General features: G+C 38.1%; 1 protein-coding gene and 1 pseudogene across 2 annotated transcripts; one reads left to right on the top strand and one right to left on the bottom strand.

Annotated features, from left to right (window-relative positions):
* Nucleotides 1-6,051: 6,051 nt before the first annotated feature.
* On the bottom strand, nucleotides 6,052-16,643 carry LOC113928481 (annotated as a pseudogene).
* Nucleotides 16,644-16,714: 71 nt separating this feature from the next.
* EMB (embigin) lies at nucleotides 16,715-59,233 on the top strand. 2 transcript variants are annotated; one of them, XM_027606246.2, is made up of 10 exons: nucleotides 16,715-16,978; nucleotides 28,857-28,946; nucleotides 30,125-30,214; nucleotides 42,267-42,450; nucleotides 42,683-42,771; nucleotides 51,000-51,127; nucleotides 53,328-53,607; nucleotides 54,382-54,415; nucleotides 58,163-58,222; nucleotides 58,835-59,233. In XM_027606246.2, the coding sequence occupies exons 1-9, from the start codon at nucleotides 16,861-16,863 to the stop codon at nucleotides 58,191-58,193; spliced, it is 1,044 nt and encodes a 347-aa protein (XP_027462047.1). In that variant the 5' UTR covers nucleotides 16,715-16,860; the 3' UTR covers nucleotides 58,194-58,222; nucleotides 58,835-59,233. The 2 variants fall into 2 exon arrangements, with proteins under 2 accessions (XP_027462047.1, XP_027462046.1); XM_027606245.1 differs by having other exon boundaries at nucleotides 16,861-16,978; nucleotides 58,168-58,222.
* Nucleotides 59,234-72,089: the final 12,856 nt, after the last annotated feature.

Below are 72,089 nucleotides of genomic sequence, written 5' to 3' on the forward strand. Positions count from 1 at the left end.
ACCATTTCCTTGAAAAGATGTTGACATCTTAATTTCAAAGTTCCTCAGTGGTTTTATTTGAAATTAGCACAATTTTGAGGCAGTAAGACCTTCCAAATTCTATTTCTATTGATTAATTTCTCCTCTGTATTAATTAGATCATAGGCTTATAATTTCAATGGTATACATGAAAGAACTATATTAACAAGTGTTGCTTGTAAGAAAGAGGAAATTGTGGAGGCTGGAAAATTATGGGTGGTAATGGCAGAAAGAATCTCTCCTAAGGGGGGAAAAAACAAAACCCTGAAAATTGGAAGCTCGTGTCCATTCAGCTTATTCTCACAACAAGAATCACCTGGAATATTGTTCCAAATTATTCCATAACAAAAGTTTAAAGATAAAAAAAGTCTAAGAAAAATAACTACATAAAATCTGAAGTCATAAAAAATTTCAAAGTCAATGCTGACTCGAATACAATATAGAAGTGTTAAGGGAGAACACTGTGTATCCAGAGTCCTGATTTTTAAGCCACATTAACTACAATTGGTTGCGGTGTTAAAATTGTACTTTCCTGCATTGGCTATATTTTGAGACACCTTTATTTTCAGTGGTTTAAAATTATTTTCCAGTGAAATACTTTAACAAATCAACCACTGTTTCACTAACATGCAGTTTTCAAACTACAGTGCATTTTTTGTTTTGCCTTTTTTTAGTATAGAGTTTGATTTGAGAATGAGAGGGATTGAAATAAGCTCAGGTTTGATCTTGGCTGGGAAAATTAGAGTTAAATGGAATAGTCACTGTTATTTGACAGGATTATATGGCTATTTTAACAACACTAGTCTGTTCACATCCAAAAAAGTTCTGATAACTTATAAGTTGTATGTATAGTTTCATATTTGAAAGAGTAATACACATTACATTTTGCTTTTTCATAAAGAATTTGTACTTCCAGTCAAATATTTCTGACTTTTCCAACATTTTTGGGGATACAGACTTAAACTAAAAATTTTGTCATATATATGAGTTTGAAATAATGTATCTGAATATATATGTTATGTACATACCTATATAGGTGTGTATGTATATCTAGATACCTGCATCTAGTTATATAGATGTGTGTGTGCGTGTGTGTGTGTGAGATTTAAAATGAAGTTATGTATTTTAAGGGCATATCATGTGCTTCCATTCCAAGAGGGCACTGTTTTGTTAACTGAGAATCTCTGAATAGTCTTTCCCTCAAACAAAATAGGCAAAATACTTTTAAAGTGTTTTATATGATTAATTATAATTCAGACCAATAGGAGATGTTAGATAGAGAATAAGAAATAATACCAAAAGCTGTGTTCCAATGGTATGAAATCACTATAATACAGTACAATGTTGATGAAATTCAAATTTTAGAAAAACATTTGGCTCTTGGTGTCAAGTACACAATACCCCTGAGTGCAGAGATGCTAACCCAGTCTAGTACTCATTCTACTGGAAATGTATACAAAGTTAGTGGAATAGCTGAAATCATGGAAGAAAGTGACTTCCACCTAGGTCGTTCTTTAGTAATTAACTGGCAAGGGTTTATCTTCCCTTCCTCTCTTCTCTTCCTTTGTGTATAGATGTTACCCTTTCTTCCTGTTTATAAACTTGAGTGGATTACAGAGAAGTGAAACTGAAGGCCAGGTGTATAGAATTTCAGTTCCTTGAGGAGCAATATCTGATCTCACATCCTCCACTTCAAAGAGAATGGCTTTGTTGAAATAGGAAACACAGGTAGCGTTGGGTCACCAGGGGACATAATCAGTTATTTGAAAGTACTCCAGAGATTGCCAAATATTATCGCTTTTAAAGTAAGCTGGGGCTGGGGTGCCTGGCTGGCTCAGTAGGTGGAGCATGCGACTCTGGATCTTGAAGTTGTTCGAGCCCCATGTTGGGTAGAGAGATGACTTAAAAAATAAAATCTTTAAAAATAAATAGAGTGAGATATGGGCTAATTAAAATTTTTTTTGCTATATATTCAAAGAACAATTTCTGATAATATTCTAAAGTAAAATATTTGCTTAACTTTAAATATGTTATCTTTATAGTTTCTAAAGTTTTATTGTGTTATATAATCTTTATTGAATACAAAATATTTTGTAAAGAAACGACAGTATTTTTTATAGGTAATACACATAATATTTGTAAACTGAAGATGAATTTTTGCCCTGCCAACCTATGAGGAATTTAGTCTTTCAAAATGCATTTACTTTCAGTTTTAGAGAAAAAGTTGAATAAGTACATGAATGTGTGTGTGCACGTGTGCGCGTGCTCATGTTTATACCTGTATCCAAAATGTCTGTTTTTTTAATACTCACTTCCATATATGTGACATGAATCATTCATCAGTATATTTAACTCTATTCATGAGTAACTTTTGAGAGTAACTTAATATGTTTCTTTAAGGTTTCTTGACTCATGTATTCAGGAAAATAATTAAATATTGAGATATAATATATATTTATTATATGTACATTATAATCTCTTAAATGTGATAGATTAGTATCAAATAATCTCCATTAATAAAAGCTGGGTGAAAGAATGCTTCACCTTTGAAATCAATACTTATACTGAAAATGACATAGAAGGAAGAAAGGGTAACCCTTAGATCCTTTTCTTTTCAGTTCTTTTTTACTCATCAATAAGTAGAAGGTAGAGTGTTGGTGGAATGCGCATGTGCCAAGAAGCAAAATAAAAACAACAAAGTTACTTTTGTGCAACATTTTCACTTACTTGGTAAGAACCAAAAACATGTATGTATAAACGATGACATATGAATTGTGTAATTTCAGTGACTCTGCATATGAATTACATATTCTTATATTTGCATCTAATCTGGTATTGAACAATATAAAGATGAACGGTAAAATTCTTTCTAATAATTAACATTTTTTTCTCTACTTAGAGAAATATAAAAGACGGAGGTCGAGAGAAAGACCACAGAAGAAAGGTAAAAAGCTTTATGGTTTAGTACTTGTAACGGAACTTCTTCCTGCTTTTTGAACAGGGACTTCACACTTACATTCTGCACTGCATCCTGCATATTATGGAGCTATCTCTGCCCAGTTTATGGTAGGCCCTGGAGAGAATATCACCATGGCATAGAGATAAGCGACACTGTCTTCCAGGTGCTGCAGTCAGTGTTTTGGCCATCCTACGTGATTCCACTATGGTGACAAACCTTTCCAGATTCTCTTTGCCAGTGTGTTGGGGCACGCTCACTCAGACTCACCATTGCCCTGACCTGCCCTGTTTATTTGCTTCAACGCCAAAGGGACCAGCATTTCTAAAATGTTTTTTCAAAGCATCCTAAGACAGTAGAGTTCTTCTCCTTTGGCTAAGGGGCCTGGCTGGGCTACAAACAGATGGAGAATGTAATTTGTCCCCTCAAAGGTCTGGAAGATGCTGAGACTCTGGACGAACTTGTACACCTGAGTCCTCCAAGGGCCCCCTGATCTGAATGAACTTGCTTTTCAGGCTGTCTCTATGCCATTGACTTTGCTGATGGCTCTACCTATCCTTTTTATTTCTGGTCCATGCAGAAATTCATTGCAGAAGCTATGAACTGAGATCTTTATTATTTGGATACACACAAAGAAAGCTGAGAAAATGCAGTAAACTCTACTTTCTTAACCAGATTTTTAAGACTAATCCTAATCCATTTATATATTGCCCTAAATGCATCCCATGCCACTTTTTTTTAAAGTGGGGTCTTTATCTTTTGTACTGATTTATTGGTGCTCTTTTATTTTTGTTTTTTTATTCAATTGTTTTTATTTTTTTGAATTTTAATAATTTATTTAACCAAACATTTGTCTAAAAGCAGTATTTCAATCCTTAATCAAGTATATAAAATATTTTTTAAAATTTAAATTTAATTAATTAACATATAATGTATTATTGGTTTCAGAGGTAGAGGTCAGTGAGTCATCAGTCTTATATAATACCCAGTGTTCATTACATCCTGTGCCCTCCGTAACGTCTATCTATCACCCAGGTACCCCATCCCCCCACCCCTCTCCCCTCCAGCAACCCTCAGTTTGTTTCCTATGATTAAGAGTCTCTTATGGTTTGTCTCCCTCTCTGATTTTGTCTTGTTTTATTTTTTCCTCTCTTCCCCTATGATCCTCTGTTTAGTTTCTTAAATTCCACATACCAGTGAAATCATAGGATAATTGTCATTCTCTGATTGACTTATTTCACTTAGCATAATACCCCCTAGTTCATCCCACGTTGTTGCAAATGACAAGATCTCATTTTTTTGATGGCTATGTAATATTCCATTGTATATATACCACATCTTCTTTATCCATTTATTTGTCGATGGACATCTTGGCTCTTTCCACAGTTTGGCTATTGTGGACATTGCTGCTATAAACATTGAGGTGCACATACCCCTTTGGATCACTACATTTGTATCTTTGAGGCAAATACCCAGTAGTGCAATTGCTGGGTCGTATGGTAGCTCTATTTTCAACTTTTTGGGGAACCTCCATACTGTTTTCCAGAGGGCCTGCACCAGCTTGCATTCCCACCAACAGTATAGGAGGGTTCCCCTTTCTCCGCATCCTCGCCAACATCTGTCGTTTCCTGACTTGTTAATTTTAGCCATTCTGACTGGTGTGAGGTGGTATCTCGTTGAGGTTTTGATTTGGATTTCCCTGATGCCAAGTGATGTTGAGCACTTTTTCATGTGTCTGTTCGCCATTTGGATGTCTTCTTTGGAAAAATGTCTGTTTCTGTCTTCCGCCCATTTCTTGATTGGATCATTTGTTCTTTGGGTGTTGAGTTTGATAAGTTCTTTATAGATTTTGGACGCTACCTCTTTATCTGGTATATCATTTGCAAATATCTTCTCCCATTCTGTCGGTTGTCTTTTGGTTTTGTCAGCTGTTTCCTTTGCCGTGCAAAAGCTTTTTATCTTGATGAAGTCTCAATAGTTCATTTTTGCCTTTGTTTCCCTTGCCTTTGTAGACGTGTCTAGCAAGAAGTTGCTATGGCCAAGGTCACAGAGGTTCTGCCTGTGTTCTCTAGGATTTTGATGGATTCTTGTCTCACATTTAGGTCTTTCATCCATTTTGAGTCTATTTTTGTGCATCATGTAAGGAAATGGTACTGTTTCATTGTTCTGCACGTGGCTGTCCAATTTTCCCAACATATTGGTGCTCTTTTAATATTAAGGATATTAACTCTTTATAGATGATACACTGTACATATTTTCTCCTAATCTGTATTTTGTTTTTATTTTATGGTGTCTTTCATCATGTATAAATTTTCTTTAAAATTTCATACGGTAGTCAAAAATGTCAGTCTTTTTCTGTATATCTAACGTCCTTTTCTATCCCTAAAATAATTTGTAAATCCTTCTATAGCTTTTACACAGTATTATAGTTTTATCTTTAGAACTCTAATGAATTTGGAATTTATCAGTTAATATGATGTGTGTGATAGGGATCTAAATATATCTATCAAAATGTATAACACATTAGCCTCTAATTTATTGGATTATCTTTCTCTTCTTCACTATTCTGAAATATCATATATATATTCTTATGTACAGGTGTGTCTCCTTTTGTCTCTCTATTCTTCACTAAACTATTTGTCTTTTCCTCTACTAATATCACACTTTTTTCTAAATATGGTTCTCCAGTTTTCCTTGAGCTATTTTTATTGTTTTGTTTTGCCAAAATTAACCAGAGTCTGGCTTATTCTGTTGTTTTAAATTAAGTACCATGATTATTACATGAAAATGTGGGGCCAAAGGTGATAAAACAAGAACTTAAATAAGAGAAATAAATATTGGAAAGGGAGAAACGAAAAAAAAATCACCATTAGTTGCAATTTGTGTGATTTTTCTACATAGAAAATCCTGGAAAGTCAATAAAAAAATTATTAAAAGGAACAAAATAATTTAGTAAGGTGACCAGTTAGAAGATAAAAATATAGTAATACTTTTTTTTTTTTTTTTGGAGAAGCAAACTGGTTTTTATTCTAAACAGTGCAAGGGTGGGGTGCGGTGTGGGAGGGGGCTCTCCTGTATCACAGCGTGACTCTCAGCAGACAGAGCTGAGGCTTGGATGGACTACTCACCCACAGGCCAAGCCTCTTGTCACCTGACCTGTCACAGGTCTGCCTGTGCTGCGGAGGACCGGGGCCCTTGGGGGTAGGCAGGCAACCCCTCTCCTGAGTCACCTCCATGCCCACCTCCCCCCCAACCCCCCCCCCAGCCAGCAGTGACACACAGCACCCTCCATGCGGCCTGTGGTTGCCAATACCACCACAGCCTGCTCTGCAGGGAAGCCCAAGTGCTCCAGCTGCTGCAGCTGCAGACAGGAGACAGTGGACTTAAGCAGTCATAGTGGGCTCTCAGACACTGTGCTGGCCCCTCATGACTGAGGCCTGGATCCTCTCCTGCAGCATCCAAGACCTATCCAGACCCAAGCCAGTCTCCCCTCGGAGGAGCCCTCCCAAATCTGCTACACAGACCCCAGGCCTGGCGGGAGATGGGCTGAGCCTTCGCTGTGGGACTGGAGGCCATGTAAGGAAGTCCAGGGGCAAGAGGTCTAGCTCCAACAGGATGGGGAATAGGCAGGCAGCTCAGCCAGGCCACCTGGGGTAGGAAGGAGTCGGAGTGGCCAGTGCCCTGCCAGGGTCCTGCACAAGAGGCCCTCCTGCAGTGCTTTTAGCTTCAGCTCAGAGAGCTCCAGCCACCGGAAGGCCCCAGCTGTGTAGGCCAGGCCAGCCAGGAGGCTGCAGAATAGCTGCAGGAGGGGTGGCTCGGAGCTGAGCAGTGGTGTCAAGGCAAGGAGCAGCTATGGTAGGTAGCAGCCACAGTGATCGTACCACCTGGGGAGGTCTAGGCTGGTAACCACCCCCTACCAGCATGGCCGGGGGGGACAGGCATGGAGCTGTAGCCCCCAGCTGCACTGGACACCCTGAGTCCAGCAGCCAGGGGGGCAGGGTAGAGGCAAGCAGGAACTGCAATGTGCCCAGGTAGCACTCCTGCTACCAGCCCAGTGTGGGCAGGAGCATCAGGCTCAGGAGCAGGCCAGGTTGGGCCATGTAGCCCAGGGCATGGGTCTGCAGCCAGTGAGCCTGTCAAGGGTCCAGTGGCAGCTCTGGGGCCTGGGTGAGGCTGGGGCCAGTTCCATCAGCCACAGGTTGCTCAGCAGCAGCATCAGGATGGAGGAGGCAAGAGGCAGTGCTGGGGACAGTAGGGGTGGGTCGGGCGGATGCTCTGGCATGCGTAGAGTGGCTGAAGGTGTCAAGGGTGGTCTTGGGGCTATGTGCTTACTGACAAGCCCGGAGGACAGAATGAGAACACAAGGATAGGGGAGATTCTTCCAAGTGATAGAGAGATTTTTTTTTTTAATTTATAGAAATAACAAAATACCAATGTTTATTTTAAAATACCTTTAACAAAGACAAAAACAAAAATTTTTTAATATTTATAGAAAATTTTTTACTTTATAGAAATTTATTTGTAGAATAAATGCATTTTTTAAATTTATAGAAATAAAATACAAACGTTTATTTAAAAATCTTTAACAAAAACAAAAACAAAAAAAGGCTATGAATTATATACTCATGAATATATTTATTTATTTTAAAGATTTATTTATTGATTTGAGAGAAAGAGAGAGAGAGAGTGTGAGTGGGGGGAGGGGCAGAGGGAGAGGGAGACAATTCTCAAACAGACTCCCCACTGAGCATGGTGCCCGACATGGGGCTCCATCCCAGGATCATGACCCAAACTGAAATCAGAAGTTGGTTGTTTAACCGACTGAGCCACCCAGGTGCCCCCTTATGAGTATATTTAACTAAAATCATGTAAAACTCACATGAAGCAAAAATTAAAATTTCTCAAGACTCAGTAAAATGGAGCTAACAAAATAGAGAGGACTCAGTGTTACAAAGATGTCAACCCTCCCCAAATTAATCTATAAATCCACTGCAATTTCTATTTAAATTCTACTTTTGAAAAGTAACTTATCATGAGAGGTTGATTCAAAAGAATCTGTTAAGTATAAAGACTTAGTAAACTAGGAAGAAAATAAACTTCCTTTGTATAATTATGTGTATCTACCAAAAAGTATATGTTCAGGTATATATGACCAGCCCAAAGGTCCCCCAAAACATTTAAGATAATCTTCAAGTGGGGGTGCCTGGCTAGTTCAGTCAGTGGAGTGTGTGACTCTTAATCTTGTGGTTGTAGGTTAGAGCCTCACGTTGGGTGTAAAAATTGCTTAAAAATACAATCTTAAAAATAAATACTCCTCAAGTGAAGTTGGAAGTCAGAAAAGTCTTATCTCTGTGCTCAGAGTGATTAAACTTTTTTTAAAAAAGATTTTATTTATTTATTTATTTATTTGACACAGAGAGAGAGACAGCGAGAGAAGGAACACAAGCAGGGGGAGAGGGAGAGGGAGAAGCAGGCTTCCCGCGGAGCAGGGAGCCCGATGCGGGGCTCGATCCCAGGGCCCTGGGATCATGACCTGAGCCGAGGGCAGACGCTTAACGACTGAGCCACCCAGGCACCCCTTAAAATAAACTTTTAATCCCCACAATCTTGAACAACAATAAACAGCTAAAGATCACCCAACACCCAAGGAAAAGATTTCATATGGAAAAAGAAACCAAAAAAAATTATATTAAACAGCAGAATACTGTAGGATTTCTAATTAAAGAAAATAAATCACACTTTCCTCTCTACTATTCAGTATGTTTTGATGAGTATGAAATATTTTTTTGTAATTTTTTCTCATCCTAGGATCTCCCTTCCTGTTCCCACATTTACCCCCTTTAATTTGATTTACTCTCTTGATTTGGAGGAGGACTTTCTTCAATAGCTTGCTGAGAAAAAGTATGGATGGGAGATAAATTTTTTGAGAGAGTTCATACTTTAACATGTTTTTATTCTGTCCTCATATTTAGTTGACATTTCAACAGAGCCTACAACTCTAGGTTGGAAACATTTCCCAGCAGAATTTTGGAAGTGTTTCTCTTCTATTAAGAGAAACTTAATACTATTAAGTTAATTAAACTATTAAGTTTATTTAACTATTAAGTTAAATACTATTAAGTTAATTAAACTATTAAGAGAAACTTTGACATCAAAGCCATTCTATTTTTTGACAAGTTCCATATCCCCTTCTATGGAACCTACAGGATTTCCTCCTTATCCACAGTGTTCTGAAATTCCACAGTGATGTGCCTATGTGCCTTGATATGAGTCTATTTTCATCCAACTGGGAATTTGGTGGAAACCCTTGAAGGAATTTGCATTTCCTTCAGTTTTAGTTAATTTTTGAATTATTTCATTGTTGATTTCCTCCATTTTCTTTGTTCTATCTTTCTATTATTTGGATATTGGGCCTCCTGGACTAATCATATAATATTACCTTTTTTCTCTTCTTACAGCCATCTCTTCGTCCTTCTGCTTTCCTTTCTGTGAGGTTTTCCTCAACTTTATTTTCCCAAACATTTTCATTTCTTTAATCATGTTTTAAAATCTGATCTTTTTTCCCCTTAAATATTCTTTCTCATAATAGCTTGTTCTTTTTTCGTAGATGCAATATCATCTCTTAATCTAAGGATTTCTATGATCATTTTCTACCGAAATTTCTTACCGTTGTATAATTTTTACTAAGTTATGTTTCTTCTGTTTTGGTTTCTCTTTCCATATTAAATCTTTTTCTTGGGTGTTTGGTGATCTTTTGTTATTAGTAAGACTGTAGGGATTAAAAGTTTATTTTCATCATTCTGAGCAAATATATGGGACTTTTCTGATTTTCAGATTCATTTGAAGATTATCTTAAATCTTGGGGACCCTTGGGTTGGTCACATACACTTGAGAGTAAAGGTAACATCCAATTAGTAAAAAGATACAGGCTCCAGTTACAGATTGAATAAGTCATGGGACCAAAAGTTACAGCATAAGGAATATAGTCAATGTATTATAATAACTTTATGGTGACAGATGGTAGCTACACTTCTTGTGAGCAGAGAGTTGTGAAATCACCATGTTGTACACCTGAAACTAATGTAACATTGTGTGTCAGCTATAGTTAAATTAAAAAAAATTTAAAAAGAAAAGAAAAAAAAAGGGTTCTTAGCATCCAGCATTCAGTGTGTGTGTGGACACTGATCTTCCTATTTTCAGTAAAGTACCCATAGCTGGCTAGCTACACAGAGACAGAGCGAACTTGTACAGTCACACCGAGTCCCAATCAGGGCTGGACACATGGTTTAATTCTCTATGGAGTCATCTTAAAATTAGTAATTTTTGAACAATGGATTTGTATTTTAGTTTTGCTCTGAGCCCCACAAATTAGGTGTCTAGTCCTGAGTACTCACACCTTCAAGTCTGCAGATCCAAGACTAAAGACCCTTTGTTTTCCTCTCTTTGGTTTTCTCTGAGGGTGGGAAAAGAGCCTTTGCCTAACAACATACAATTCAGGTGGGGGTCCAAGGATCTGTTTCTAAATTAAATTTTACACAATTCTCTTTATTCTGGCACTGTGTTTCACCCTTCCTTCCTATGAAGAAGGCAGATAAAGATATCCAAGAAGTTGGATAATCAAGAAGTTAAAAGATAAATAGGTAAGAAATGGACATTAGAATTTTTCTTTTTATTATTCTTCAGGAACTATGTTTAAAAAAAGACTTAGCAGGATAACCAGTAGGAAATACCAGTAAGAGTGCCTAAATCTAGGTTTGCATGGGCACCAAGGTCACAGTATGTTTGGCAGCTGATTTTTCTCTACCACTTCTATATGTGTTGGCCACAAAATCCATCAAAAAGGCTGTTCTTTATGAACAGTGAGATAGGGTCCTTCCCCTAAATGCTAAACTACATTGTGTGTCCAGTAGAGTACTCTGGTGCTAGCATGCACCTTCATGGTATTGTGGGTATATAAGGGGAGGTATTGGACAATTGTGCCTTTCTTTCTGGTGATCACATCCATTATAAGTTTTGCCAATAAAATCTGTTCCTTAATCCATTAGAGTGACTTGGTAGCATTTATTCCGAGCTCCAATGCACAAGGCACAGCTTGCAAATTGGATGCATTTTGCACAAAATTACCTCAAGAAAAAAAATACCACGATTGTGCAATCTATAACAATAGTAGTAATGACAACAAAATCACAACAACAAACATCCACATATTTTGTTTTATAGTTTGCAATACTGCCAAAACATTTATTTTTATCTTTACAACATTGGCAGATATGTACTATTTCCCTCTTTTATAGGAAAGGAAACCGAACTTTGGAGTGGTGATTATTTCTAAATTCACAAAAAGATTAAATGGTAGTGATGTGACTCAAACCCCTGCCTTCAAATATTCTTTTAACCAGTATGAATCAGCAAGCCTGTCTCAACCACACACAGAGGTTTCTCTTTTTCACATACATCTCCATTTTTGCTAATTTTCTATGCTGAGAAGAACTAAACCTTCTGCCTTTCCCTTTTGGTCAAAAGTTCCTTAACAAGCAAAACCTACATTTATTAGCTAAACACTCTCCTGAACAACCATTAATCTTCCAGAATGCATACAAAGCTGCTTTCTATCAGAACCCAAACCCAGAGTTACTACTTACTGATTTCACCCATCTTCAAAAAGACATTTATAGAACACATAACATGTTGTTGATCCTAAAATAAAGTATGCCTTCTTTGCATATTTTATTCTAAAATAAAAGATGACTGAAAATGACAGGAAGATAAGTCATAATTATTACTATAAATTTACATAATAATTTTACATTTGTAGAGATTAACATTTATATTAACATAAATTTCAAACAGAAAAAAGAGAAAGCAGAAAATACTAGAAGAAAACATAGGATGACTTTATTTTTTTCTTGAAACAGTGAAGGCTTTTTTTTAAAAAAGATTTTATTTATTTATTTGACAGAGAGAGACACAGTGAGAGAGGGAACACAGCAGGGGGAGTGGGAGAGGGAGAAGCAGGCTCCCCGCTGAGCAGGGACCCCGATGTGGGGCTTGATCCCAGGACCCTGGGATCATGACCCGAGCTGAAGGCAGACGCTGAACGACTAAGCCACCCAGGTGCCCCAACAATGAAGGCTTTTTAAAAAAAGACTTTTTAAACAGACAAAAGCCATTTTTTAAAAAGACTGGTTAATTTGACTACATAACAAATAATTTTTGGTGATAATGTCACAAGACAAAAGGCATACTGGGAAAAGTTATTACCCAAAACTAAATAGACAGTGACAAATGATGGAAGCAGGTTTGGATTCTCCTGAGGCTTTTGACCTCACATGGCCTTTTCTGTGTGTGTGCGCGCGCGCGCACGTTTCCTTTGGTGTCTCTTCCTCTCTCTTTTTTTTTTTTTTTTTAAATGTAGGCTTCATGCCCAGCATGGAGCCCAACACGGGGCTTGAACTCATGACCCTGATATCAAGACCTGAGTTGAGTTCAAGAGTCGGATACTTAATCAACTGAGATACCCAGGTGCCCCTCTTCTTCTTATAATGGTACCTATTGGATTAGGTCCAAGAGTAGTCATATTAGATCCTGTGCCTACCCATATGACCTCGTTTAACCTTAATTACCTCTTTACAGGCTTATCTCCAAATACAGTTACAATCCAAGCTACTGAGGGTTAGAACTTCAATATATGCATTGGGTGGGTGCGGGGATACAATTCAGTCTATTACACCTTTGATTCGGCAATGGCATCCTTTTTCCCTCCCTATCAACTTATTTCTGGTGCCAAGTGACCATAGAGTATCAGGATCTGGTCTCTGATTCTTCACCTTTATGTCAGGATGTCCAGAGAGTCGATTCAGTCACAGGGCTAGTTGAGTCACAGAGCAAAAAGTCTGTAGACCTTTTAAGCCATTTCTGACTGGGTGGCTAATAGCAATAACTTGGCCTTATACCAAAGGGACTGCAAAACACAAAACTATATTATAACAAATCTCTATGAAATGTATCCTTAGCTCAACTTCCTCTTAGCAGGATCCCCAAAAACATTCACAGCATGCCATCTGACATGTGGGAAAGTGAGATGCAAGAGCAGTTGGAGTAGAAATAAATGGTCATATTAAATAATTCCGGTTAAAATGTTTACTTTAGCAAATTTTACAAAAACATATGTTAAATGAACATACTACTAGTTCCTGTCCCAGAGCCTTAGAATGTGCATCTGTACCAGGCAGGGATCCAACTTCCCCTCCTCATGAGACGGGTCTCTTTCTGTGTTGAATGGGGTGCCTGCATTTGGAGTGAGTACATGGTGTATTAAGTTGGGGAGCATCTGCTTTTGTTTTAAAGAATAAGTATGAAGAAAGGTTGCCTGTCATAGTGGGGAGGACTGGAGTGGCTATTCTTGCCATATTTTGAAGACCCTTCGATATTTGGGGAGATTTTCACATTACGAATCCTGCCTTCTCCCTTCGAGTTCAGAACTCAAACACTCAGCCTGTCTTGAAGCTAGCTAGCAGTAAGGCAGGCGCTCTCGCTTTGGACCCCCCGCGGGGAGGGAGACTGACTCGGAGAGCAGAGGAGCAGCGCCCCCATTTGGCTGGAGAAGGTGGCAGCAGGGATTGCAAGGACAAGTTGCTGACCCACAGGTGGCCCCAGGGGTGGAGGCAGTAGCGGACGCAGGGCACCAAGGCCCTGGCATCTCCTGCTTGGTGGCGGAGGCATCAGTGGTATCTATATGCGGTGAGTTTACTGCAGGAACCCTGGTGTTCCTGAAAGTTTATCCTTGAGTCCATTTTTTCAACAATCCCAAGTAGTACCTAATAACTTTTAAGTGCTTATTTTCCTACTTAAGCTAGCCAGACCGGATTTTGTTGTTTGCAACATTTGGACACGACATTTTCGCATATGTAAAACGCTCACCCCAACTTACAATAAAACAAGTACAAGTTAAACTGTAAATGCATGCTGTTTGTCAACTGTCAGATGGACAAAGATAGATATTTTAATTTGCTGGCATTGATATGGGGAAACAGGCCCTCTCATTTATTACTGTTTGATTCAATGTTTTCTTCAATAATTTTTTAAAATTAAATACTGCCGTCTGTAAGAGATAACCCACATCCACATTCCCATTCTCATTTTCACACCTTTCTAGTACCCTGTCACACACTTTTCACTCAACAACACCTTATTATCTTAAAAGAAAAAAAAGATTTTATAGCATTATTCTACAAACACAAGTTTTAGGGAAAAAAAGAAAAAAATGTATTTCCTAACTGATTCTCTAATAAGTAAAAAACAGAGCACACAAGAAGTACTATTTTTTTTTTTTAAGATACTGCAGGAAATACAAAGACTTATAGAACTATTTTGAGATACTGAAAAGAGTTGTAATGGGGTTGGGAAAGAAGATATAATCACATAACAAGCTGAATACTAATAAAATATTTAAATGTAACTTGAAGCCAACAATGAAGATCAAGTTACAAGGCTATAAATTATTAATTGTCAAACAATCCTAGGGACAGTATGAGTTCACAGGGACATGTTTGGATAATATAGTATGGTGACACAAGCTACTCTAAAATTCAGTGGCTTAAAACAAGTGTTATCTCTCATTTGTGTGGGCCAGGAGTTCAGGCAGGGCTCAGCTGGGCAATTCTCCTCCAAGGAGTATCAGCTGGGATCTGGGATCGCTGCATGGTACTCAGCCTTGCCTGAGGCTCCAAGAAGAGACTCAGAAATCTAGCACCTTGCTGCTCTTTGGCCTCTCCCCATGTCATCTCACTGTTTCTGTCTCTCTATGTGGTTTGGGTTTCTCATGGCATGTTGATCTCAAGGTAGTCATACTTTCCTGGCAGCTGTCTTGTAAGAACAAGGAGGAAGGAAATGGATGCTCTTGTGGTTTGGTTCGGGAAACTTACACAATGTTACTGTTGCAATATCCGATAGGTCAGAGAGGTCACAGAGACCACCCAGCTTGAAGAGAGGAGCCACAGGACCCTCTTTCCCCCTCATGATAAGGACAGTATCAGTGTATTTGTGGCCATATTTAACTCATCATGCAAGGAAAGGTCAGTTTGGACTAGAAAGGTCAGAAAAAGCCATACAAGGAAGGTATCATATAAGCTGGTTTTAAAGAATATAGAACATTTGAAACAATGAAATGAAGTTGGGATAAGGACAAAAATATTAATATTAAATATCTAAAAATAAAACAGTTAACAATGGGGAGAACACGTTCAAAATGCTTAGCAAACCAAGAATTATATTTCTTTCTCAATTTATTTTGCTGCAACAACAAAAGCGACAGTGGGAATTAGCCTCAGCTTGGGCAAGTCACTTTTCCCTAATTTATGAACACATTGATTCAAGTGAGAAGATGATTTTTCTTTAAATAAGGTCACCTTGTTTGAAGTAAAGTGAATCTGAGCTTATAGGACCAACTGGGGAAGGTCACTTAGTGTTCAGCTTGTTTGGAGATGTGCTCACTGTTAAAACTCAGAAGGTATAGACAAATGATTGTAGTTAATCCTGAGACAGGATGAAGGGCAGCAATTTTTTTTCTTTTTAAGATTTTATTTGTTTATTTGAAAAGAGAGTGAGAGAGAGCACAAGCAGGGGGTGGGGGGGCAAGGGGAGGGGACAGGGGAAGAGGGAGAAGCAAACTTCCCTGCTAAGCAGAGAGTCCCACGCAGGGCTGGATCCTAGGACCGCGGGTTCATGACCTGAGCAGAAGGCAGCGGCTTAACCAAAATGAACCACTCAGCCTTTTTTTTTTTTTTTTGACACTGATATGCAATGAATTTATGAATATCAAACCTGGCATTCTAAAAACAAAGGGAGAGGGTACAAGACCTAGGAGAAGTGCTTTAAAAAAATCTTTGAATATGTTATAACACCCTGGAGAATCATCAGATCTTACTGCTCTTTTATGTTAGAACATAGATTTCTCCTCCCCTCTCTGATAGCTTTTGGTTTTATTTGGTCGGGAGCACTGAAAATTCCAAGCTACAGCCTTGCGTGGTAGGAGACAGCATTATTTTTAAACAGTGTTTCTAGTTTGAAGGTCAACAGGCTTGTGTCGTTTACACAGTTATCTACTTTGGGTAGTTTTTGTTTCTTGACCTCTAGGTGGCTCCTTAAAAGCTGTGAGGCTAAGCAAACAATAGGAAAAGAAAAACAGACCCTGTGGGGCCTTGGGACTCCGAAGCCTTAATCTAGAGAGAACCGGTTAAGCCTTCAGAGACTTGAGGGGAAGGTGTGTGCGTTTGGTACGGAGAGCCGAGAAAGAGCCGTCCAGGACGCAGGGCAGCTGGATAGCGCCTTCCACCTGCGCAAGCATAAATCCCCTTAGTAACCCCGGGATGTCCCGGGGGCGGGGGGTGCGGAAAAGTGTTCTCCATCCTCTCATCTGTCCCATCAGAGTGAATAAGTGAACCCTGCCTCAGACGAACTGCAAAGGATAGTCTGCAGACATACATATATATGCACACACATTAGGAGTTTCAAGCTCTCCTGCAGGAGACGAGCTAGACATCACCTGCCGCGTCTTTAGCAAGCTCCCGCCCAGACCTGCTAGAGCCGGGAGGGCGGAAGCAGGAGAGGATGCGGCGCGGAGGTGGCTATTGCACATCCCTGCGCGCCCGCTGCGGTCAGCCTGCTGCATAATTGATGGAGGACTGGGCGCAGTCCTGGGTCGGCTTCAGGCGCCGTGAGAGCGTCTCAGGGGAGGAGGGCAGGGCAGCCGGGCCCCTCCCACTCTGCCCTCTGTCGCGTGTCCCGCCCCCGGGACAGGCAGCAGGCGCCAGGCCACCCGCGAGTGTGCGCAGAAACTTCGGCCACCTACGGCTGTGCGCGAGGAGCGCGGCTGACCCGCCGGCGCCATGCGCGCCCTGCCTGGCCTGCGGGGGCTCCGAGGGCCGCCGCCGCTGCAGCTACCGCTGCTCCTCCTGTGCCTCCTCGCGGCGGTGCGGCGGAGCTGGGCGGACGGCAATACCACAGGTGCGAAGCCTGCAGGGCCGAGTTGGGGGTGGGGGGGGGGCGTGCGCAGGAAGGGACGCGCGAGGCTGGGTCCCCGTAGGCTGAGGGCTTGGCCGACGCGCCGGGGCAGGGTTGGTGGGTAGAGGCGCGGGGAGGCTGGCGACGGCGGGTGGCCGGCGACGGCGGGTGGCCGGCGACGGCGGGTGGCCAGCGGCGGCCGCCTCCTCCCATTGGCCAGGCTTGGGTTGTCTCAGCTGGACGAGGAGACTGGAGCGGACAGGGATGGAATCTGGAACCAAGAGCGCCCCGCGAGTCGGGGGCGTTGGTAGTAGGGCAGTGTCTGGGTGTTCCAAGAAGGAGGGCGGCAGGGTGTGAGGGTGCGGGCGGGAGCAAGGTAGCGACTCGGTTTCCGCAAAGGCGGCAGGATTTCGGAAAGCCACATTCCCCAACGCCAGGTCCCTTCGCTTGAATTGATAGTAGGTTTAAATATCACCTCCCTGCCTTGCAGGTGGGTTGGCTTTGCTTTGAGGATGTTTTTTACAACTAAGTTGAAATAACAGCAAACCACAACCAACTAACGAACCGAAGCCCACAACTCATTGGATATTGTGTGTGTGTGTGTGTGTATCTTCTTTTACACTATGGTCTTTGAAAGCGAATTTTTTGTGGTTATTGTTTTGACTGTTTAAGAAACTTTGAAAGAGGGATCTATGTGCAAAACATTACTAAAACCAACACCAAATTTGCCATTTTATCTTCACCTGTTTATAATTACCTTTTATGTTGAAAGTATCTCATCCAACCTACTTTCTAATGCGGGTTTTTGTGTTAACATATTCAACGTGTTAGCAGCTAATTAGGACAGTACACTGCCAATCAGGTTAGCAAATAGTGCCTATCAGCAACTAAAATTAAGATATTCTACACAAGATCTTCAAACTTTCATAGGAATTCACTCTTAAGAACTTATAGCATGTAGAGTTTTTGTAACATAAAGATGGTAAGATAATCCAAAGGATAGGATTATTCAGTTTTTACAACTGTCCTTTAAAAGGCCTAGTTGTTAACATCTTGGACAAAACATTTTGGATTGCTTCAGTTCCTAAATTTCCTTGTCCCACTTCCTAGCCACATACCTCTTTTTCATTCATACTAACAAAGAATGGTCAAGGACTTGGGGCTATTTCTAGATTTACTCCTCTTTCACTTAAGACTGTTGCAGCCCTGAGGACCATTGCATTCTGGGTGAGTTCTAGAACTGGGTTTCTCCAGTTGGTTCTATGTTGGAATTATCTGGGAGCTTTAACATGGATCCTGCCCTCAAAATTTTTGATTCACTTGGCCAGGGATTTAGCCTGAACATCAGGTATTTTGAAAGCTCCCGTGTGATTTTAGTCACGTGATCCTAAGCAGGTTGAATACCACTGCTTTCAAATTATAATGGCCTAGAGAGTGCACATTGTGTGAATATTTACACTGTTGGTAGCTGGGAGTCAGGTTTAAACTGACATTCAGAGCAGAGTTCTAAAGAAAAAAGTAGGGAAGAAATGAAAGTGGAATAAATCAGCAAAGTTGTAAATAAATGGGATGATGTATGTAGGTATGGCAAGTGTCTGTGTGTGTATAGAGTGTGAGTCGGGCCTTTTAGCTCCACGTAAGTTAAAATTGTAGAATGATGTGCTGTATGAAAGTTATGAAGTTAGCATCTCATTTTAAGGCAGAATTAAAAATTGTGAAACAACCTTATCTCATTTTATAGACTGTATGGAGCTCTGTGACATTCAGTTTCCTCTTTGCTAAAGGCTATTCTGAAGTTTACTGGGTATTTTTTATCTAGGTGCTTTGAACTACTTGGAAATAGGTGTTCTATAAGCCTAAGACTTTGGGCCACATTTTAATAAAAATGTTATAATTTATCATCTTTACTATATAACAACTATGTGCCAGGCATTGCACTGTGCAGTATATAACCCTATGGGTTAGCTTTTATTGTCCCTGACTTTCAGATAAGGACATTAGAATTTAGGGATATTAAATAATTGCCCAATTATATATAATTATTTAAGTAGTACAGCCAGAAACTTAGCATTGTTCAGTCTGACTCCAGTGCTTGTTTTCTTTATTTTTTTATATTTTTAAGTAAGCTCTTAGCCCAATATGGGGCTTGAACTCATGACCCTGAGATCAAGGGTTGTTTGCTCTACAGACTGAGACAGCCAGGTGCCCCCTCCAATGCCTGTTTTCTTAAACACAATACACAGTTGTCTCTCTGAGACAACTGGGTATGTCTATGAAAGTTTGGAACCACTGACAGAGCACGCTGTATGGATCTAAATGCTTGGTTGGAGCTGAAGGGCATACTAACACACTTGGAGTTCTCGAGTAAAGTTAGGTACAGGGACTCACCTTAATTCTTTTAAGCTGTTTCAATTACGTAAGAAAGGTAAAGTAACTTTATAAAAGCAAATATTAGATAAGTGGGAATATTTAAACATCATTATTATTACTCTGAAGTAGAACAAATTGAGGGAAGGGGTCGTGTTTATCTTCTGAAAAATGTGTTTGCAGGGGAATCATTTGAAATGATCGTTGTAAGCTTCTGGAGGATATTGCTTATATATTCTCTTGATCAACCACCTTCCTTTCTAGAGACACTCCCTGTACATACACAGCCACTACCTAGCAATAAATATTTGTGAGAACAAATATTATTCAAGCACCCACACACTCTTGACATTGTGTTTGTAAGCAGAAAACTTCAGCAGTGTTTTAGCAGTTTCAAGTCATTTACATTGTTTAAAGGAACAGATTAGCCATAACCTTATCTTGAATGGAGTTATATCTGAAGCATCAAAATTGTGACCCTAAATTATCATCACATTTAAAATGACATACACATTTGTTAAGAATTAGTTCAACTGGCTCTTCCTCTTCCTGTTCTTTTGTCTCCACCTCTTGTTTCCATCTCTTTTTTCTGGGAATGGGTTCTATAGTCATTAGGTTGGGGAATGCAGGGAGGCAGCCTCCCTCCCTTGTTGGAGGAAGCCAGAGGGTCCCAGATCAGGGAATTAGAGGCTGAGCCGGGTCCGGAGGGCATCCAGGTAGGAGCATGGCCCCATGTGGAGTCCTAGAGCCTGAGCACAGTGAGGTGGGTCCTCCTGCAGAGGGCAGGGGGCCCTAGATCTCAGCCTCTGAGCTGAGCAGAGTGACAGAGGCTTCTACACAGGGGCAGCCCAACATGTGGTGTCTGATCCTGATCAGAGGGTGTGGGTTAAGCATGCAGAAGAGCAAGCCGTGGAGGATGTCAGAGCCTGAGTGGGTGTGGAAGACATTTCTTTGAGGTCAAGAGTGGCAGTGACAATGGGATATTAGTCGCATACAGGGAGACTGAGCAAATAAGTAAAGCTAGTAAGGATAATAGGATCCGGGTTTTTCCCTAGAGAAGAAGGGAATGGAAAACTAGAGTGAAGCTTGTGGTTGTTGGATTGCAATTGACAGCACTGGCATAAATTCATGACTTTAGATCTGTCATGATCTTTCATGTCTATATATAAACAGATATAAATGTGTATATGTGTAAATGTATGGGTATAATGCATACATGTCACATATATTTACATATATGTGTGTGTATGAATATACATGCACGTATTAGCTCTGCCCACTGAGGTGGAGCAGTGATTTCCCAATAGTGATGAGTCAGATCTTGATCTTGATCTACATACCATTCTTTACTAATGGTAACTGGAGAAATGGCTGATTTTATGAATAGGGAGGAGAAAGTATAAGACAAGCCCTGAACCTCTTGTGCCAGAGAGCAATGAAGTGCTCAAAGAATGATGGGCCATGTCAAAAGGATACAAAAGCCAGAGGGCTCCCACTGAACAAGTCTAGGAAAAATTGAGCATCAACATAAATAATAATAATAATAATAAAATAAATAATACTAATGGACTTGTATGGATACTGATGGATACAAGTCCATTAGTATCCGCTGAATAATGCCCACTGAATAATACAGGTATTCATGAGTACATACCGATATAAATTAATTAAGTGAATCAATTGAAAGTTTGATGAGGCACAAAATAGTACCTAGTTTTAAAGTAAGTTCCCACAAATCTCATAAAGTAGTATTCATGAAAAGAGAAAAAGAACGACTTTATCATGGAGAAGCCTGGCAGACACCTCTTTAAACAAATGATCAAAGTAAAAACCATCAGCAAAGAGAGGAATAAAAATTATGGGCCATCTAATAGGATGCAATGAGAAGAATACAATATCACCTCTGTGATATATCTGCGAAAGGTCTCCTCCAAATCAAATTATATTACAACATCATCATACTGGATCTCTACTGGTCATAAGAGTCAAGAATGACTAAAGCTGAGACAGAGTGAAGGAGAATAGAAGGGACATGGTAGCTGAGGGCAACATGTAGTTCTGAACTGCAACCTTTGGCCGAAAAGTACATCTTCAGGACTTTTGTTGAAACTTCAGTGAGGTGTGGGATGAGATGGTAATGCATAAATGTCAGTTTCCCAATGTTAATGGCTGTATTGAGATGAAGTGGAGGGGGTTAGGTCTTTCTGGGAATGTACAGTCATGTTTTAGAGGGGAATGAGTCATCAGGTCAGCAGCTTATTCTCAGGTGGTTCAGGGGAAGAATTTTTTTTTTTTTAAAGATTTTATTCATTTATTTGACAGACAGCACAAGCAGGGGGAGCAGCAGAGGGAGAGGAAGAAGCGGGCTCCCCGCGGAGCAAGGAGCCTGATGCGGGGCTCGATCCCAGGACTCTGGGATCATGACCCAAGCAGAGGGCAGACGTTTAACCGACTGAGCCACCCTGGCGCCCCGGGAAGAACTCTTTATTCTGTACTCAAAACTCTTTTGTTTGAGATCTTTTGAAAAGAAGCAAAAAGAATTTCAACTCTTTCTGAGAAAGCTTTACTTAACATAGACATTAAGCCATAATGAGAATTGAGAAACTGTCATCAGTTTATGTAACTAAGTACCATTTTCCAAAGGAGTATTTGTCCTCAAACAGATTATAAGTGTGAAGGCTATTTGTCCTGGATTGTACTCTTTTGAAATTACTTTTGTATCATTGGCCTCCCATATTTCACAATATAATGTGACCCGAAGAAATAAACAACTAGGACTCACAGTGACGTAGAAGAAAAAACACCTGGGTGGCCCAGGCAGCAGAGTGTGCGACTCTTGATCTCAAGATTGTGAGTTCAAGCCCCATGCTGGGTGTAGAGATTACTTAGAATAAAATCTTGAAAAGGAAAGAAAAAAAGAAAAAACCTCACAACGTTTTATTAAAAATAAAACCCCCTACTCCTAATAAAACATAGTCACTGTTCACGCATAATAAAATACCTCAAATAACATATTGTCAATGTAGAAATAATAGATGTTATCTTTGAAAATGGTGTTATTCTTTTAACTGAAAATAAGATTTTTCTGCCATTTTTAAAGTGATTATATCATTACAAATGTATCTCTACTCCCAAGACAGAATCTTTTTTTATAGCCTTATAATGACATAGTTCTGAGATCCTGAGAGGGAATTTAGATATCTCATTTGATTGATCTTGAAGCCCAAAGTGCTTTCATGTTGTAGCCAAGAGTCTGGGTAGCTATTAGCTAGCACAGATTTCCTGGTTTGCATTTCAAAGCTCCGTCCAGCACTTAGTGCCTTTCCGTAAAAGGTCCTCAAAATAGGCCCCTAGCAAGGGTGGGGCTGGCAAAAAAGGGTGACAAGAAATGTTCTTGCTTTAAAATATCTACACCTAAAGTATATAGAACAGGACCTCGGGGTCACAGGGCCTTTTGAAGATTATTAAAAATCATCCCACTGAAGAATCAGAGTTGAGGATGTACCTGCTTTGAAATCAGGGTTTCTCAACCTTGGTATTATTGACATTGGGGCTGGATAATTCTCTGTCATGGGGGATTGTCATTGCAGAATGCTTCGCAGGATCTCTGGCCTCTCCTATGTAGTGGGTGCGTTGTGTTTCCAAAAAAGTTATGTTCGAGTCCTGACTGTGTGTACCCACGAAAGTGATTATTTGAGAGGAAGGTCTGCAGATGTAATCAAGTTAAAATGAGGTCATACTAGATTAGGATAGACCCTTAACCCAATGACTGGGGTCTTTATGAAAGAAACGAGAGGGAGATTTGGATACAGAGACAGACACACTCAGAGTGAAGATGGAGCCAGAGACAGGAGCCATGCAGCTACAAGCCACGGGATGCCGAGGGTTGCTGGCACCCACCAAAGCTAGAAGAGGCAAGGAGGGATTCTTCCTCAGAGTCTTCAGAGGGGGCAAAACCCTGCACCTTGATTTCAGGCTTCTAGCCTCCAGAACTATGAGAGAATAAACTTCTGTTGTTTTAAGCTGCCACATTTGTGGTAATATTTTTTCTCCTCGCAGCCCTAGGAAACGACTGTAACCTATTGGATACAAGTAGTAACCTTCTCCAAGTTGTGACATTCACATGCCTCCGGACATTGCTAAATGTCCCATGGGGCAAAAGTCAGCCCCAGTTGAGAACCACTGAACAGAATCTAAGTCTTATCAAAGAATAATCTAGTGGGTGAAACATTTGAAAAACCCACAGTCTTCAGAAAGAGCAGGAATCCTAGTCAGACCTTTGGGGTTTTATTTTTTAAGAGTTTTATTTGGCAAGGCACCTGGGTGGCTCAGTCGGTTAAGCAGCTGATTTCGGCTCAGGTCATGATCCCAGGGTCCTGGGATCAAGTCCTGCATCGGGCTCCCTGCTCAGTGGGGAGCCTGCTTTTCCCTCTGCCTGCCACTCCCTCTGCTTGTGCTCTCTCCCTCTCTCTCTCTCTTTTCTGTGTCAAATAAATAAATAAAATCTTAAAAAAAAAGTTTTATTTGGCCTAAGATTCACTGTTAGCATATCTTAATGACCATTTGGAGGTAGTTTGAAACAAGAGTTTTTATATCACCCTTCGAAATGTATTTTATTGCAATAATCCTATTTCAAAAAAAAGATCAATTTGTTTATATTTCCATGACCAAGGTTTAAAACCAGTTTTACAAGGCTTTGTAAAAGTGCACACTGTTCTTGTTATTAGGCTTTTTAATTGTTCTTCAGGTTTTTTCGTTGTTGGTCTAAAAATGGCCTTTTTTTTTTTTTTTTAAGAGAGAGTGTGTATGCATGTGCTCAAGTGGAGTGGGGGGCGGGGCAGAGAGGGAGGGAGAGGGAGAATCTTAAGCAGGCTCCATGCTCAGCACAGAGCCCAACGCAGGGCTCGATCTCACAACCCTGAGATCATGACCTGAGCCGAAATCAAGAGTTGGACGCTTAACCGACTGAGCCACCCAGGCGCCCCTAAAAATGGCCATTTTGCCCAATGGTTCTCATTCTATGTAGAAAAAATATGAGCTTCCTGTTTGTTTTTTTAATCTGTCCCTGACTTAGAAAGTCTGACTTACAAATGTCCCCATCAGGAATTTATTTTCTTGCCAAGCCTTCTTTTCTCTTTTCTTGACAAACTCTCTGTGGATTATAGTGTCTGGGAATCAAGATAGCCTCATTCTCCCCTTCTCTTCTTTCTACTATTGCCATTACAGACAGGATAGGAATACTGTATTTCTAGATTCCAGAAGTAGAACTCTAAAAGCACTGTTTATTAGAAATATTTGTACTTAGATATTTTAATGCCATAGTTTAGCCGTATCATGGCTTAAATCGCTTTTACAATTTGGCATGGGATCCTGTGGTTATATATAGCATTGCTTCCATGAGGAAATATATTCTGAATTCCAAACCTCTGTTTTCTAAGTAGTATATATTATCCACTCCTAAGTTACAGTGTTTTTGTAATTGGGCTGCACATTTATAATACTGTGTATCAGAATGCTAAAATTAAGATTTGTTAAAAACATTGTTAATTCTGCATATTGATAGCAATCAGTGCATTATATGGGGGAGAGAGAAAAAAAGAGAGAGTGATACTTATCCTAATAATAGCTTTTACTTACACCTTTCTCTAAATGAAGTCTAGACCCTTCCAAGATCATAAAATATAATAAAGATGTTTGGGGGGAATTTAGAGAAAATGCTTATTCTTAAACAGAGGTATGATTGAACTTATTTTCCCATTTAGAGAAAAGCAAATCTGAAGACCCAAGGCAGTGTTCTAGTGTTACTTATCCTCTTTTCTTTCTTCCCAATTTACTTCAATTAAAATGGAGCTCCAGAATTAAATATGTAAAAATGTTACTTTAATATTTTAAGTAGAAATTATAGCATGTTTATTTCTTTTAAAAATGTTAATAGCATAAATTATAAACCCATCTAGCAATGTCTATTTTAAAATGTAGTATGTGAAAAGTATTTAAGTAGAGACCATTTTGCTATTTCACATGAACTAGTAATAGGTGAAAATTAGGTTGTTATTCAGCTCTTTGATGCAACACCCTCATGCCCCATCGCCCCTGCAGAGGGAGGAAAATCTTTAATCTTTAGAAAAACTATTAGATGTTACTCCTTTATGTGGCAATTTTGCCACTGACTGTAAGAGAAGGCTGGGTGGAAAGTTTCCTGCAATGATTAGGAGAGGGGTGAGCGTGATAACTTGAGGAATGTATGCTATGATCTTGGCACCATCACTCAATCTCAGACTCTGCTGATCCTCCCTCTCTTCTCCATGGAATGAAACCCCGAGTAACAAGACAGGCGGAACTTAAATTAGGATCCCAAAGTCCTGCCTCTCCATTTTGTGTTTCTTTTCGTGACAACCTAATCCTTTTGGGGACGTGTTCAAACCACATCTGCCTGACTCTCTTGCCAATTTCCTTTTATTTATTTATTTATTTATTTTAAAGATTTTTAATTTATTTTTTAACAGAGAGAGAGAGACAGCGAGAGCGGGAACACAAGCAGGGAGAGTGGGAGAGGGAGAAGCAGGCTTCCCGCCGAGCAGGGAGCCCGATGTGGGACTGGATCCCAGGACCCTGGGATCATGACCTGAGCCGAAGGCAGATGCTTAAGGACTGAGCCACCCAGGCGCCCCTGCCAATTTCCTTTTAAACACCAATCTTCACCTCCTGTCAGTTGTCTTCCTACGGGAAGCAATAAAGTTTACATTCCCACTTCTTTGATTAAAAAAAAAAATCTATATCTATATCTATATCTTGGCCAAGCAAAGAACTCACTTTTACTATTCTAGTACCTTCCATAGACGGCCCTGCTTTTTCTACTCAAGACATTTGTGTACATTGCCTCTTGAAGGGACTTTTCCCGAAGGCAAAAAAATCACAAGAGTGACACATGTTCTTTTGCACTTGGGGCTTGTTCAGTGGAATCTGGAGCCTGATCAAGATAAATGCTTTAGAGGGGATATGAAGTTAGGGGACAGGTGGTGGCTGGTTTATGGATGTCTGTATTTTTAATATATGGACTGGCGGTGGGAAGTGGTCACAACATCTAGTATATTCTGGAGCTACCCAAACTTCCCTTCTCTTGAAGCTTGGCTTTTCTTTTCCCTCCTATTCCGTCAGCTTCTGTAAGCTTAGATTTTGTCCAGACCAAGTCTGGACTGCTCTTCTCTTCTTCTAATACAAGTAGGCTCTCCCATCCAGTCCTGATATTGAGAAATGGCAAAATAACACCAGCCCCTGAGCTCATCTCTGTGACATTGTCTCCACCTCTGTTCCACCTCCAGAGTCTCTCAAAGATGTAAATCAGGGGGCGCCTGGGTGGCTCGGTTGTTAAGCATCTGCCTTCAGCTCAGGTCATGATTCCAGGGTCCTGGGATCCAGTCCCGCATCGGGCTCCCTGCTCCACGGGTAGTCTGCTTCTCCCTCTCCCACTCCCCCTGCTTGTGGTCCCTCTCTCACTGTCTCTCTCTGTCAAATACATAAATAAAATCTTAAAAAAAAAAAAGATGTAAGTCAGGCTTCATCCTCTGCTGCTCACCTGCCAAGTTGGAAAATACACAGGCTAGTTATAGTCAATACTGTGAATGGGTGGCACCCTGAAATTTTAATGACTTTCAGTTACAAATTGTGGGCCTAAATCGATACTATTATGATCCATGTGGCCCTGTAGGGACCAAGGTTACTCAGCTTCATACTCCTTACCAGCATCAAGCATGTATCAGATGCTCTCTCTCTATTCACTTATTTAAATAAAATAAGAAGAAGGAATAAAGCACCTTTTTTCAGCTTATGTCACTTTCTTATTGCTGATGATAGTGTGACTACTACTACTAATATGAATAAATGATATTAGACCATCTTGAAGGATTATGGGCTTGTTTTAGGGGAAAAGGGTGTGATGAGAACCCTTACAATTATATTCAGCTCTGCAGGAGGCTAGGCCAAGAAAAGAGAACTCCTTAGCAAGAAACAAAGATATCAAAGCTTATGTTTTGCAAGTTTCACAGAACGGATGATATAGAACAGTTCATTCCTTCCCGTCCGCACCCTCCTGGCTTCCTATCCTTAAGTCAATAGCATCTGCTTTCATCTTCGTGAGATAGTTCCTCTTAAATGCAACTTCTAAGTGAGCTATGCCCAAGAATGGAAAAACAATTTTTTTCATTAGAAAAAGAATGTTGATAGGAACCTTTTTGGCTGTGTGTATATGTATGTGTGTGTGTGTGTGAGAGAGAGAGACAGAGACAGAGACAGAGAGAGATGGAGACAGAAAGAATATGAATGAATGAATATTAGATGTGAGTGGAAGAAATGTTTTGTATTCTTGATAGCCCAGTGAGAAACTCAGGGCATATTTTCCTGTGTAATCACTGTCAGAGGGTGCAGTGATTTACATATTAAATTCATTAAAGGATTACTTTATGAGAAAGTGCCCTCCACCTTCCAAAGCTGCTTTAGAAGTGATCAAGCCTTTGGAACACAGCTTACTGGAGAGCGAGGTTCTGCTAGGTAGATATTTTTATTAGGCAATATTGTAAAAGCTTTGCATAAGCTGAGGCAACAAAGGTGATCACTAACTTTGATAATATTTTTCATACACACAAGAAAAGAACTGGAAATCTAATTTTGGACTAGGAGTAAGTTTCTGAGCAGAGTATTAAGAAAGTGAAATAAAAAAGGCTCAGGTTTAATTTAACTGAATGAGAATGAGAGGTTTTAAGAATGCAGCCAAGACTGCAGTCATAAGCCTTTTCCCCTTTTCTGACTTATTTGATAGAGTTGGGGTGGTTTTTATGGGAAGTAGGTTCTGGTACCCCACAGTCAAAGAACAGTAGCCAGTGTACAAAAAGAAAAAAAAAGCAGCAGCAGCAGCAGGAGCTTTGAGGAGAGAAGGAGGGAGGAAATAGAAACTTTTTTTTTTTCAGTAAAGGTTTTGAAAAGATGAGAGAGATGACAGAGGAGACCCACAAGTCAGTTTGGTAGAGGGTGACCCAGTCTGTAACTGTAGCTGGAAAACAGCAGAAACTCTCACTGTACAGCCATTTTCTCTTCTCTCTCCTCATTTTATGCCCTTTATTATGGTCTCTCTGTCTCTCTTGGTTCACTCATCTTTTTTCTGCCTCTTCATGTCTGTCTTTTTCCTGGCACTCTTATTTAATTCTTCAGTGTCTTCATCTATGTTTTATAAAGAAACTACAAATGGTAGGATAACAAAATAATTTTTTTAAGCTACTTGATGTAAATCAGGGATTTTTCAGTAAAGAAAAGAACACAGAAAAAGTTGGAAATGTGGTCGCATTTAATAGCCCAATATATGTCTGAATATCTGTGAATGTACGAGATCTAGCTCCTCAGAGCTTCCTGAAAACTTATTTTTCACAAATAGTATACAATATAGCATTTCAGCTGCTACAAACTAGCTTGTAGTCATTTCATCTTGATAATAATATGCAATCACATTTTCTTTTTCTTACAGCTTCACCTCTTACAAGTCTACCCATCCGAGAAGAAATGATGACAAAATATTCTAACCTTTCCTTGGGGAGTCATAACATATCACTGACTGGTAAATGTGTTGCCTTTCAAATAATACAGTGCCCCCAAAAGTTTTTATTTTTAAGCAAGCCATTGCATTTTCCCTCATAAATTATTAATCCTTGCTCATGGTCTGGTGGGAGAAACATGCCAGTACCTCATACAATTAGAACATAGGATGTGGGAGTCTACCGCAATGAAGGCAGTGTGCTCTGTGTGCTGGGAGGGGGCGGCTGGTCAGACGTGGGAAACCTAAGAAGGACTCTCTAGAAGAAGGACACCTGAGAAGAAGGGAAGGTTCATTTCAATTGGCAGAGACTCTTATGTTTTCATCAGTTCTTGCTGGTGCATCCATTCAAATCTCTCTGCATTGAAGGGGGAATTCGTATATCCACTGGAAGACCTTTAGGCAGGGAAATTAAAGATGCTATCAAATGAGTCGATGACAGTGCTATGGAAAAATAAGTAAAGCATTCTGCACTGAAGCTCAGCTCGGCTTTCTTTTTCACAGTTTTGGATTCCACTGGTTCAAAAGTAATCTCAGGTTTTTTAAATGAGTAAGAATAGTTGTCTATTTTAGGAACAATGTTATAGGTATAAGTAGAATTTAAAATATTGTAAATGCATTTACTGAGTCAGTAACATGTTTTATCCAGTTACTTGTCCAGTCTTTAACTGTCCTTTAATCTTAAGAACTGTTTCTCTCTTTCTCATATGAATGAAAGGTATGCTTCCCCTATCTCCCATCTGATACCGAAGGAATGTTTGCACTGCCCTTTTTTGGTAGAACAATTTTTTTATGATTTTGTACAACTCCTGTTTGTTCTCGGTCTCTATTCCGATATTTGGAGTTTATTCTTGATTGTAAAAAGTAATTACAGGGCGCCTTGGTGGCTCAGTCAGTTAAGCATCTGCCTTCAGCTCAGGTCGTGATCCCGGGGTCCTGGGATCAAGCCCTGAGTAGGGCTCCCTGCTCAGCAAGGAGTCTGCTTCTCCCTTTCCCTCTGCCTCTCCCTCTGTTCATGCTCTCTCTCTCTGTCAAATAAATAAATAAATAAAACTTTTTTAAAAAGCACTTACAACACTCCTATGTTATTTTTTTAATTCATTTTTCATTAATCGTATACAATATAGCATTTTAGCTGCTTCAAACTAGCTTGTCATTTCATCTTGATAATAATATGCAATCACATTTTCTTTTTCTTACAGCTTCACCTCTTACGACTCTACCCATCCAAGAAGAAATGATGACAAAATATTCTAACCTCCCCTTGGAGAGTCATAACATAACACTGACTGGTAAATGTGTTGCCTTTCAAATAATTTTTGAAGCCATGTTTTCATGTTCTAGTTGTTGATTTCCTCTGTCAGATGAAATTTTTCTTAAAGAGAGATCCATATGAGAACATAAGTTTGCAAATCCTTTGACTGTCTGGGTCATGTTGGCAGCAACATACCCCTTACTTTACCCAGGAGGGACCCTGGGGAAGAAAGGGTTAGGTGTCCAGGAAGAGAGAAAAAAAGTGGACTTTTTAGTTGGTTATTTACTTAACCTGTTTGGAGGGTTTAACTCCTAACTACTCTTTTATTGTAATACTATTAAAACCAGTATTCTTGCTGTTATGAAGAGACCAAGTGTTCAGAGTTGTCTGGTAGTTACCTTCTGCCTTAGCTTGATCAAACGTTAGTCGTTTTTTCTTCCTCCCAGGCCCCTGAACTTTGTTTTGCCCCAAGTCTGAGCAAGCACTAACGCTTGACCACAGCCTGATCATGCATCCTGCTTCCCCCCACTAGTTTATCCCATTTCCTCTGAAAAGTTCCTGCTAGCCTGCTTACCCCTCTCTATAAGAGGAAAGCGTTTCTGTTCGATGTTGAGATGCTTGCAGACGGATCCTTGGAGCATCTTCCTTATTGCAATAGGCTTTTTGAATAAAATCTCTTCTTAGATAAGTCTGGATTGTTTTTATTTTACAAAAGAAAAGATTTGACATTCCTTTTGAAAGACTGGATTTCCAAGCTGTGGTCGACATGGTTTGCATTTCCATGTAGGTTGTTCTGGTTGCCTTCCCATCAAAAAGTTTGGTCTTAGGAACTGTCTTCCTGAAATACAGAAGTTAAATCTGAAGATATATTTATGCTTACTAGGAACCATAGGCTTTCTTCCTATTGCTGTCACTAGGATTTTTAACCTCCTTTATGAATGGAATGTTTTCATGTTGTCGTATTATTGTTTACTTGAATTGCATATATTTCTATGTTGTCCCTGTGAGATCAAGCTCCGCGTCAAGCTCTGTGCTGGGAATGGAGCCTGCTTAAGATTGTCTCTTTCCCTCTCCCTCTGCTCTCCTGTTCATGCGTGCACACTCTCTCTCTCTCTCAAAAAAAAAAAAAAAAAAAAAAAAAGGGGGTTGTTAACATTGAATCTCACCAAAAAGTTAGATGATGGTGCTAAGTAACAGGTCATGGGACCTCCTAGCATAAGTGGGATGTGGGATAGGGAACCAGATCGGTTATAATCCCATTCCTTCCCTTGTCTGCTGCTTATGTTCAAAATCTTCCCAGTCTTTAAGAATTAAGTCAAAATCTTCGTCTTCTATAAGGCACATACAGAGAAATACTATTTTTGTTTCTTTGATATGTATTTAGCATTTTTAATTTATAAGTAAAAGTGAGTTGATCTTTAAAAATATTGAAACATTTTATTTGTAGTAATATATAGTAAGTTAGAGAATCTGAAAACCTAGAAAATTTAAAATGTTGCAAACATTCTTTTAAATATTTAGCTAAATACAAAAAATAAAGACAATTTCTGCTGACCAAGACTGGGTGACCAGGCAGCACGCCTATACAAATTGAAGTCATGTTAGTGTTCCTTGTGTTTGTCGACAGGGCATTTGAGTTCGAAGAGCCACAGATCTAAGAACAAGGCCTTGAATCTAGATGAGGAGGGGAACAGGAACTCAAAATTCCCAGAAAGCTGATCTTTCCAGAAAACTGAAACTGAAAACCCGCGGAAGGCTATATAAAGACTGTGAAAAAAGCTCTATCTGGGAGGAGGGGAGGGATGGGCAACAGCAGTAGATCAACACAAGGCCATGAGCAGTTGGCTTCCTGGTTTTAGCCTTGTTCTGAATCAAATGCAAAGACTCCCTTGAGTACTCGAAGTCAAAGGCCTGCCCTCAATGACATTTAGATTGCAAATTTACGGTACCTGCATTATACAGGAGCCTGCGAGCTGAGAAAGAACACAAACATGACCCTGGTTCTGCAGGAAAGTGAATGAATGAAAAACATTTATGGAAGGACACATTGCCTGCTCTGGCTATGGAATCTGGCCTGAGGACTTGGCTCCCAAATATAAAATACAGTGATGTAGACCCCAAGACTGAGAGTTAACTAAGGAACGGTAGGATTGGATTGTCCAGAACTTCAGATTACAGAAATAGTAGGTGGAGTTATAAAAGAAATACTAAAAGAGAAAAGAATATTATGCTATCAAAAAAAAAAAAAAAAGGTAAAACATGCTTGAAAAATAGCCAAACAGAATTTCTGGGGATAAAAACTCAATTTGTCCGAGGAAGTCAAAACCCTTTTGATCACTCCCTACTTCTGTCTCAGCTGAACTCTTTCCAGGGGTAACCTCTGTTCATACAGTACTATGTAACATTGTTTTGTATTCTTTAATATTAGTGGTTTAAACCCATATGTATTGTTTTGAATATTTTTTATTGTCAATCAGTGTTAATTCTTGAGATCTAGCCATATTACATGGACATACCTTATTTCTTTTACTTGTGTGCACAGTTAAACATACCAGTTTTCTTAGACATTTTCCTCTAAATGGACCCTAGTTTGTTTAAATTTTTTTCTGTTGTAAACCTTCAATAATGAACACTTCTTTCTACGTATCTCTCTCTGGGAATGACTGTGTGTGTTCCTTTAGGAGATAAATGCCACAGGGTTGAATTGCTGAATTAGAAGTTATGTGCATTTTATTTATTTTATTTTTTAAAAGATTTTATTTATTTATTTGACAGAGACACAGCAAGAGAGGGAACACAAGCGGGGGGAGTGGGAGAGGAAGAAGCAAGCCTCCTGCAGAGCAGGGAGCCCAATGTGGGGCTCGATTCCAGGACCCTAGGACCATGACCTGAGCAGAAGGCAGATGCCCAACCACTGAGCCACCCAGGCGCCTGCATTTTAATTTTAATACATACTTGCAAATTGCCCTCCAAAGTAACAGTTTACCTTTTCCCTCACTCTCATATTTGACTGTCATCGTCCTTAGTTCCTGACCAGCACCACCTGATATTATTAAACTCTTTCATCTTTGCCAGCGTGAGTGCTAAAAGCTGTATCACTGTTGTTTTAATTTGTGTTTTGGAATTGGACATACTTATATGTGTGTGTGTGTGTGTGTGTGTGTGTGTGTGTGTGTGTGTGTGTGTGTCTGTGTCTGTTAATATCCCATATCCATTTTCCTGTTGTGTTTATATACTTTTAAACTGATGTGAGACAGCTATACATTTTAAATACTAATTTATACTTTCTATTGAAATTGTAAATATTGTCTCCTAGTTGTCTTTAAACATTTACATTGTGTTTTTTATTGTGAAGAAGTTTCATTGTTTTGTTTTCTCCTATCATTTTTACAGAAGTATTTTCATAGTTTTTTACCCTTCAGTTTTTAACCCTTTTGAAATACAGTTTTATGTACTGTGTGTGAAAGGTCACTAACTTTATTAAATTATTTTTATATAGAGAGCCAAGGTCTCAACACCCTCTACTGAATAGTTCTCCTTTTTCCTACAGTTTTGAAATATCACCCTAATCATATTCCAAATTCCTATGTGCTATTCTGTTCCTTTATTGTTTCAGTGTTTTTCAAACATTCTATAGAGTTGGGCAAAATAAGAAATTTACCTTGTAACCTGTGTACCACCCATGCACACACATGGGGAAACACATACGCACAATAAACAAATGTTCGTTAAGCAACACCCACGCCTCACAGGTGTGTTACACTGGTAGTTTCTTCTTTTTCAATCCTTTAAAAAAACAAATTTGGTGATAACTATTAACTTGACTTCCTGACCGCTAATAATTTCCAACTTGCAATCCAGAAAATTCTACCTAATTTCTTGGTATTTTGTAGCATCATTAACACATTAATATTATTTTTGAAATATTATGATACATCTTTATATCTTTGTTCTTTTTTATTTTAACAGGTTTTCCAATGTCCTACATTTTCACTCTTTCATGTAGATTTTTTTGGAATCAAGTTCCACAACAAATACTTCTTGGATTTTGACTGATTTTTTACTAAATTTGTAGAATAATTTGTAGGAGACTTAATGATTTTATGATATTGCATTATCACCTATAATTTAGATCTCATTTGAGTTAGGATTCCTATTACATTAATTTTTTTTTCCTTTTTAAAAAGTATTTAGAGCACTTGGGTGGCTCAGTCGGTTAAGCTTCTGCCTTCGGCTCGGGTCTTGATCCCAGGGTCATGGGATTGAGTCCCGCATTGGGTTCTCCAGTGGGGAGCCTGCTTCTCCCTCTCCTGCTCTCCCTGCTTGTGCTCTCTCTGTCAAATAAATAAATAAAATCTTAAAAAAAAATAAAAATAAATAAATAAATGAAAAGTATTTAAAAATTATATGTACTTAAGGTGTACAGCATGATGGTTTGATATATATATATGGTGAAATGTTGCTACCATCAACTAATTAACATATCATTTCACAAACTTTTTTTTGTATGATTAGCTTACCTGAAATCTACTATCTAAGCATATTTCCAGTGTTCAATACAGTATTATTAAGTAGTGTCTTCATGCGTATACATTAGCTCTCTAGTCTTATCCTACATAATTGCAACTTTGTACTTTTTGACCAAAATCTCCCCATTTTCCTCCAGTCCCTCAGTCCCTGGTAACCATCCTTTTACCCTCGGTTTCAATAAGTTCATCTTTTTTCTTTACTTTTTTAGATTCCACATATAAGTGAAAAAATGCAGTATTTGCCTTTCCCTGTCTGGCTTATTTCACTTAGCATAATGTCCTCCAGGTTCGTCCACGTTATTGTAAAAGGCAGAGTTTCCTTCTTTCTCATACCTGAGTAATAGTCCATCTTCTTTACCCATCCTTCTTTCTGTGGGCACTTGGGTTGTTTCCACATCTTGGCTCTCATAAACAATGCTGCAGTGTTCATGGTAGTGCAAATATCTCTTTGGAATCCTGATTTCATTTCCCTTAGATATATACCCAGAAATGGGATTGCTGGATCGTATGGCATTTCTATTTTTGTTTTTTGTGGAAGCCCCATACTGTTTTCCATAATAGCTGTACCAATTTACAATCCCACCAGCAGTGTATAAGAGCTCTCTTTTCGGGGCGCCTGGGTGGCTCAGTCGTTGAGCATCTGCCTTTGGCTCAGGTCATGATTCCAGGTCCTGGGGTCGAGCCCCGCATCGGGCTCCCTGCTTGGTGGGAGGCCTGCTTCTCCCTCGCCCACTCCCACTGCTTGTGTTCCCTCTCTCGCTGTGTCTCTCTGTCAAATAAATAAATAAAATCTTTAAAAAAAAAGAGCTCTCTTTTCTCATGTAGCTGTTGATCATTTGTATCTCTTCTTTAAAGAAATGTTTATTCAGGTCCTTTGCCCATTTTTAAATTGAGTTATTTGTTTTCTTGCTTTTGAGTTGGTTGTGTTACTTATATATTGGGGATATTAGCCCCTTATCAGATTATGGTTGGCAAATATTTTCTTCCATTCTGTAAGTTGCCTCTTTACTGTGTTGTTTATTATGCAGAAACTTTTTAGTTTGATTAATTCTACATGTTTATTTTTGCTTTTGTTGTCTATGCTTTGGGGCTCATATCCATGAAATCAATGCCCAGACCAGTGTCAAGAAGTTTTTCCCCTGTGTTTTCTATTTCCCTAGTTTTATGATTAGGATGGAAACCAAATTCTAGAATATGCCAAAGACCTAAGGAGGAAAGACAGCAAGAAACCTTGACACAGTCTGGTTAAGAACAAACTGAGGGTTCTAGAGGGGAGGGGGTGGGGGGATCGGTTAGCCTGGTGATGGGTATTAAGGAGGGAATGTTCTGCATGGAGCACTGGGTGTTAAACGCAAACAATGAATCATGGAACACTACATCAAAAACTAATGATGTAATGTATGGTGATTAACATAACATAATAATAAAAGATATTGTTGCTAGTACTGTACTCTTGATATCAATGCTCAGGGTAAAGGCACGTAGTAGATTTTTAGTATAATTGTGAATGGATGGGTAAGTGAAAGGCATGTAGCCCGTGTTCAGTAAATAAGTGTTGAATGAATGGGTAAATGAAGAAATGATACCTTATCATTGCTAGACATTTGCCATTGCTGTTGTGATTAATTTCTCAATTTTGCCTAGGTCCTTAAGTCATTCCCTCTAACTTTAAAGTCCTAGGTGGGAGGATATGATTAGTCAAATGTCATTGCCCTTAGCCTCAGAGAATTAGAAGGAATATTTTTGGCTTACATAGTGACTGAGGGGGCTTTGCTTCTCATTAAAACTTACACAGAGGGGAAGGGTTTTCAGATTCTGGTTATCCAAAAATATAATAGTCCACTACCAGAGTGTTGGATTAATTTTGTGTTAATTATTTGGAAATGATAGTAACCTATTTGATTGCTGAAACAGTTTAACTATTAGTTGTATTTTCTCTCTAACTGATATGAAAAGTTGTTGCAATATTGTCCTTTATGTTGTAGAAAAATGTATTTAATTGGTGGATTATTACTCAATGCTATACCCTCCAATTAAGTACCACATTATTCAAAACAAGAAGAAATGTGCCTTTCTAAAATTCAAATGGAACCATGTCCCTTTTAAATTTTTCTTTGAAATAATTTTAAATCAGTTTAGAAAGTAGGGAAATAACCATTATACCTGGTACTAATGGAAATGGAGGAAAATTGTGACCAGCAGGAACTTTGTTTAATGAAATTCAGCCAGCATCTTTTTTTGGCTAATGTAAGAACATTTTCCATAATATTGCTGAAGCTTTGAATTATGTTTGGTAAATCCAGCTTCATTTGTGTAGAAGCCATCCACATTTTCTAATATTTCCCTTCCTTTTGATGCTGCCTGAATAAAATTCCCAAAAGTTTGAGAATAAGCTATTCTTATATAACGCCAGCCACATAGTTCCTAGGTCTTGAGGGATTCCCAAGGGAAGACTTTGAGATTGTGTGTGTATATGTGTGTATTATGTATATAGACACACATATACATACAGACCCATACACTCTTTTATACTCAGGTTAGTTAGGCTTACAACCTTTGGGTTTCCTGTGCACATTGGTGATTTTCTATTCTAAGCTATGGAATTCAGGAACCACAGGTATTTTAGATTCTATCACATCAGTTTTGTGCTGATCAGATGGCATGTAAATAACTTGATAGATTCAGTGAAATAAAAGACCATGAATGAAACTTAATTTGGGAGGAGGTGAAAATTATAAGAATCAAGGAACAATTTTCTTTTGTTATTGTACAAATTTTGAATATGAAGTTTAAGATATATGTGTTTTATTCTTATTCAGAGGAGTTATTTTATAAACTTAGTTAAACTCCATATGGTAAGGAGCATCATATAAATGGAGCAACATGTTAAAAATAAGATTGAATGTTTCACTTTTATATAGGGGTGTTGGTTTCATGTTAGAGTGGCCACCTGAATTATTTCTATAAGGATTCTAGATGTTCCATCTGTATTTTAGGATGTAACATGGGACCTCACTGACTTCTATGGTAAAATAAAGGAAAGCTCCATATTTCCTATCTCTGCATCAGCCAGAATTGTCCCATTTTGCCAGTTTTTTATGTTGTGGTACATTTAACTCTTATAAATAAAAGTTTCTGCTTTTAAAGCATGTTTGGAAACACCGTCCTATGCAAGAAATTTTACTTTGCTTTTTCCACATTTTTCTTTTTTATAACAAAAAACAAAATAGACTTTTATTTCAAGTGATATGTTTCCTAAATGGGCCCATTAAGGTCTAACTGTTATCATTTCTTTAAAGATTTCAAATTGCTTAAATGTCCATATACTTTTAATAATTTTAATTATGAAAATAAGAGACAGGTGTAAATTACTATATGACTTTAAGAACAGTCTTTTAAAAATATAGTTCAGGGGTGCCTGGGTGGCTCAGATGGTTAAGCATCAGCCTTCGGCTCAGGTCATTGGGCTCCCTGCTCCACGGGAGGCCTGCTTCTTCCTCTCCCACTCCCCCTGCTTGTGTTCCCTCTCTTGCTGTCTCTCTGTCAAATAAATAAATAAAATCTTAAAAAAAATTAAAAATATAGTTCAGAAACTGAGTAAATAGGTATAGTCTTAGAAATGTAGATATGGATGTTTTTGCAATACTTTAAATAGCAGAAACGCATTGCAGTTATGGTTTTGGGGAGGTTGAAACATTGTCCATTGAGTTCAATGGACATATTAGTTTGTTGGCTAATTTAAAATATTTTTAAAGTTAGAGGTAAAACTTTTAACATATTTTTGATTTTCTGTTAGGAAAGCAAGCTGCAGAAACATCTGCGAAGTATTACAAGAAACAGGGAGGTAACAATTAGAGCTTGGAACCTGGCCTGATTTAGAGAGAGGCTACAGTACAGTTTTGATAGAATCATTTAGTTCAAAGTGTGAATGTTTAAAATATGTTGGTCATACCATTTGTCTACCATCACATTGCTGTATTGCTGCATTACAAATTTGTTTCATCTTCTCTTAATATTTTCTTTCATTTAAAATCTCAGTTTAGGGGCGCCTGGGTTGCTCAGTCGGTTAGGCATCCAACTCTTGATTTCAGCTCAGGTCATGATCTCAGGGTCATGAGATCAAGCCCCGCATCAGGTCCATGCTCAGTCCAGAGTCTGCTTGTCCCTCTCTCTCTGCCTCTCTCCCTGCTTGTGCACGTGCTCGCACGCTGTCTCTCAAATAAATAAATAAAATCTTAAAAAAAAAATAAAACCTCAGTTCAATTGTTTGAAAGTGATAAGGAAGTTAATTTCATTGTCATGAGAATGTCATATCTTTGGAAGTTGGTACACACAGTTGATTATGAGAATCTGGACTCAGCCACACCCAAATTTGTATTCATACCTGTCATTATCATGATATATGATCTAGGGAAAGATAGTTAACCTTTCTTTGCCTCAGCTTCCTCCTCTATGAAGTAGGAATGATAAAAATGGTACTTATAGAATTGCTGTAAAGATTAAATGATATGAGCAATACGGAACTTCAGGCAATACCTGATAGCTTTTGTTATATTCTCCAGTGAGATCAATATTGAGAGGAAGTTAAGTGGGAACTTATTCAGCAATTAATAGATCACTAAAATTTTCCTTATGATAGCTCATTTAATCCTTTCTGTAGTCTCGTGAAATATGTCTTGTGCCATTTTACAAATGAGGAAACTGAGGTGTCCAACATAAAGATACATGGTGTTGCCCTGTGAGTCACCTCAGGCAAGGAACCAGACACGGGGCTGTTCCCTTATGACATGGAGGTGATTGTTCATATTTTAACTTCCCGATATTTTAGGAGGCTCCAGTGAGCCGCATCACTGAAAAGAGTGTGGTGCCCTGGAGTCCCCTTCTGGAATGTAAATACCTCTGTAATGCCTCCTGCAAGGAGTGATAATGCTGTTTTGTCTTCTTGCCAGCCCTCCAGCAAGAAAGATGGTCTGTATTCAACCCCCACAGGGTGCCCAAGAAATAATGCAAGGGTCACAATAGCTTTCTCTGGGTGCTCAGAACCTCTGGCAACTCCATGGCCTATAGCAAGGCCTGGATCTCCTCAATTCTGAGCAAGGTGGCTTTGCCAGTATAAACCTGGGCTGGGCAGAGGCCAGCAGTAATGAGTGACACTCAGCTCAGACCTGGGGAAACAACTCAAGAAATCTGCAAAGGCTTTGTCCCTGAAGCAACAACTGAGCAGAGTTTTGCAAGATGTGAAAGAATTTTCACATTTAGGGGCGATCCAATATATAGAAAGCAGGTTTAAGTCATCAATAATAATGCTCTATCAACAATTTCTTAATGTAACATTCCTTGGAAGAATTATTCCTCTGTCAACATAGATTTGGTTCCCTTTATTATTCTCTTTCATAGTCACAGTGGAAGAAAGTGTTTGTTACATTACCAAAGTCTACAGACTTTGGTAGATGGTCTGTCTCCCACAAGGAAGGAAAAGAGGTAGTTAGGTTAGACAGTTAAGGACGTTTTTAACCTATGATAAAGCACTTTCTGTAATATGGTAAGATAACAGAATATGCTATATTGGGGTGAATACAGAGACTGTATGGAGAACTCCTTTATGAAATTGACTAAGGAAGTAAATTTCCTTGACAGAAAGACAGACCTAGGTTTTCAGGGTACCCCAGAGCTAAAGCTGAAGGAGGAAAATTTACAGAAAATAGAAGCTTAGGACCAAATATGATATATCTTAAAACATTTTCTCCTGTTACTAGTACCTAATGTAATTTCTGGTATGCAGTAGATGCTCAGCAAATGCACGAAAATATGCAAATTCCTTCAGTTTGACCACTTCAGTTTTTTCTCTGTATAATTGAATCTTGTTAAGATGTCTATACCTAGGGTTTTGTTTTGTTTTGTTTTGTTTTGCCTTTCTTTTTGTGCATAAAATTCAACTCAGCACTTCTGTAATTATGCAAGTAGTTATTCTGGGCATGTGCTCACAAAGCACTTCACACTAGCTGTACTTCACTGTCTGCAAATTTTGTACCTGGTCATTGCTTAAGGAAGCATTTTTATAAAGTTTTAAATGTAATTAAAAGTGATGTTATGCTATTTAGGTTCTGTTTTTTTTTTCTTTCTACATTTTGGCTCTGCATTCTGCTTTTACTGATGCCACGCTATTGAGCAGGAGATTGAGAGATGTGTTTATATAATGCATTGCCCTCTCCCAAACACAACCCTTTTTATTTCCTTTAAGAGTAACCACCACTGTTCTGGTTTTTAGGGGGTCACGTCTTTGCTTTTTAAAATTGTTCTGTCACACAGGTGTACATCCCTAAATATAGTTTAGTTTTGCTTTGTTTTTTTTAAAGGTGTGTTTCTAAAGTATCTTTTCATTTTTAGGTTTATTTCTTTCCTTTTTCTAATTTACCTGTTGAAAACACCAGATCGTTCATCTTGTTGAGTTTTCTCACACCCTAGATTCTGTCGATCACTTTCACGGGGTGCTATTTAACAAGTTTTTCCATCCTCTGTATTTCCTGTAAACTGGTAGTTGGATCTAGAGACTTAGTTTCAGCACCCCCTCCCCCTTTACTTTTTTTCTTTTTTTGGAGGGGGACAAAACGACTGCCTAGGTCGTGGGGTGTCCCTCCTTAGGAGACACACAGTTCCGTGTCTGAGAGGGTTGCAGCAGATGATGCAGAATGCCGAGATCCACGATTCACCAGGAGTTATAGCTCATTGTGTCAGATTTCTAGAGTTTCTTCACTTATTGGCTGGAACTGTATAAAAAGAAAGTTTTCCTCCTCTATTATCTGGTTACCAATTGCACATTTAGTATAGGAAGAGCGGTGTACCTGTTTGGTATTTTTCCTTTATTTACTACTGCTCAAAAAAAAAAAAAAGTTGGCTCTAATGTATCTGCCATAAGTGGGATATAGATATCTATAGAGATATATCACCTCATGGTTTTGTACCAGAATTTCAAATTCGATGAGAAGTCAGAAGTACAGGATGAGTGTTTGAATTCTGCCATTCATCTATATCTTTGTCCAATCCCTACAAGTTTTTAAGGACTAAGAAGACTAGGAATGACAGAATTAGTATATCACACAAACCCACATTCTGCACTAAACGTTCTTGTAATAACGATGAATGATATGATTCCTTAAAGGAATCAAAGTAGTTACTCCATTCTCTCCCTTAGGTTTTGTTTGCTTTTACGTGGGAGTGTTTCTGTACAGTCAAAGCATAGGGCCCCCCTTTATACAGTGCTCTTTCCCCTATATCCTTGTCAGCTGGAAATTTTAAGGAGATTAAGATTATAGCCTTAGGCTTTTGCTATTCTGGTAATGTAACAAACACTTTCTTCCGCTGTAACTATGAAAGAGAATAATAAAGGGAACCAAATCTATGTCAACAGAGGAGTAATCCTTCAAAGGAATGTTACATTAAGAAATTGTTGATAGAACATTATTATTGATGGCTTAAACCTGCTTTCTACATATTGGATCTCCCCTAAGTGTAACTTTTACAACATCTTTTTTGTTTTGTCTTTTCTTTTGTGGCTAATAGAACATTCCAGTGTGCCAGCGGAAAAAAATATCACTTTAGAACAACCTTCTAAAATAAAACTCACATGCCAATTCACAACATCTGGGGATGTGAATTCAGTAAATGTGACTTGGAGAAAAGGTGATGAACAACTTGAGAATTATTGCATCAATGTCACAGGAAACATCCTGTATACCCAGTACATGTGAGTACATAAAATTTTAACCTGCATGGCTCGATGAAATTCATCAACTTTTAAACATTTTTGATGACTGGGCATTCTTTCCTTTGCTGTCTTTTGAAGGTTATGCTAATATTCTAATTTGCATATTTACAGAATTGTTTCTATTTTAGAATTTTGATTAAATGCTAAGTCTTTTTCATTTTTATCAAGAAGTGTTTTGAGAACTAAGCCCATATTAATAAATTCTCTTTAGGTTTACCATCATTAACGGCAAACAAATGGGAAGCTATTCTTGTTTCCTTGAAGAGGAAAAGGAACAAAGGGGCACATTTAATTTCAGAGGTTAGTGCTAATAATTTATAGAGTAATAACTTCAGCATTATATTTTTAGGATTCTGAATCCCCAAATTTTTGAATTACCATTACAATACTAAACGTAATGAGCTGAAAGAAAATCATATACTTTTCCACTGAATCTTAAAGTGGTGACCTTAAAAATGGAACTTCCCAGTCTTCCCAGTGGTAGCGCTGCATTTCCCAACCCATTCCCACTCCTGTCCCTCCCCTAGCTTAAATCGAGATTTTAGTGTGAAAGATGGGGCTGCCAGGTTATTTGTAACAGTCTCTTGAATTTATTTGCTTATTCATTTGTTTAGCCCACTAAACTCAGAGCTTTTATATATTGTCCCTTTAGGCATCTGTGAGAATATGCTTCGGTGTTCTGTACCCGTGGGTCTGGGACTTGGGGGGTTTAGGGATCCATAAAATTTAAAAATAATATGGAGATGCACAAAGGGTTGCCAGTTTTTGGTCTCCTCAAATAAGGAAAAACCCCAGAATAAAACCCATAGCTCTTCCCTGTGGAACAAGAAGAAGTAAGATCAGAATATTTTACTCTTAACTATCATTAAAGCAAAACTATAAAGGTCTCAATCTCATAAGAGAGACTAGTCACTGAGCTGGACACTTATCTTCATGAAAAACCCCTATTCTGTGATAGATTAGGGAACCACAGTGTCCATGCTGGTATCTGGGAAATGTGGTCTGTTGCCATATTAACTGTTCTGGGTTTTGCTTCACATTAATTTCCCAAGGTACATGAGAAATTGTTCTCCACTTTTCCTGAAAATTGTGAGGTCTGGCTAGCTGCCCTGACAAAATATGGGTACTGTCTCCAAGGCCCCATCAATAGCAGAATGGCCTGCTCCAACATTAGCATGATTTAAGGTGGTTCGCTCCTCTGTCCCTCCATCCTTCCCTATATTCCCCCTGTTCTCACAGACTCATTTCCTTCATGTGGTTTTGTAAATGTTCTTACTTGGTAAATATAATAAATCCTTGTGTTTATGCAATTTGGTGTCTGCAAAGGCAGAAACTATTCCCATCCTTTGATTATGTTGATCATATACATTCTCTCTTAACCTCCTTTCCTCTGTTTGCTTAATTTAATTTAGTGAAGGATAGATGCACCGTACATTTCCTTCCCTTATTCCCTTCCTTCCCTTGTCTTTTTCTTTCCTTCCCTCCTTCCCCATCTTCCTCCTCCCTTCTTTCTTTCCTTCCTAATGAGCTAAGAGGATATTAAACACATGCACACACACACACACACACACAGTCCTCTAGTAAACATTTTATTGAATTTCCTTTAAATATGTAAAGAAGGCCTATAGATTTTGAGGGAATACTCATCAAATCTTGAGGCTTAAAGGGATTCCAGGAGATTCAGTTTTAAAAATTGCTTTTTTCGGGCGCCTGGGTGGCTCAGATGGTTAAGTGTCTGCCTTCGGCTCAGGTCATGGTCCCGGGGTCCTGGGATCGAGTCCTGCATCGGGCTCCCTGCTCCTTGGGAGCCTGCTTCTCCCTCTGCTTCTCTCTCTCTGTCTGTCATGAATAAATAAATAAAATCTTAAAAAAAAAAGAGTTAAAAAAAATAAAAATTGCTTTTTTCCCCATCTAGATAGGACTGTTTTCTAGAAATATGTACTAGTTACACCTGTTCAGACTTTAAATATTGACTATATTATGCTTTTTCCTATTTGCTGTCTTATAATAAATTACTTAAATTATTATTTGGCAATGATCTGTCCTGCCTCTAATGTGAAAGATTAACAGAAGCATTTTATTTTTCAATATACCAATACATTTAATGCCACGTGGTCTTGGAGAAAGCCTCTTGATTCCATATCTATTTTGAGATGACCAGGCTGAATCATCTGGCTGGTGTCAGGAGCACCAACACAAGGCTTAGGTTTGAAATCAAATGCTTGAGAAATGCAAAGAGCCACTGAATATTTACTGTTTTTCTTTTTGTAGTTTTCTTAAAGTAGTTTAGTTCAGTTTATTAGTTTTTAATGCCCACTTAACAGTAATATAACTTTTAAGTATATACTGTCTCGAAGATATTTATAAAATTAATAAGTTGGCCCTTTCCAGATCTTTGGTAAAATAATATTTTCCTGTAACTCATCTAAATTGAATATTGCTTGGAGAAATAATTTCATTTGATTACAATTTAAAGGCATCTGCAGAACAATTCTTTTATAGTTATTATTTAATTAGATCTCTAAGGCTTATAGGATGGCATCTATTTTTATAAATATCCTATTATATTATGTCTCCACATGACTTGCTTATGGGTTTTCCTAAGAAGAAGGCTTATTTTTACTTAGCAATCCTACAGTTGAGTGTGGTTGAAAAGCCTTTTTTATCCTCTATTTTAAATTCAGCCAAAAAAACCCCATTCTGTCATTGACCAAATGAGTAACTAGTGCATGAGCCTGAGTCCTTAGAACAATTCATCAGCAAAGCCCCTGCTTCTGCCTTTATGGGAGCTGGTTGATTTATTACTACAAGATTACAAAAGGGCCTCAAATCACTGATTAGTACAATGCAAAAAAACCTGCTCACTTTGTGTTTGGCTGTTGATGCTGGTACAGGAGAGAGAGCAAAAGTCACACTGGAAGCTTGCAAGTGCTAAAATGTTGTGATTACTTTTCATTCAAGAAAGATGAGAGGTGGGCTACTGTGTTTCTCAGTAGCAGGTCAACTATTCTGATGTAGTTGCTGAAAACTTCTATAATATTCATCAGTGTTAAAATCTCTCGTTAGAGGGGCACCTGTGTGGCTCAGTCGGTTAAGCGTCTGCCTTCAGCTCAGGTCATGATCCCAGATCCTGGGATCGAATTCCACATCTGGCACGCTGCTCAGCGGGGAGCCTGCTTCTCCCTCTCCCACTCCCCCTACCTGTGCTCTCTCTCTCTGTGTCAGATGAATAAATAAAATCTTAAAAAAAAGAAAAAATTAAAATTTCTTAATAGAAAAGATGCAGAAATTTAGTTGGTGAAGGGTAAGTAATGGCACAAAGAACTTCTGAGAATTCTTGGTGAGATTTTGATGGTGCCAAGTGCTGTGAAGCCTCTCTTGGCCTAGCCATCTGTCTTCACTAGTAAGTATCCAGGGAGTCAAAATATGGAATAGTACTATGGAAGAATCAGTTGGAACTTCAGCTTCAAACCCCAGTGCTGAAGTCTAGTTAGCTGTCTTTGACTCTGTGGAAGAATCTTTTCCCTAATTTGGTAATACCTAAATGTCCTTGGGCCGAAAATGACCCAGGCTGATTTTCTTCCTAGTTCACGATATAGATCTCTAACTTTACAACTCCATAGGGCTTTGACTGTCACCAGGTAGATCCTGGGCCCCATCTTCTTAGACACTAGTTTGAATCAGCAATTTCAGCATCTTCAGACTTGGATTCCTCCAATCCAAGACTCTCACCAGTCCTGCCTTATCCAAAGTTTCAAAAGGTCAACAGAACATATTAGAACACCGTATCGCTGTGCTTCTTTGCATAAATATTTCCAAACATAAGTAGCAGCCCAGAACCAACTGGGACCTCTGGAGAAGTTCTAACAAACTGGTGTTTCCTGACCATGGTGCCTTTTGTAATTTAGATCCACACTGCTGTTATCAGCCATATAAAATGTAGCAGAGCAGTGGTTAATGTCCACCTTTTCACGAGGAGTTTGAGAAGTGTGGTTTTGCTTATCTGAGGTTTGGAAGGAACTTTGTGGCTTCAGAAAAGAATCCTTATTTTAGCCAAGCTTGAATCTGTGCTTATCTGCAGGTCTTTAGTTGAGGCCTACCCTAAAGTAGGGTTGACCTTTCCAGGAGCTTCTGTGTTCTCATACTTCATTTAATAATAAAGCCACACCAGGTGTTCGGCATATTGGAATGAAGTATGACTCGGTCGTGGTCTTGAACGGAGAGATTGATCGTGTTTTGTCAGGAGGCCCTCAGATAACTTCCTTCTCACTTGGTCCAGTCATGCTTTTTCCTAGCAAAATCTCAAGTAAGGAAATACACACCAAAAAAGGGACACTAAGGCAAAGTAACATTTTGTTATTGGCCAGCCTTGGCCACAAACCTTGCTGAAGTTCTTGGAAGGCTTTGCCACATGGAAGGCTTCTTTTTCCTCAATGAGGTCGTACTAACCTTAAGCCAAAGCAGAGCCTTATATTCCTTCACAGCCCAAGGTCAGTTAGGTCTTTACTCCTCTGGACAGGAGGATAACACCCTCCTCAGCCAGGAAAAATATGCTGAGCATGAGGCTGAGTTATTTATACCTCTAGATTTCTATCCCTAGAAAACAGGGCCCAATCAGTGCCCTGGACCATGACTAATCCATGATAATCCTCCTTTCTAGGACTGGAAAACTGGAGGGCTGAATGAGAGGAGGGAATTTCTAGTGAGGTCACCGGGGACTTCAGTCCGTAGGCCACTGCTCAGCCTTTTATTGACACCACCTCCAGTGTCTAGTGAGGAAACTGGATCTACCGTGAGAAAAAAAAACAGAATGGGGGGGTGGTTACTGGGAGCCTCAGTTGGTTACACAGCTGCCTTCGGCTCAGGTCATGATCTAGCATCCTGGGATCGAGCCCCGCATTGGGCTCCCTGCTCAGTGGGGAGCCTGCTTCTCCCCCTGCCTGCCGCTCCCCCTGCTTGAGCTCTCTCTCTCTCTGTCAAATAAATAATGAAAAACAAAATCTTAAAAAAAAAAAAAACAGAATGAAATATTCTGTGGTTCAGCGTAATTTAGGCCTGTAACATTTTGATGCTGAAATTTATTGTCTTGTTTCTCAAGAACTTAAAATATAGTTATGTTAATATCAGGACAGTTGGTCAGCCTATTCTCTTGGCTCCTAGCGTTGCTTTCAATTTTCCTCTATTGGTTATTTTCCTGCAGCAGACTGCTGTCTGGGTCCCCAGATGAGCCCAAAGTGGGGTAGCCACAGACTGAGGAAACTGAACAAAACAAAAGTAGTTTGACTTAATAGGGAGAACACTTACATGAACTTACATGAGAGACACAATCTTTACTTTTATTGAAAAAATGCATGTGGATAGCAATTATTCCCTTATTTAAAAATTTCTCTCACAGGTTATGTCAAAGTACCAGTTGCTTTATTCTGTTTTTTCTTGTTAAAACCAGTATGTGGTGAACGGGCCCTTTTCTTTTTATTCTTAGATTCTATGTAATATGTAAAGTTATTATTCCATGTGTTTTTTCTGCTCTGTATACTACATAGGTCTGGAAACAAGAGTTTCTTTTTAACTTTTAACTAATTTAATTTCTTGTTATGGTAAGGAGCAGGATTGAGGTGCCCTGATTTAAATTGTTTTAATTTATCCTGAAATTGTAATCCTTACACAAAAATCTTATTCAACTGCTTTCGCCAAGTACTTGAATGCGTGTTTCAAGCAGAATTTGTTTTACAGCCTCACTAAGTTGATTAAAATAGATGTTATTAAAGGATCTCAAAGCTCCTGTTTCTTCATTCTTTTGGGCCTTGTCTCCTGCGATTCATACCCTTGAGTTTTTCATCATTTCACTCTTTTAATCTCCTTTCTCACTTGGGCTGGGTAGTCTATAAGGCATTCAGTTTGGAGCCTTTCCTATGTTTTTACGTGTTCCTACAGTTCTGAGATGTATTCAGATGAATTTCCAGTTCTCTTTTTTTATTCTAAGTCTTATTTCTCCTCTCTTCCACATGACTGGCTGACCTGGAAATCATTCTTGCACATGATGATGATCTATCCTAGTAAGCTGACTCATGACCACTATGTAATAAGGCCATGGTCATTACAAATTGTGAGGGAGGTCAGTTAAGAAAAGCGATACCAGTACATAATCAAAATTTTGTGGTGTTTACTTTGCACCCAACACTTTATTTAGTATGATCTCATACTTAATCCTTTACAGCAACACAGTAGGATGGGTTATGACCTAGCGAAGTACTCAATGTTAGTAACACTGAAACTGTAATTTGAGTGTATGTATTTCCTGGACCCAAACCAATTCTTTGTCACATCATTGTCACTTTGTGCTGACTTCCTTCAAACACTTAAAAGACCTGACCTTTGGAATGGACACATATTAACCACATATTAACTAAATATCCCTCAGCCTGATGGTGACCCGATTGGGAGTTTGGGACACTAGTGGCCTCAGTCAAAAGGAGGGCTCAGAATATCTTCTGGCTGGGATGTCTTAAATCCAGGTAATCACTCATACTCCCTGTCTCCTCTCTCAGGAGTGCCCTAGTGGTACCTGACTAGGTTTTCGTAAAGTATTAGTGGGTGAGTACAAATTCTGATAGGCAGTTCACAGCTTTGGTTAATGTAAAATTGTAGACCATTCAGTTTCATCAAAACATGTTTCCTTAGTTATGAAAAGTGTGAGACAACTTTATAGATTGCTCTATTTTCTTTCATATGAATTACTTGAAGCATTTATGCTATCATGGGTGACATACCTTCCTCTTATTTGCATCTCTTTTATTAGCACTGCTTCATTCAACACTCAGCTGGTCAGCAGCCTTGATGAAGGAGAGGGTGATATGTGCAATTGTATTTAGGCACATCTTATTTATTTATTTTTAAAATATTCTATTTATTTATTAGAGAGAGAGCGAGCATGTGCACAAGTGGGGGGTGAGGAGGGGCAGAGGGAGAGGGAGAAGCAGGTTCCCCGCTGAGCAGGGAGCTGTGGGGCTCGATCCCAGGACCCTGAGATCATGACCTGACTGAAGGCAGACACTTAACAGACTAAGGCCCCTCTTTAGGCATATTTTAAACAATAAGGAAAAAAAGAAGAATTCCCACACCCATCATTGTAATCTTAATCATCTGAGGACAGAACCCATAAAGAAATCCTATTCTCCAACCCTATTTTTACCACTTCTTTGGTAGTTATACCAGTCAGAATTTCTTTTCTAGTCATTACCAATTACTTCTCCCTTCCTCATCTTTATGATTCATCCAACAAATGCCCAATTATCTTTGGGTAGTACAAAGCCAAGAGCACTTAGAGAATGTATTTAATCTAGAAAGCTAACTTTAGTACTTAAAACTGATCTTTCTATTTCTACCATGGCCCTCCCCAAAACAAAATATAAAAGTAGGGTAACAAGTGAATATGAAGCAATATTTATAAAATTTGTCAATATAGCATTAAAAATTTAGATATAATTTTATGCTTTCTCTCTGTTGCCAAATAAAGGAAAAACAAAACATAAAACCAAAAATCTGCTAAAATGAGTAAAAGAAAAAAAGTAAAAGTAACCTTTGTTGGTCAGTCTACACTTCCAGTCTAAGTGCACATTCAATAATATATCCTTTGAGGTCAATGAGAAGAAACTGATTCCACCGTGGAGCTATTGGCTGTCTTTTTATTGCTTTGCTTATGTTTTTATGTTTTAATTTTCTTTATCAAGTTACTCATATCCTTAAAACTTAATTTTTCTAAATTCATTGGTCATTTTTATTCTGTTACTAATGGCACCTGCCTCAAACTTTCTTAGGAAATTTATCATCCAAAACAAATAAACAAAAACAGCAGAAAAAGAGTCATAAAGGGGCGCCTGGGTGGCTCAGTTGGTTAAGCGACTGCCTTTGGCTCCGGTCGTGATCCCAGGGTCCTGGGATCGAGCCCCGCATCGGGCTCCCTGCTCGGCAGGGAGCCTGCTTCTCCCTCTCCCACTCCCCCTGCTTGTGTTCCCTCTCTCGCTGTCTCTCCCTCTCTCTGTCAATTAAATAAATAAATAAAAAATCTTAAAAAAAAAAAAAAGGAAAAGAGTCATAAAGACAACAAACTGGTAGTTGCCAGAGGGGTGTGGTGTGGTGGGGGAAATGACAAAATGGGTAAAGGGGAGTGGGCGGTATAGGATTCCAATTATGGAGTGGATAAGTCCGGGGAATGAAAGGTACAACATGGGGAATATAGTCTGTGCTATTATAATAGTGTTTCTTGGTGATAGATGGTAGCCACACATGTGGTGAGCATAGCATAACATGTAGATTTGTCTGATCACTATGTTGTACACCTGAAACTAATATAATACCATGTATCAACTATACTCCAATTAAAAAAATGGTTTCATGTTATATGAAACTAAAATTATGTAAAGAAAATCATACTGATGAGAAAATGAAAGCAGAATTTGTCTTCAACTTGCATACATTTCCCTATTCAAACTCCCTCAGTAACATATATTTCTCTAAATTTTTCTTAGTCCCTGAAGTTCAAGGAAAACACAAACCATTGATCACTTATGTGGGGGATTCAACTGTCTTGATATGTAAATGTCAACACTGTTCTCCTTTAAATTGGACCTGGTACAGCAGTAACGGGAGTATACAGGTAAGATCCTATTTCTGTGATTCGAAGAAAACAAAATGAAAACTTTTATTTCATAAATAATATTATTAACAGACTCAGAATTCCTAGGACTATTTGTACTTCTGTTATCTTATTATTTAATGTGTCTTCATAAAGAAAGAACCGTGGAGTTGTCATTTCATGTTTTTAGCATATTGCATTGTACATCTGAAGAGACTCTTATTGTTTTAACTGCTACTTTGTTTTTTAGATTTAGCAACTTATTTAAATTTTTTGAAAGGAAGTTGTCATTCATTTTTAGTTGATGAGTTTAGAAATAACCCTAACAAAAAGATTCTTTTTTCTTATCATTCCATGAAAGTATCTAGAAAAAAAAGGTAGTTTTCTTTTCCAGCTTCAGTCTCTGGAAACATTTGTGAAAGAATGCAATACAGTGGTGCCATTTGAGAAAAGAATGAAAATTTGGTAACTTAAAGTTGGGTCTTGGGTTCTTTCAGTGTCACTGGCCTCTTTTGGCCTTCCAGAATCCAAAGAGAAGCCAAATACTTTACATTGCTATTAAAGAATTAATGGCTATTCAAAGAGCTGATAATAAGAAAAACATGAATATTCAGAAAATCATTTCTCACTCTCTTTCTTCCTCCCAAATAACCTCTAATAGCAGGGAAATTTAGGACATTGTCCTTCAGGGGACACCTGTCTATTGCTCTGGTATTAATGAGCATTGAAATTAAAGTCCTGCAAAGGCAAGCTATAATTCTAGAAGGGATGGACAGTATGGGACAGTGTAGATCTTACAATGAAGTACTAGGTTCCTTTTTAGACAAAACTGATACTGCCATAGACTGTTGAAAGGAACCAGAGGAAAGGACTTAAAAGGGAGAGTGACTGATTCTGTGATAACATTGGTTTGACTTTTTAAAGAAAGCTCCACATCACTTAGGGGTAGACTTAAATCATTACTATTTCTGCTGCTTTTCTTATTGATGATTAGGAAAGGCAATCATTTTGAGTAGGTAAATATTTAAAAAAAAGTATGTAAATTTATAAAGATAAATATCTGTTGTAGTACTTGACATACATAGCCTAATTTATTTGTTTATATGTGATACTGGGCAAAAAATAGCCGAAATCTAATTGCATTAAACTCTTAGAATATAGTCTGTGCTTCTCTCCATTTGCTGTAGTAATTTTCTCTCAATTTGGCCCTACGCACGGGTCATATTAGGATGTGAGGGAAGTGTAGGGAAGTGGGTACAGGTCACAACTTTAAGTCAAGTGTTTTTTCAAAATGTAGACCGACCACTTGCCTCCGCATCACCTGGGGTGCCCATTAAACATGCATTGCTTACATGTATCAGGTCCGAGTTAGAGAGGGTACATTTGAACGAGCATCACAGGCAGCGCTATGCACAGGGAGCCAGGTCGCTTTAATGGGGGGGGAGGGGGAACAAATAATAAACTCACAGTTCTTGATCAGATAACCTCCCAAGAATATTTGCATGCAGATTAGCATTTATTGAGCAGTGCAGTTGAGTGATAGCATAGTGAAGGCATCAGATGGCCTGAGAATAAGTTTTAATTTAAACGGATTAAATAAATCAGCTCCAAAATAGCTTAGTATGGCTCTTGAGAGGCTGGGGAAAATCCAGGGACTCTCAGAAGCCAGCTTGCCTGAGAAAGAAAGAAATTCAGATATGCGAAGACCGGTGTGCAGACAACCACATATACCGGGCTCACGGGATTTCTACCATTCCCGCTACATCAGCTTCAAAGGCCTGGAGATTTCATCCTCATTTCCAGTCTCAGGAACTCCCAGTGTCAGGAGCCAGTGATCTTCCTTTGTAGGAATGATCACATCTAATAGCTTCATTAATTCATGAGTTGATTTGATGTGTGCCTGCTCTTGTGAAGGAGGAAGTACTTTGAACAGCTAGTTGGGGATTAGATCGAGAAACCCAGATGGCTGGAATTTTTCTGTATCTTTAATTCTAATATTTACCCATGATGACCTACACTATAGTTTCAAACACGGAGTGTTTAGCACTTAAAATATCCCTTCCCTTTGCTACCATTGGGAGATGAAGCTCTTGGACTCTGTTATGTAAACTTCTCATAAATTTTAATATGCCTTATAGCTTTTGCTCAAAACTCAATCATTTAGGACATGTGTCTTTTATGCAATATGATAGGAATGGGTTTTGATGTCTCCTTATATTAGGTTCCTGTTGATGTTCACGTGAATGATAAGTATGCGATCAATGGAACAAACGCTAATGAAACAAGGCTCAAGATAATGCAACTTTCAGAAGAGGATAAGGGATCGTACTGGTGCCATGCAGTGTTCCAATTAGGCGAGAGCCAAGAACGTGTTGAACTTGTTGTGCTGAGTTATTTGGTGCCCCTCAAACCATTTCTTGGAATAGCTGTTGAAGTTATTATTTTAGTGGCTATTATTCTGTTTTGTGAAATGTACACCCAAAAGAAAAAGATGCACACAGGTAAGGTTTCTTTTTTTAGATAATGTTCTTATGTTATGACTTAATACATTATAATGGCTTTAGAGTTTTGGGGAAATATCTAACTTTTGTTATTTGGAGGGATGTTTATTTAACATTAATGGTGACAGTGATGTGAGCTTTTATTGTTGGTCTTTCTGTTTCAACTTCCTAAAAAATTTTAGTATGAAAATACACTTTTTCTCCTTTTGCTTTGGTGTTACTGGTACCTCAACACCAAATAGGTGATATGTGCTTTGGTACTAGAATAATAGAAGATTCTGTGATAGCTTAACATAAAAGACCTCAAAGACAAACAGTCTTTCACTTAGATAACTCACTTAAAAAATATTTTATCAGACATTCTGGAGTTCTCATAAAAGAGACATTGGTCAGTTCTCCATTTTTGTGGCATGTGCTTGATAGATTGCAGGTTGAGAAACCCATGGTCCCCCCAAAAAATTTATCTTACATTCTGTATTCTTTTCTGATTTTGTACTAAATTTTTAGTAATTTAAAGAATTACAGATCAGTCAGTCTGATTTTGAAAATCCCAGGCACTAGACTATGCTTGATGAAAATTGCAGGTAAGGTCTGGAGAGCAGGGAAAGAGGAGAACGTGATGGATGTGCAGGTGTTTCATGTCGTATGTCTCTCTCTCGTTCCAAAGAGGGAAAACCACAGAATGCATTCTTAACATGGGGAAAGTTGAATTCAACATACATGCTCCATAAGAATGATAAACCAATCTTAATAAATTCCTCTTTTGTTATACAGATGATGGGAAAGAATTTGAACAAGTTGAGCAGTTGTAAGTATTACAGATTAATTTTCACTTGAGTAAAATAGAGATAAATATGAAATTGAATAAAATTTTGCAGTTAGAGTAGGTATTTACCCCAAAGACACAGAGGTAGTGATCCGAAGGGGCACCTGCACCCCAATGTTTATAGCAGCAATGTCCACAATAGCCAAACTATGGAAAGAGCCCAGATGTCCATTGACAGAGGAATGGATAAAGAAGATGTGGTATATATATATATATATTCAATGGAATATTACTCAGCCACCAGAAAGGATAACATCTTACCATTTACATCGCCGTGGATGGAACTGGAGGATATTATGCTGAGTGAAATAAGTCAATCAGAGAAAGACAATTATCATATGGTTTCACTCATGTGGAATATAAGGAATAGTGCAGAGGATCATAGGGGAAGGGAGGGAAAACTGAATCGGAAGAAATCAGAGAGGGAGACAAACCATGAGAGACTCTTAACTATAGGAAACAAACTGAGGGTTGCTGGAGGGGAGGTGGGTGGAGGGATGGGGTAACTGGGTGATGGGCATTAGGGAGGACATGTGATGTGATGAGTACTTGGTGTTATATGCAACTGATGAGTTACTGAAGTCTACATCTGAAACTAATGATGTACTATATGTTGGTTAATTGAATTTAAATAAAAAAAAAGTTTGCTGTTTGGACAAAAACACAAGAGTATATTATATGTGTGTTATTTTCTGTACACATCCATGTTGATTGGAGAGGCATGTGGAGTTTGCCTGCCTACATTAGTATCCCCCCTCTACCATTGACTTTTTACCTCTCTGTGCTTCAATTCTGTCCTCAACAAAATGGCTTTAATTATAGTATTTGCCTTATAAGGCTTTTGGATTAAATGATATTCTGTATGTAAAAATGCTTAGCATAGGCTTTGATGCACAGGGGTGTTCAATAACCATAAGGGAGTTATTATTTGTGTAAGCCAGAATTTCTTAACCCTGGCTATATTTTTGGTCATTTAGGATGTTCCTTAAAAATATAGTTGCTCAGACTTTACTGGATCTCCTGGATCAGAACCTCTGGGAGTAGTGCCTGGGCATCTGTATTTCTTTAAAATGTCTATCACTGATTCTTTTTTTTTTTTTAAGATTTTATTTATTTATTTGTGAGAGAATGAAAGAGAGAGAGCACAAGAGGGGGGAAGGTCAGAGGGAGGAGCAGACTCCCTGCTAAGCAGGGAGCCCGATGTGGGACTCGATCCCGGGACTCCAGGATTATGACCTGAGCCAAAGGCAGTTGCTTAACCAACTGAGCCACCCAGGTGCCCTGTCTATCACTGATTCTAAGTCTCTCTTATATGGAAAATCACTGGGCTAGAGTTTTATTAGTCACTGTTTTTGAAAGAATACATATTGTGCCCCAGGTTCTCTTACAGCCCCTTTGTTCAGAGTGGAGCATGAGGAGGGCTGAGAAGAAAAGTATCAGGGATATAATTTAGTTTGGTCAAGACAGGAGTGACTAGTTCCTCTCAGCCAGAGGACTGAGCATGGAGTCCAATGATGGAGGTGCCTGAGACTGGGATTAAAGTCTGAGTATCACAGCCAAGGGCTGGACCGGGAAAACGAGATGAGATTAAAGCAGCTGAAAGAAATGTTGGAAATGGAAGGCCTGAGCACATATAACCACACAGAATGGCACCTGAGGTTTATCTTCATTGGCCAGCACAAGTTCGGAGGTGAGGTCTCTAGCCATGGTTAAAGAGTGGGAGAGCTGTCATTTAGATATTTGTAGACATTATTCAAATAGTTATTTTTACTCAGTACACAAAGGGCAGGTAAAATAAATCAACACGATATGAGCTTCTAAAGTAAGGGCATGAAATAATCATATCAGGAATTCCATAACCTCAGATAGGAAAAACAAAACAAAACAGTGTTGTTGGCACCAACTTGGCATCAACTCTTAGAGTTGGAAGGAAACTGCACCTCTTTCTGGTGAACTTGGAACTCTTGTTTAGAGTGCGTTGAATGTTCTATCTTGCTGGTTCCCAGGTACTGTGTCCCATTCTTATACTTGGGGTCGTACAGAAAACAAGACGGTCATTCAGATATTCAAAACAGTTACAGCCTTGCCCAGATGCTGTTGTCCCAGCTCAGCTTCCCCAGTGTTTCTGGTCATTCACTCCCTTGCAGTCACATCTGGGGGCTGCTCCTGTCTCAGTGGATTCTGGTTCATTTAAGACACTCGCTGAAGGGGTGGTACCAGGACAGTATGGAGTAGACTTACCAATTCTTAATTTTCATTTATGTAGCTTACCCTAATTTTAAAATCTTTTTAAAATACTTTTTTCTAGAATATCTTAGGAGTAACGTCAAACTGATTCAAATCTATAGTATAAATGATTTACTTTCTTTTATTGGTAATTGGGATAGTGTACATAATATTCTCTACCCTATACTGTTCCACAGAGAGCTCTGGCAGTGTTTATTTTTTTAGTTTATTTCTTATTTCAATATCTTTAGATTTAATACAAGTATCAAGGGCACTTGAACTCATTTGCAGCCACCTTTTACCAATGTCCTTTTAGAATTTTTAGTTAGCAATGCACTTTTTTTTTTAAGTAATCCCTATGCCCAACATGGGAATCTAGAATTTTTAGTTAGGAGATAAACTTTACTTGACAGAATATATATATATACACACACATATATATGTATTCTGTCAAGAAAACTTTCTCTCTATATATACACACACACATATATACATATTTATATATAATGCTTATATGTTTAGATGCCAGGAAGAGTCCATAGAGTTCCTTGATGAAAATAAATCTTAAAACCGTACTAAATGTGTAACATCAAAACAAGCTAGTCACTTCAAATATTTCAATGAGGAGCTCATTCGTTTATCTGATCCACTCATATACTTAACCCATATAATCTCGCCTGACAGCCCCTCCCCCAAATTTGGATTACGTGGTTGAATTTATTATCTGGTGGTGATAGCTTAATGAGCTCAGGCCTGCCTGTAACACTAGAAGGGTATTCATTATGCACTCTTGTTAACCTAGTTTGGTCATTCTTGTCTTAAGAATCTGAAGGCCAGGGCGCCTGGGTGGCTCAGTCATTAAGCTTCTGCCTTCAGCTCAGGTCATGATCCCAGGGTCCTGGGATCGAGTCCCGCGTTGGGCTCCCCGCCCCGCGGGAAGCCTGCTTCTCCCTCTCCCACTCCCCCTGCTTGTGTTCCTGCTCTCACTATCTCTCTCTGTCAAATAAATAAAATCTTTAAAAATAAATAAATAAAATAAAACCAATGTTAAAAAAAAAAAAGAATCTGAAGGCCACATTTGTCACCTTGCCCTGATGCACATTGGGTAGACAACCATGTTTAGCCTCTAATTCATTGTGATAAATATGTTGAATTATAGCACCTGTATCTCACATGTTGGCTGACCTTCTGATTGGCTGTTATCTTGCAGGGCCTCAAGACTGCTTACAAGTTATGGCCATATACCCAGGTCCTCACTCATGCTGGGGGAGAAGCAGTTCTCCCTCTGCATAAAATAAACAGGACTGGTCACTGTCATCTGTGGCCACGGTTCTCTAAGCAACGGTAGAAAAACAAAATCAGCATTATGAGTAAAACATTTTTAGGAAAAATGAATCGTCTCTGTTGACCTTTTACATTTTAACCTGATGGCCACTATATAGATGATGTACTGACTTGATTTAATGCAATGTAAATATCTAGTGATTTTCTTTTTGTTTTCTGGACAGGAAATCAGATGATAGCAACGGCGTAGAAAATAATGCCCCCAGGCACAGAAAAAGTGTAAGTTACTTCCAAATGATATTCCAAATGAAAGGTAAAATTCACTGTACATAGACTATTATTCCGACTACACTTTTTAGTTTCATAGGAGACCTTATCATTCACTATGTGTTTGAATATAGTTGTTTAGAATATTATAGGAGAAAATGTATAGTTATATAAAAATAAATGACATCTTTTTTCTATCAGAGAACATGTAGCAACCAATCTAAAAATAAATCCTTTGCCCTACATATATATATATACATATATATATATAAAATATGTATATATATTTGTCATCATGGGCTAGTTCCTTTTACTACTTTTCATGTAGTCTTATTTTTTTTTCCTCTCTTAGGTTTTCTGGATTCTCCTTTTTTTATTCTCCTATACTCATATATTTGGCATTATGAACAAATACATAGTAGCTTATTTTCTTTACTGATTAGAATCAAAATTTTCATAGTTGATCAACATTTTTTTCCTGAGTATTTAGAAAATAGATACTGTTAGTTTTGGCAGTGGTTTGGATCACTCCTTTCTAGCACTTTCTGCTTTGCTAAAATGATTATAAGTTATAGAATAATCAGGACATACTAATTATGTTTCATTATGCTTTATTTAACTCAGGAATCTGTGAGCCAGTGAATGCGAAACATCATGTCAAGAGTCATGGGAAGATGTACAGTTTGTACTTCAGCTTTGTTTGTTTCCTGTTAAGAATATCTGAGTTTTTATTTTTAAAAGGATGAAAAGTTTATGCAATATCCTCAGCAGTAGCTTTATAATAATATACGCTATATCAGATATAAAGATACATTTCCCTTCTGTAATTATTTTACATTAAAGCAAGGTAAATTATATTAAATATGTTCTATGAGCTATCACCCAGGATAATTAATTTCATCTTGGTCATCAAGGGATGCACAGAAGAGATACCAGCAAAACCAGTTAATACTACACAGAACTAATGTCATTCAAGACCTGTTTATAACCAAAGAATTCATTAAAGAGAAAACTTTTGCCATTTGCCTTAAAAAGTTTTTTTTTCCAGTCATGCTTACTATATTTAGAAATATTTGTAATAATTTTCATGTAATGTCATATTGGATAAAAACATCTTCCCTAGGAAATGAATACTTTCTGCCTTTGCTAATGATTTATAATCTCCACAAGAAAAACATACTTTTCCTCCACAAATACTGGTTTAAGGCAAGGAAATATAACCATATTCTTGCCCCAAATCTCCCATCACCACAAAAACATGTTTCCCAACCTTTGTTCTACTCATTTCCATAGCTTATACACACCAGGCGAAAGTGACTTTTAGTCTTTATATAGAGAATTTTTTATATGCCGTGGGTTTGGGATTTTTTAATCCCAAAAAAGTGTTGATGCTCTGGGTACAGGTCCATATAGTCATAATATAGCCCTGCTACAGGGATGCTTCTGTGGTTCATGGTTTCTTGGGATCTTTGACTTGATACCTGGTGTCTTGATACCCATGGATGGCTAAATATCTAAAAATGCATTATTAGTGCTTTATAGTCATGATTCCATTGTTTGAAATCAATCCAGAAGTACTAAAGGGCTTCTTCTATGCTGTTGCAAATGCCTTACACTTTTCTTCAAAATTAGCTTAGTTTCTATTGCATATATAACTGAAATATTTTATAAAATCACTGTAACCAAGCCAAATGAAATATGAATAGACATGAAACATTGTCAGTGGCTTTGAGTGGACTATAAAATCATACTACAGTGTACTAGATTGGGTTGAAGACAATGATGTGAAGCCTGCTGGGTGTCCTTAGTGCTGCTGGGTCCCATCTAGCAGAGGTCAGAAAAATCAGAAGTCAAAGGGGAAGTGTGGGATGGTGGCAAGGAACCCACAATTTTTGGTGACTAGAAGATTAATATTCGGAGAAGAGGAGTTCAATGACTTGGGGAGAAAATACCTTATAGAAATGTACATTATGTACTGGCTGAGAAAATGATAAAACTGTGGTAGTGAAAATTATAATTTATATGGCATCTTAACTAATGTTAAAATATTACTAATTGGAATAATACACTTAAGTGGTGACTTGGAAGCTGCCCATTTTTTCGTTGCAGCATTATTTTGTGTAAAGTGTGTTCACTATACCTGCACATTTTATTGAACCAGAGTATATCCCTTAAGTAATGGCAGATTTCATTTTATTCTTAGTCTCAGAGCCATAAGCCATGCATTGTTTTGGTTTAATTCATTATTTGATAACATTCTCTTGGATGGTTATCTATATGGTGGCAGACAACCAATCGGTTTACTTCATTAATATAAACAATTTGAATTCAGTGAAAAATTAGTCAAACCTGTTATTTGACTAAGTCCAGTTCAAAGTGGTATATTTATGATTGGGTATATTTAAAACCAAAAACAATTTGTAGTTCATATGCAGTATGTATCTGTCCATTTTGCCACACTATTTAGGCTAGGTATTTTTCAAGCAGGAGAAATTGCTGCCCCATGGTAAAATAATCTGAAATATTTGTATAGTAAACTGAATTTTTAAATGTCAATGCTTGCTGTTTTTCCTAGCAAAGGCAATTCATTTCAGTAACCTTAAGCAGAAAAAGTACTCAGAAAATTAAAATTGAGTTTTGACTTTTTATTTATTTTTTTATTTTATTTTATTTTTTTTTAAGATTTTATTTATTTATTTGAGAGACAGAGAACGAGAGATAGAAAGCACGAGAGGGAAGAGGGTCAGAGGGAGAAGCAGACTCCCTGCCGAGCAGGAAGCCCGATGTGGGACTCGATCCTGGGACTCCAGGATCATGACCTGAGCCGAAGGCAGTCGCTTAACCAACTGAGCCACCCAGGCGCCCGAGTTTTGACTTTTTAGATTCTCTCTGGAGGAACTTCTGGAAAATTACTTCAGACTCTTAGATTAAAAATGGAGTGCTTCCATTAACTAACCTCATGTGGAAGATAAATGGATTAACTCATAATAACCAATTGTAAATGGGCTGAAAATACTAAGTAAGCAGAAAAGCTGAAGTAGGAAAACTGCTCCACGTTTATATATTAGACACCCTGGGAAATTCTATTAATCTTTCCAGCTAACAGGGCTTTGCAGAATAAGGAGATTTAATGATGTTTTAAAATTCTCAGATACTTTCATATTCAGTTTATGCTTTAATGTAAATCTTCTCCCATGGTATCTTTCTCTTTTTCCTCAGCGTCTGGTTACTTGGGTCAAAACCCAGAACTCATTGTGATACTTTCTTCTCCTCTATTAACTAAGACTCATTAGTTACGAATCTTTGTTTCTTTGACCTTCTCACTGCTCATTAATCCACCCATTGCCTTCCCCACCCCATTCTCACAACTGCAACAGCAACAGTCTTGATTTTCCTACCTCCATCTCATCTTCCTATTAATCCATTTTTTGTATAGCTGCCCGAGTCGTCTTTTTAAATACAAATCTTGCTATATTAACTTAATATGGAAGCTTTCATGCCAAACTTCTGCAGGCTTACCTTTGCCATTTCTTAATACTGCAGTTTTCCAAATGGCTAATCTCTCTTCCGTGTCGACTTAGTCTTGACATAAAGAGATTTGGTGCAGAATGCTATCCCCCTGTGCTCCTTCCATTGACTAACTTGAGTTTAGCGTTCAAAACTTTAATCTGATGTTATTTCCTGGTGGATCTTTCATACTCAGTGGGAGTGTATACCATGTTATTTGCTCAAATAACTCCACATTCCTTTGTGTTTATTACCCTGTGTTATAAACATACATTTGTCTCCTTCCTGTGTCGTGTACTTACCACAAAGAGGATACACTAGAGATGTCATAAAATGCGTGTTGAATAGATATAAGTAAAAATCAAATTTCATTAATTTGTAGTTATTTTTAGAACAATCTAAATTGTGACATCAGAATTAAAATACAGGGGTGCCTGAGTGGCTCAGTCGGTTGAGCAACCAACTGTTGGTTTTGACTCAGGTCATGATCTCACAGTCGTGAGATCAAGCCCTGCCTTGGGCTCTGCTCTCAGTGTGGAGTCCGCTTGGGACTCTCTTTGTCCCCTCTCCCTGTGCCCCTCCTGCCCTGTGCTGGCTCTCTCCCTCTCTCTCTCAAATAATAAATCTTTAAAAAAATTTTAAAAGAATTAAAATACAATATTTTAACAGATAAACAAGGTTTTATGAGTCAATGTTTGCTTCTGTTACTTTGAAAACTACATAGTAATAGGATAAAACATCCCATCAGATTTTAATAATGTGTTAATATCTAATGAGCAAATAGAATTCTGATTCCTAAACCGTTATGCGGGGTATGCCCCTTTCAACTTATTTAAATTCCTATTCTCTATTTTTCATGGATAGTTCAGATGTTAACCTCATTTTTATCCTTTATTTTAATAAGATAAGGTATTGACTTTAAATATAAAGATATTTAGCAACTGTAGCCCTTTGCATGGTACTATAGAGCGCATTAATATTTGTGCTCCCTCCACTAATTTCTCATTCCTCTTCCCTGTGGCAATACCTTACAGTACCTTAGAGCATCTCAGAATCCAATTCAAAACTTTATCTTAAAAGAAACAAATTTTTTTAAAGAAAGGTTTCATTGTTTAGTTTTGATTACTGAAAGTTTGTCTTTAATCAAATTCATCAAAAGAAAAAAATGTCCATTCTGCTCACTTATTCCCTAGGTCTTCATCTGTGAGGCATTTAAATAGATTTATACAAAATGGTTTACTGAATAGCTACTATACTACCTTATAGAAAATGAATTTTTCTCATTGAAAAAGGCTTTGCAATGAATTAGGGACTTACTCCCTATTACCATCGTTCATCTTCTGGAGGGAGTAAGTTCAAGTATGTGTTCCAGTGTTAATTAAGAGGCACAGTGACCTACTTATAGCATGCTCTGAATTAATATTTATTGGATGAATGAAAAATAGATGAATGACTCAATTATTTTGGAATCTTAAATTATACATTATTTACATGATACCTACTTTGATTCTCATTAATTAACTGAATATATCCTATCTAGAGAAAAAGAAAACTGGAACTTGCTATGTTCAAATCTGTGATATTTAGGGATGTATTTGCACTGAATCTAGAAGGTCAGTTACATGCCAAATTGAGTTCTTCACTGAGAATGTATCATATTATTAAATAATAATAACTGACATTAGTTAAGTGCTTAGCATGTGACAGGCACTGTACTAAATGCTTTGACATGTGTTACCTCACTGAATCCCCACATCTTATGCTACAGGAACTATTATCATCTGCTGTATTAGAGAAGAGAAAACCAAAGCTTAGGGAGATGGAAGTATTTGGAACTGGGATTGAAATCCAAAGAGTCCTTCTCAGGAGTCTAGGTTTAACAACCATGTTGAACAGCTTTAGCCTCTACTTACCTGCATCTTAGAAAATGAGGCTATTATCTATATCAAGCATCTTTTTAAAAAATTTTTACTCTTTTAGATGGTCAGTTAAATAAGATCCATAATCTTATCCTTAAGGTTTGTGCGACCTGTACTCTGGCATATTTGTGTACCTACGGCGGTGCTGGGCAAGCATGATACTTTTGTTCATTTGGAAAGTCTTTCTTTTGGTTCCCCCCACACCCACCCATGCCACCATTTTACTTCTCAATAGCTAGTGTGACTATTGACTTTATCATCCAAACACTGAGAACAAAAGGAGGTGCTATGTATCATTTCACCAGGACAACAGACAGAAAACGGACCTAATGGTCACATTTTAAGTCTGCAGGGAGGAGCTAAGTACTCTGTGGTTGTTCTAGCCTAGGTACAGCAGTAACATCTGTAGCAAGTTCGACTGATAAACAGAAATTCACTGTCAGGGAAAGAACTATCTTTAGAAAATGCCCAGTGAGTCTCACTATAGAGAAATGTCTAGAATGAGACAATTTAGTAAGCTGAGAGATTTATTACTTTCCAAAAGTAAAATGATTAAAATTTATTATCATTCAAAAGTATGATTCACAGTCATAAGAGAAGTTGGAAAAGAAAGTCGTGTTTTTGATAACCTGTGAAATGAACTGGACGATTCTTTGGATTTGCTGTATCTTCATGATTAATGTGTCATAGTAATACCCATGTGATTCTCAATGAATCAGGAATGCCTGATTATGCTTTTACAATAAAATTTACTTATAAAATCAGTGAGGATCACTCATGAATAACATTGTCAAGATTACTTATGGTCACATGATTAACTTGTAACATCTATATTTCTTACTCTCTCATTTTCCAAATGAGAAAATGCTAGGGCAACTTGTTTAGGGTATTGGTTAAAATCTATGTATTATTTTGGTGTGTTATCTATTTGTTGAAGAACTTTTGTTCATAAAATTGATTTTGCTATTTAATTTGTAATTTACTTCAAGAATAGCACAAATTCTTATTCCTTTTATTTGATAAATGAAAATATTAGACTTATCACATATATAAGTGTTATTTAATACTATAAAAATATCACAAAATATGATTATATTAACTGCTTTTGTATGTCTTAAGATAAAAACTTGACCATAAATTTTACTTTTAAAAAAAAATCAAGGACCATAGATTTATTATGACATATTTCCTAATAATTTTAGTATTTTCTTTTTTTAGCATATATGCCTAAATTCTCCTTAATGCCTTTCTGTATTATGTAAATAGCACAGAAAATACCTGTATTGGAATGTTTCCAAAAAACTTTTTTTTTGCCTATAACTCAAAGACTGTATCTAACATGCAGTTAAATTCAATAAAATGTCCTCAAATTAAAGATTTAAGTGAGTATTAGAAAATACATTTTGAATTTTAAACTTTTAATAATGGTTTAAAGTAAATTTAAAGGCACTAGATAACAGAAAAAATGATGTTTTCCTTGGATTATATTCACAGAAAAATTCAAGTTTTGTAAAACAATTCATCCTTCTCAAGAGAGCGCAATAAAAATGTGTGCCTGGAGTTATCTCTGGCTGGAGGTGAGGGGTGGGAGTGGAAGGGTGGAGGGGAGGTCTTTAGTGGGTATAGAGTTTCAATCCTGCAAGATGAAAAGTTGGAGATCTGTTTTACATCAATGTGAATATACTTAATGCTACTGAACTGTACACTTAAAAAGGATTAAGATGGTAAATATTCTTTACTTATTTATGGTAATTTTTATTACAATTTTTTTAAAAAAGAGTGATAGGATAAAAAAACAACCTATAAATCCTTTAGCAGAAAAGTAAAATAAAATCTTTGGGACCTAAGGCTTGGTAAAAGAATGCATAGTCATGACATCAAAAAAAATCCATAAAAGAAGAATTTATACTTCATCAAAATTTAAGTTTTACTCTGCAAAAGACCCTCTTAAGAGGATAAAAAGACAAGCTACACACTGGGAGAAAATATTTGCACACCACAAATCTGACAAAGGTTTCATATTTAGAATATATGAAGAACTCTCAAAATTCAATAGTAGAGACAAAAATAATCCAATTAGAGAATAAGCAAAAGACACATATTTCAGCAGAGAGGATACTTAAAGGGCAAATATGCACATACAGAGATGTTCAACATCACTAGTCATTAAGGAAATGCAAATTAAGATCCCAATGAGCTATTACTACACATATATAAGAATAGCTAAAATAAAGAATATTGACAATACCAAATGCTAGCAAGGATGCACAGAAATGAGATCTCACATACATTGCTTGTGGAGACATACAGATGTTCTGAAAAGTAGTGTAGCAGTTTCTTAAAATAATACATACTTCCCATCTGACCCAGCAATCACATTCCATTTATCTTTGAGAAATGAAAACTTGGGTCTACACAAAAAACTGTACATGACTGTACATAGCAGGTTTAATCATAATAGCCTCAAACAGCAAGCAACCAAAATATCTTACAATAGGTGACTATTTAAACAAATTATACTACGTTCAAACCATGGAATATTACTTAGCAATAAAAAGGAACAAACTCTTGATACATGCAACCACTTAGGACAAATTGCAAGGATATTATGCTAAGTGAAAAAAGCCCATCTCAAAAGGTATGATTCCATTTATATGACATTCTTAAAATAAGATTATAGAGATAGAGAACATATTAGTGTTTCTTAAGGGTTAGCAATGCTGGAAGAGGGTGCGAATGCGATTAAAAGAGAGCATTCAGGAGATCTTTGTGATGATACATTAGTTTTTTTTCTGTTTTTAATTTTTTTGTTTTTATTTATTTTTAAAGATTTTATTTATTTATTTGAAAGAGACACAGCGAGAGAGGGAACACAAGCAGGGTAAGTGGGAGAGGGAGAAGCGGGCTTCCCGCGGAGCAGGGAGCCGGATGCGGGGCTCGATCCCAGGACCCTGGGATCATGACCTGAGCCGAAGGCAGACACTTAACTACTGAGCCACCCAGGCGCCCCTTAATTTCTTATTGTTATGTTAACACCATACATTACATGATTAGTTTTTGATGTAGTGTTCCATGATTCATTGTTTGTTCATAACACCCAGTGCTCCATGCAGAATGTGCCCTCTTTAATACCCATCACCAGGCTAACCCATCCCCCTACCCCCCTCCTCTCTAGAACCCTCAGTTTGTTTTTCAGAGTCCATCGTCTCTCATGGTTGTCTCCCCCTCCATGAAGTGGGGGAGATGATACATTAGTTTTATAGATTAATTTTATAATCTTGGTGGTTCCATGAATCTACATATGTGAAAAAGACACTGAACACATCAGGCCAATGCCAATTTTCTTTTTTTTGGTAGTGTACTACAATTAGTTAAGATGTAATCATTGGGGGAAAAAGGATTAAGGGTAAATGGGAGTTCTCTGTACCATCTTCACAATTTCCTATGAATCCATAATTTTTTCAGAATGTTGGAAGATGTTTGAATTGACTGAGTAGTCTAGGCATTAAATGATTAGAATCAGAAAGGAATATGGTAGAAGTTTTTACTTTTTAACTATAGGTTAACCTATAATTACATTAGAAAATCAACCTAAAAGATCAGCTAAAAACCAGTGAAAAAGTAAAGAATTTGAATGGTTACAATAAGCCTATGAACTCAGATTATAATGTCTTATCAGATAGTCCTAGCTGGGAAAAAAGAAATCTGTTTCTTATTCTTATTTAAATGACAATACATGTTTATAAGTTTCTTCCCATCATTGACTGTTTGGCAACATTTATGTACAAACTTGGGAAAGATCATCTGAGCATAAGGATCTTTATTCCAAACTACTGTATCTATGTAAGAGATGGAAATTACATTAAATCTCTCATTGTACCTAACCATAGCTATATGAGCAACTTAGTTTTATGCTAACAACAACAACAAAAAGGTTTCTTTATTTTGGAAATAAATCCATAATCAAGGTTGAATCAAAACCTTTCACATTTATAAAATATTTCTGCACACAACAAAAGCCAGAGTAAATACTCATTTTCATGTCATCTCCCTATCATAACTATATTTACTCATATTTGTTTCTTCACATAGGGTTGTGGAGCCACCATTATTGTTGCTACCATGTGGAGCAGGAGATGAGGGTGATCATTCAGGGGTCACAATGATTTGTAGTGGCAGGAGACAGTTGTGTCTAGAGATAACATTTGGCAGCACATGTTTATTAGTGAGGCAGACATCTGCATCTCACGACACCAGGAGCCAGCCTGTTTGCTCTTCTATGTTAAGTAGCTCAGGAAGCATTAAAATTCTATGCTTTCAGAAACATTCTATGTTTTCAAAACTTCTCCTGAAATCCTGAAACTCATAATCAAATTGCATTTTAATTTTGCTCCTAGTGAAGCCCTGAAGTTTCCTGAGTTGGAGCAAACAAAACCTTTACGTAAATACAAAATAAATTAGTGTAAAGCATTGTAACAAGTACATTTCATCTAAACAGAAACCAAAGTTTTGCATTTTTTAAACATTATGAAAGTACATGAAGAGATGATAGAAATGATACAAATCTATTTTTATGGGGGAAAACACGAGACGAACCATGAGAGACTATGGACTCTGAGAAACAAACTGAAGGTTCTAGAGGGGAGGGGGGTGGGAGGATGGGTTAGCCTGGTGATGGGTATTAAAGAGGGCACGTATTAAATGGAGCACTGGGTGTTATATGCAAACAATGAATCATGGAACACTACATCAAAAACTAATAATGTAATGTATGGTGATTAACATAATAAAATAAAATTAAAAAAAATGAATCTTTGGCCATGAAAATTAGTCTCATCTCACACCTATTAAGTGTCTTTTTTTTTTTTTAAGATTTTGTTTATTTGCTAGAGAGAGAGAGAGAGAGAGTGACAGTACAAGCAGGGGGAGTGGCAGAGGGAGAATCAGGCTCCCCGCCGAGCAAGGAGCCTGATGTGGGACTCGATCCCAGGACCCTGGGATCATGACCTGAGCTGAAAGCAGACACTTAACTGACTGAGCCACCCAGGTGTCCCTATTAAGTAGTGTCTTGCTATTTTCTATGGTATTATTTAGAGCTTAACAATTCATGGTGAAAGTACACTTTGAGTTAATGATCCAAAACTTGTCCAATAAAGTCACTTGTAGAGAGAAATGATGATGTTCCCTTATGAAATGGCGATTGACATCATCTCATTTTGGGCTCTTGGTCTGACTTTAAACCATGTGGAATGTATGTGTCATTCTTACTTTTCTGTTCTAATCAGAGGAATTTGCCAAAGTACTAATTCCTTTGTATCTTTGCCCCTACCATTGTGCACACAGACTAAATGGACTCCAATTACTGTAATAATATGTTTCAGAAAAGCAATCAGTTACCATAGGATTGAGCTTAGACTGGAAGCTTCTCGGCCCAAAAGAGAGCTATTAAAAGACAAGAGCTGAAATTCAGGCCTTGCATTGGGCTGACTTGAGAAAGAATGTTGCCAAAGGAATGAACTAGGACAGTTGATTTTTTGCAAAATCCTGGGAACTGTGGCAAAATGTTTTACTTTCATGAGCTTCGAACCATTGAGATCAAAACTGAGAACTTACATGTTCATTTTTGTCAATTTTCCCTTTACACCACACAGAACATGGTGGAGTTTACTAAGTTTTATCTGGCAAAACTGTTGTTAACCAGTATCTAGTGAGGGACAAAACTGGGTATCAGCCAGGATGAATAATTGATTATACATCTACATGTCCCCAAATGTAACTTCTTGGATTTCTGAGGCTAAAGAGGAAAATGCTGGCTGATACCCAATTTTGTCCCTCACTAGATACTGGTTAACAACAGTTTTGCCAGAAAAAACTTAGTAAACTCCACCACATTCTGTGGGGTGTAAAGGGAAAATTGACAAAAAAGAAAATGCTTTTCTTTAAGTACAGTAGTGCACTACTGGGTATTTACCACAAAGATACAAATGTAGGGACCCGAAGGGGTATGTGTACCCCAATGTTTATAGCAGCAATGTCCACAATAGCCAAACTGTGGAAAGAGCCAAGATGCTCATCGACAGATGAATGGATAAAGAAGATGTGGTATATATACACAATGGAATATTATGCAGCCATCAAAAGGAATGAGATCTTGCCATTTGCAACGACGTGGATGGAACTGGAGGGTGTTATGCTGAGTGAAATAAGTCAATCAGAGAAAGACATGTATCACATGACCTCACTGATATGAGGAATTCTTAATCTCAGGAAACAAACTGAGTGTTACTGGAGTGGTTGGGGGTGGGAGGGATGGGGTGGCTGGGTGATAGACATTGGGGAGGGTATGTGCTACGGTGAGCGCTGTGAATTGTGCAAGACTATTGAATCACAGATCTGTACTTCTGAAACAAATAACACAACATATTTTAAGAAAAAAGAAAAAGAAGAAGATAAGAGGAGAGGAAGAAAAGGGGAGTATGTCAGAGGGGGAGAAGAACCATGAGAGATGATGGACTCTGAAAAACAAACTGAGGGTTCTAGAGGGGAGGGGGGTGGGGGGATGGGTTAGCCTGGTGATGGGTATTGAGGAGGGCACGTTCTGCATGGAGCACTGGGTGTTATGAACAAACAATGAATCATGGAACACTGCATCAAAAACTAATGATGTAATATATGGTGATTAACATAACAATAAAAAAATTTAAAAAAAAAAAGGCTTTTCTGGAGGAGGTCCAAGCAGAGACCAGACTAAAGTTACATATATATCTGGGGAAAGCATGACAGGTTGAGAGACAGAAAGTACACAGACCATGAGATAATAATGTGCTTGATGTGTCAAAGGAGCAGCAAGAAGTCCAGTATAGCTGAGTAAGGATGAAGGGAAGGAAATGAGGGATAAAATTAGCCAAGGAACACGTAGGCAATGGAAAGGATTTTAATTTTATTCCCAGTCATGTGAAAAGTTAGAATTAGGTACAGCTGCAAGTGATGAAAAATTTATATTTAGAATAGCTTAAGAAAGATAGATGAATACTTCTCTTTCACATGAAGACATTAAGATATAGGCATCCTATTCAGCTTCAAAAAATTGTCAGGGACATAGCTCCTTCCATCCTTACTGTTCAGTCATTCTCAGAATGTGGCTTTAGCCTCAAGGACTGAGATGGCTGAATGAGTTCCAGCCATCAGTTCTACATTTCAATCACCAGAAAGTACATAGGAGCGAAGCAAATGCTTCTATTTATTATAAGGTTATATCCTGGAAAGTGTATCTTATGGCCATGCCTCACTCTGCAAGAAAGTAGAAAATGTAGTTTTCATTCTAGACATTTGTAAATATATTGGGGGTTAAATTCTCAAAGAAGAATGGTAAATAGATATTGGTGGAAAATGAGTTGGTTCTGACATAAGAAGCTATTCGACGGTGTTGAGCGGAAGCATGACAATCTGATTTACATTATTAAAAAATTACTTTGCTGTGTGGAGAATGGAGGATGTAAGAATTGAAACAAGGAGACCAGCTAAAAGTCTACAGTAGTAATATGAACTTTATTAAGGTCACCTTAGTAATGGCTTATTAGATTTGTAGTGGTAGGGTTTACTTTGGAACAAGCCAAGTACCAGTTGGTGTTACTTCCCTAAGTTTATATTTCCTTGATTATTCACTTAATATTTGCCCCTAAAAAATATAAAAGTCACTTGACAATACCTTTTTCTGTAACCCTATTACAATGAGGTGCCCATCAAATCTCACTGACAGGAAATGCTATCTTTATATTAAATATACAAACTTGTGCAAAAGTTATGACAAAACAAATTAATGTATGTTTGGTGAAACCTATGTTTAGAGAAATAATTGAAATCAATGTTACTCACTGCAGAGCATAATCTCAGAACAAAGCATTTTGTCATCATTTTCTTGACAGTCCAGATAGACCAGATTTTGAAATATAATTTCTACTTGGTATAAATCTCCTTTCAATGAGAAGCCAAACTGTAATCAAAAGAGTGAAAGAACGAGGAGAAAAAGAAAGAAAAGTAGCTGCCATCCTTACGGAGGGTCCTGCCTGAAAGACAGCAAGAAAGATAATCTGGTGAAGTTACTTACACCATTTACTGTTTTCCTGTAATTTTTCATATTAACCATTCCTACCAAATATTTTTAATAATGTATGATTATTTCCACCAAGGAGAGAAAAATCATGCTTTGTTTCTGAACAAACATATCTTCCAACTTGGCTATGGAAATGCAGTTTGTGTTGTGTATGCTTGAGAGCAAGGTAAAGAGAGAAAAATATACAAAGGAAAAGAAGCCAGGAAACAAGTCATTATTTTTTCATCAGTTAAAGAGCATTGAATTTGCTTTCCTAAATGACTTGATGTGTTTGGTATCTTGCTGTCAAGGCCAGCTCCCTGTGCTGTGGTCTGATCTGAGTAGTAGCAGGAAAATCCCA

The sequence above is a fragment of the Zalophus californianus genome, chromosome 5, assembly GCF_009762305.2.
Source record: "Zalophus californianus isolate mZalCal1 chromosome 5, mZalCal1.pri.v2, whole genome shotgun sequence".
Classification (NCBI taxonomy): Eukaryota; Metazoa; Chordata; class Mammalia; order Carnivora; family Otariidae; genus Zalophus; species Zalophus californianus.

Coding starts and splice junctions, on each gene's coding strand:
- EMB (XM_027606245.1), top strand. CDS start 16,861: ATGCGCGCCCTGCCTGGCCTGCGGGGGCTCCGAGGGCCGCCGCCGCTG. Junction 28,947..30,124: donor TCATAACATATCACTGACTG/GTAAATGTGTTG, acceptor TTTTTCTTACAG/CTTCACCTCTTACGACTCTA. Junction 42,772..50,999: donor GGGCACATTTAATTTCAGAG/GTTAGTGCTAAT, acceptor AATTTTTCTTAG/TCCCTGAAGTTCAAGGAAAA.